General features: G+C 44.5%; 3 protein-coding genes and 1 long non-coding RNA gene across 5 annotated transcripts in view; 2 read left to right on the top strand and 2 right to left on the bottom strand.

The window, feature by feature from the left end:
- Positions 1–3,049, bottom strand: part of NECAP1 (NECAP endocytosis associated 1) — a 14,804-nt gene extending 11,755 nt beyond the window's left edge. Inside the window, exon 1 of the mRNA XM_045364746.3 lies at positions 2,943–3,049. Within this exon, the coding sequence (XP_045220681.1) occupies positions 2,943–3,037 (95 nt within the window). The 5' untranslated portion in view covers positions 3,038–3,049. The remainder of the gene's footprint in view (positions 1–2,942) is intronic.
- Positions 3,050–24,801: 21,752 nt separating this feature from the next.
- On the top strand, positions 24,802–29,892 carry C3AR1 (complement C3a receptor 1). Its single transcript, XM_005570035.4, has 2 exons — positions 24,802–24,947; positions 28,022–29,892. The coding sequence occupies exon 2, from the start codon at positions 28,032–28,034 to the stop codon at positions 29,475–29,477; it is 1,446 nt and encodes a 481-aa protein (XP_005570092.3). The 5' UTR covers positions 24,802–24,947; positions 28,022–28,031; the 3' UTR covers positions 29,478–29,892.
- Positions 29,893–33,432: 3,540 nt separating this feature from the next.
- On the bottom strand, positions 33,433–57,550 carry FOXJ2 (forkhead box J2). Of its 2 annotated transcripts, XM_045364747.3 has the most exons (12): positions 56,418–57,550; positions 56,085–56,184; positions 49,503–49,849; positions 46,619–46,693; positions 45,580–45,648; positions 45,258–45,398; positions 44,373–44,571; positions 40,362–40,769; positions 39,853–39,954; positions 38,763–38,972; positions 37,707–37,805; positions 33,433–35,829 (listed from the first exon to the last, which is right to left on the bottom strand). In XM_045364747.3, the coding sequence occupies exons 3-12, from the start codon at positions 49,833–49,835 to the stop codon at positions 35,741–35,743; spliced, it is 1,725 nt and encodes a 574-aa protein (XP_045220682.2). In that variant the 5' UTR covers positions 49,836–49,849; positions 56,085–56,184; positions 56,418–57,550; the 3' UTR covers positions 33,433–35,740. The 2 variants fall into 2 exon arrangements, with proteins under 2 accessions (XP_045220682.2, XP_005570091.3); XM_005570034.5 differs by lacking the exon at positions 56,085–56,184.
- LOC123567458 (uncharacterized) lies at positions 56,763–58,110 on the top strand. Its single transcript, XR_006690398.3, has 2 exons — positions 56,763–56,914; positions 57,214–58,110. It is a non-coding gene; the product is annotated as an uncharacterized lncRNA (long non-coding RNA).
- Positions 58,111–68,710: the final 10,600 nt, after the last annotated feature.

Consider the following 68,710-nt stretch of genomic DNA (forward strand, 5'->3'; position numbering starts at 1 on the left):
GACTCCATCTCAAAAAAAAAAAACTTGAAGAAAAAGAATATAATCCCACTTCAATGTGTATCATATCCTTAACTCCTAAAGTTGGAAGTAATGAGCTATTTGACCTTTTTAACAGTTCAATTAATGCCAATTTATATGATTAGGTGTCTCTGTGTAATCTACTGATTTCTTCTTTCAGTCAACATTTACAGAGTGCCCAAAGTGTACCAGATACGGTACTAGACCCTGGGAATATAAAGTTAAAAAGATCTCAAGTTGTTCACAGTCCAGTCTGGAGAAAAAAGGAGACTAAACAATCCATTACAATACAAAATGAAGAGTCCCGGAATAGAGACAAGAACAAAGTGCTATGCAGGAACAGAAAACCAAACACCACACATTCTCATTCACAAGTGAGAGTTGAACAATGAGAATGCATGGACACAGGGAGGGGAACAACACGCACTGGGGCCTCTCAGGGTAGGGGCGAGGGTGACAGGTTGACAAGTGCAGCAAACCACCATGGCACATGCATACCTATGTAACAAAACTGCACATTCTGCACATGTATCCCAGAACTTAAAGTTAAAAAAAAAGAAAAAAGAATAAGATGCTATGGAAGCACACAGGGTGCATATCTAAACCAGAATGGAAGGGTCACATAGGGCTTCCCAAAGAAGGTGATGTTTAAGTGACTCATATAGTACCTGTAACTACCATCTAAAAGCATGTTGATTTCTACTCAGGGTCAGTTTGGGGTCCAACTAAAAACTTATTAAAAACAGAACTGCTACCTCTTTGCCAAAGGTGCAACCCACAGGGCCCAGTGCACAGGTCAGCAAGCATAAAAATATCAATTCATGATTAATAAAACTCCAGTAAGGAGCAAAATAATAGACATAAGGAGAGGGTAATTTTTCAGCCAAGGTAATGATAAATGCCAGGAGGAAAAATCACAATGATGATGTGGGTCAGAGAGAAGAATAAGAACAGTATCTTGGCCAGGTGCAGTGGCCCACACCTGTAATTTCAACATTTTGGGAGGCTGTGGCAGGAGAATCACTTGAGGCCAGGAATTCGAGACCAGCCTGCGCAATATATCAAGATCCTGTCTACACAAAAAAATTTAAAAATTAGCCAGGCATGGTGAGGCAATGCCTATAGCCCTAGCAACTTGGGAGGCTGAGGTAGGAGGATCCCTTGTGCCCAGGAGTACGCAGCTGCAGTGAGCTATGATCGCACCACTGCACTCCAGCCTAGATGATAGAATGAGACCCTACCTCTCTAAAAAAAAAAAAAAAAAAAAAAAACCCGACGCCTGGGTGCGGTATCACACCTGTAATCCCAGCACTTTGGGAGGCCAAGGTGGGCTGATCACAAGGTCAGGAGTTCAAGACCAGCCTGGCCAACTTGGTGAAACCCCATCTCTACTCAAAATACAAAAATTAGCCCAGCGTGGTGGTACGTGTCTATAATCCCAGCTATTCAGGAAGCTGAAGCAGGAGAATCGCTTGAACCCGGGAGGCAGAGGTTGTAGTGAGCTGAGACTGAGCCATTGCACTCCAGCCTGGGCAACAAAGCGAGACTCCATCTCAAAAAAAAAAAAAACAAAAAAAAAAACGAACAAGGGCCGGGCGCGGTGGCTCAAGCCTGTAATCCCAGCACTTTAGGAGGCCAAGACGGGCGGATCACGAGGTCAGGAGATCAAAACCATCCTGGCTAACCCAGTGAAACCCCGTCTCTACTAAAAAATACAAAAAACTAGCCGGGCGACGTGGCGGGCGCCTGTAGTCCCAGCTACTCTGGAGGCTGAGGCAGGAGAATGGCGTAAACCCAGGAGGCGGAGCTTGCGGTGAGCTGAGATCCGGCCACTGCACTCCAGCCTGGGCGACAGAGCGAGACTCTGTCTCAAAAAAAAAACAAAAAACAAAAAACGAACAAATAGTATTTATAACTGCTTTACTGCATTTCCTACATTCTTTCACATCCATTATATGACTTAATTTTACTCTCCCAAAAACCCTTGTTAAGTACATTATCAGGAGAGCACAGGTATCATCACTAACAGTTTTGTTTTTTTTTTTTCTATTTTACAGATGAGAAAACTGAGCTTGGTAAGGGCTCACACTCATATTGTTTAACATGAAGCCCAGTGAACTGTCTTTCAACTACATAATGTCCTACAGCATCCTCAGAACCTCACAGTCATTGGATTACAAGGTGGTTAGTTAGGCCCTACAGAGAAAAATGCTGCCTCAACTTTGGAGGGAAAAGGTGTGGGAGAGGTTAAGAAGGGAGGTAGAGAAGGAAGACAGAAAATACTATCTAATCATCAAGAAAATACAATGAGAAGAAACGGAATGAACAACCATTGTAAAGCTTATGATCATAACCTTTGCTCACTGGTAAAACAGCTGAAGGAAAAACCGAATGGTGGATGATGACAGTTGGTGACGAAATTGACAACAGTACAAAAAATAAATCAGATCATCCAGAGAGTGACAAGCAACACGATTACCCATAAATGTGCATGGGGAACTGGAAAGGTGTGTGACCTGGAAATGTGCATGGGGAACTGGAAAGGGGAACTGGAGAGAGGATGAGGATGATAAGCTGAAGGACGCAGAGAAGAGCGAATGAAAAGGGACTGGCGATGGAGCAGGCACGACTGAAAGTGGATGATGGGGAGCAGATGGGTGTCCCAGCGGGTTACGGGGGAGGCGGAGTGGAATAATGCAGAGTGGTCATTTAAAAAAAAAAAAAAAAAACACGGCAGAAATATGGTGATGACAGTCCAGAGTGGAGATGGAGCAGGAGGTCAGGGAGATGACAACCCAGGTAGGGAGGCTAGCAAGGTGACAATACAGAGGTAGTAGTGGCAGGGACGGGCAGCGTGCTAGCTGAGGAGGAAGCTGTCACCTGCGACAGAGTACGCGTGTGCGGCAGCGCCTCGGGGTTAGTACCTGTAACCGCGGTTGGAGGCCCGGGGCGGAATCCGGTAGACGCTGACGTCCGGCTTCACACACAGCACAGACTCGTACTCCAACTCGGCCGCCATCTTGGCTCCGCTGTCCGCGCTGCCGGGGGCGAAACGTAAGACCGGGGGCGGAGCGCGGGAGGTGGGGATGCAAAGCGCGACAACTTCTGCTTGCGTCACTTCCGCGCGAGTTCAAGTTGGTTTCTGATATTAACCTCTTCGGTGACGCGGGAAGCCATATTGAAACCTGGAAACGATGAGGCTGCGCGACTCACCATCTTGGGTAATGGCAAAGATGCCTCCAAGTGCGTGACTCTCGTTATGGAAATCTCTCTCCCGGAGAGGTGCTTAGGAAAAGCGCCCTCTTACTCTAGGCAGGTTCCTGGAGTGCCCTACGAGGACGAGGACCGTATTGAATCCTGACGGATTTTCTTCCAGGAGTCACTTCCCAACTGTAGTCTCCTGGCAGAAAAGAGGCATCCGCCAGCCGGTAATGCCAGACGAGATACCTACAGAGAATGATGTATGAGCTGGTCATAGACACGGTGAATTTCAACTCTCCAGAGTCTAAACGCTGGAAACACTCAACTTGATTTAGTGCCTTACACTCTTCATCTCCAATTTTTCACGACGACACCTGTTAAAATGTTTTGCCACACTTTCAGCGTGTATTTCGATTATCTTTTTGGAAATTTTGATCCTGTTAAATACACTCTAAATGCGATCAACCCAATTCCTGATAAAATTGGAAGCATAATGAACTATCTAATGGCCTCTATTACCTCCCAGTTATATTATGATGATAAATGCTACCGAACTCTCACCATAAATATGATCTTTCTGCGCCCCAAAAGTAAACTTAACTACAACACCGTAACTTAGTACAGATAGCAAGTGGCAAAACTGAGATAGGAACTCAAGCCTTCCTCATTACAACAGCAGCAGTCTTCATCGCTTTGTTGACTGGTTGAAAACCTGCCTCTAATTTGTCTACTCCACCTTGGAAAGTGATATCTTAAATTTCAAAAAGAATTACAATATTTATCCCTGGCGAGGACGTGAGGAATGGTCTAATCTCATATACTGTTGGCAGGATTGTAAATTGGCACAGCATTTTTAAAAGGGAAATTAACAGAATTTATCAAAATATTAATTGGACGTAATCTTCAATTTAGCAGTTTCACTAATAAGTATTGTAAAGAAATCCTTATATGCACAAAAAAGTATGTACAACAATACTACAGCATTGTTTGTAGTAGTGGAAAAAATGCAAACAACAGGACCATCTATCAATGAAAAATGGTTAATGGCACATCTATTACTATGAGATGTTTTGAACTAAAGGGTTAGCCATTGAAAGAGATCAAGATTTTTTAAACCCAACTGCAAAAAACATACAGCATTATCAACTTTTGTCGAAACACCCCAAAATTATATATGTATGCATGTAAATGCATTGAAAAGGCTTTCAAAGGATATAGGGCTAAGTGGGGGAAAGAAACATTTTCTCCTCCATATATTTCTCTGTTAAGATTTATATAGCTATTATCTTCACTGAATACATGTTAAAAGAAAAATAAAGACAAAAAAGTGGTTTATTACTTGTTCCATATTTCTGACCCTATGATCTCATCTGAAGCCTAGGTCATATGACTTACACCACATTGTACCTCTTTTTTTTTCTCTCTTCTGTGTTATCACTGGCAATCATTTTTGGAGGATTCTGGCTTCTGGTTCACCTTCTTACTGGTTTACACTCTTCCTCTTCTCCCAAATCTTTTAGAGATTTCGAAGTCCATATAGTTAACTCTTCCTAGCTATGCAATCTCCTGACATAAATCTAACCATCTTTACCTCTCTTTTCTACCTCACCTGTTATTCTTCATGTTCTGCACATTGTTAGCCTTCTCCTCTTTATTCCTCCCCCTCCTTGTTTCAACAGTTCTCTTGCCAGCATCCTTAAGCTTCCTTTCCTCTTTGTCTTTCCATCACAGCCAACCCAAAAGACTCCAGTCATATGTATTCCAACCATCTCCCGCCATCATTCTCCAAAAGCAAATCACGCAAGTATAAAGATTGGTGTCCCTAAAAGTTTATGGGTTTGAGTCTCAGCTTTGCCTTTAACACCCAGATTTGCCATTGCTAGTTTTTATTTTCATTCCCTTTAATGGTTGTTCCAAATTTTGCTGCCCTTTCAGGCCTTCAACTCTAAGTCTTCTCCTTTTCTTTCTTGACAGGTGAAACATCTTACTACTTCCCTAAGAAAATAAAGTTTATGCGAACTCTCTCAACTTAACGACACCCTATTCATAGTCCTATCTGCATCTTCACGTATTCTTTTTCCTGTCCACTTGTGTGTGCCCTGGATTCTCTACTCCCCAATCTCCTCAGGGACCTGGCTTAATCAGTTATCTCCTTTCTTTTCTGTATCTTAAAACTCATTTTCCATTCACCCCTTTCCCTCAGCATATAAGTATATTCAAGTCCTTTCACACACACACACACACACACAAAACATGTTTTTTCTTTATTTAAATTTAAATTTCCCTTCTCTTGCTTCATCTCAACAAAAACAGAAAAAAATAGTCTTCCTCACTCTCACCCACAATGTCCTCTCTAGCTTAACTGATCACATTGCCATAATTTTCCATACATGCCATTTTTATTCATGCTGAACATATTTGCACAGACTGAAATGCCCTTCCCATTCATTCCTTGGGAAGATGCCTTTAGATCTAATCCAAATATCAATTTATCTGAGAAGTTTTCCTCAACTTCTCTAAATAGAACTGGTAAGTGCCTCCTCTATGCTCCCACATTTTTATACCTGTTTTAGTTCTTATCACATTGTGTTCAACTGCTTGTTGGCATATCTGTTTTCCAAGGGAAAGAAACAGGTTTGTGTTTTCCCAGCATCTAGCACAGTTTTCAGACTATAGTAAGAACTCTGTATGTTTATTTGCTAGATGAGTGATCATTTCAGCCAGCCTTCACAGGGATGATTTGTTCTTTCCCAATCAAAATAATTAAAAATGTCTTGGGCCTACGGCCAGGCACGGTGGCTCAAGCCTGTAATCCCAGCACTTTGGGAGGCCGAGACGGGTGGATCACGAGGTCAGGAGATCGAGACCATCCTGGCTAACACAGTGAAACTCCGTCTCTACTAAAAAAAAAAAAATACAAAAAACTAGCCGGGCGAGGTGGTGGGCGCCTGTAGTCGCAGCTACTCTGGAGGCTGAGGCAGGAGAATGGCGTGAACCCGGGAGGCGGAGCTTGCAGTGAGCTGAGATCACACCACTGCACTCCAGCCTGGGCAACAGAGCAAGACTCCGTCTCAAAAAAAAAAAAAAAAATGTCTTAGGCCTGCACAGTAGGTCATGCCTGTAACCTCAGCACCTTGGGAGGCCGAGGCAGGCAGATCACTTGAGATCAGGAGTTCAAGACCAGCCTGGCTAACATGTTGAAACCCTGTCTCTACTAAAAATACAAAAACTAGCTGGCCACAGTGGTGCGTGCCTGTAATCCCAGTTACTCAGGAGGCTGAGGCAGGAGAATCGCTTGAACCCAGGAGACGGAGGTTGCAGTGAGCCAAGAACGCGCGGCTGCACTCCAACCTGGGATACTGAATGAGACTCCCTATAAAAAAAAAAAAAAAATTAAAAATGTCTTGTCTTGAACTTATCTTTACCCACCACTGGGGAGTAGTAACTACACAGCTCACAGGTTCTGGGCTGAGAGCAGACTGTGCTGAAAATCAAGCTAGTGTTCTTGTATGTGACTTTGTAAGTATATGTGATTTAACCAAAGCACTTTTGTTGAAATTCATGGAGGCCTTACCCATCTCAAATCTTGATCACTTTTAGATGTAATTTAAACATGAAAATAACTTATGGTCTTAACTTATCTCCACCAGTAACATATTTCCCAGCTCTTCTTTACACACACACACAAAAGGTATTTGTCACAGATTAAATTCTGACTTATCTTTGCTCAGGGTACTGCTATCAATGGTATTTGTTAAAGTATAATTTTCCTAAATCCTGAAGTTGCTACACATGCAGTGGTAATAAAAATTGTAATGAGATTCGAATCATAGTTTACAGGAATTTTTTAGCTAGAGTAGACCTTAATAACCTTTTAGTTCAGATCTCATCTAAAGACGTAGTTGGTGATGCAGTCAGGATTAGAACTTCATATCTTGTGATTTACAAACTGACACTCTTTCCACCGTGAGGTGGGTAAGGCCTCCATCAATTTCAACAATTCAAAAAACGAACATTTTTTGAAGTTGAAAACACTGTATTGGTCTTACCATGATTTCATATTTTAATCAAGTAGCAATAAAAGTCAGCCGTTGACCTAAATCTAGCCATACCTACTCCTTGCTCTGTCGTGTTGTGCTGCAGCTGCTGTGTCAGGTTAAACTGGCTTTGCTTGTAAATTTGACAATCTTCAAATCTGAGGGGTAATGAATTCTAACTTTGATTTATTTACTGCTGTATCGCCAACACCTAGAAGAGTGCCTGGCACATGGTAGGTGTTCAATCAATATTTGTGGTTTAAACGACAATAATCTAGAAACCTAAAGAGAAAAAAAAATTAAAAAGATTGAGAGTCCTATAACTACAGAACTTAGGATCAAAGCCACTTTAGTACTAATACTATTCATGAAGAAAACACATCAGGTTCTACAGCCTGAACAGCAAAGGATATGTCTCACTCGGGACACTTTAAGTTAGAATTCTGTTTCCTGATGATTTAAGGGAAATAGCCTTTCCTCCTACACGTCCAAGCTATATAATAGCTTCAGAACATGAATAAAACTTGGCCCCAGGGAGATTTACAGCAATGACTCACGCTTTGTGAATCTCTGCTCCTTAATGAGGATGTGAGGCATCTGGCAGGTGCTGGGTGTAATTAGGAGAAAGAACAGGCCCTAAATCTAAAGATATCTGCTTTTTCCCCCAACTCCATCATCCCCTACTACACCATCAAATGGAAATCCAACAGAAAGTATTTATACTACCTGCTATAGTTACCAGAGTGCAGATGACTTACTAAGGAAATAGTTGATTTCCAGAGTGATGAGCTTATGCATTGAAAAGTCTTAGAGGGGCCGGGCGCGGTGGCTCAAGCCTGTAATCCCAGCACTTTGGGAGGCCGAGACGGGTGGATCACGAGGTCAGGAGATTGAGACCATCCTGGGGAACACGGTGAAACCCCGTCTCTACTAAAAAATACAAAAAAACTAGCCGGGCGAGGTGGCGGGCGCCTGTAGTCCCAGCTACTCCGGAGGCTGAGGCAGGAGAATGGCGTAAACCTGGGAGGCGGAGCTTGCAGTGAGCTGAGATCCAGCCACTGCACTCCAGCCTGGGCGACAGAGCCAGACTCCATCCCAAAAAAAAAAAAGAAAAGTATTAGAGGACATTTCTCAGACCCCAGATTGTCAAAAATTTAAATATCTGTCAATACCCAGTGCCGGTAAGGATGTGGGGCAATGGGAACTTTGGCAGTATCTGGTAAAATGGAATATGCTTATACCGCATTACACCTGAATTCCCTACTTAGGTAGAGCAGCTCCTGCAAATATACAATAGGAAAAATGTGTAAGAATTTCACTGCAGTGCTGTTTACTATTTATAATACCAAGACATTGGAAATAACTCAAATGTCCATCATTAGAGCAAACATTGGGATAGTATAAATAGTGAATATACATGAACTACTTGCTGTGTGCTTCAACATAGATAGATGACAAAAATACAATATTAAGCAAGGGAAAACAAATTTAAAAATAAAACTGTCCTATTTATACAATCTTCAAAAAAAGGCAAATCTAAGATGATGTTAACATTTTTTGAAATGTGAGGAAATGATAAATACAGGCCAGGCATGGTGGCAAGCGCCTGTAATCCCAGCTACTGCAGAGGCTGAGGCAGGAGAATGGCTTAAACTCAGGAGGCAGTGGTTGCCGTAAGCCAAGATCGTGCCGTTGCACACCGGCCTGCACAACAAGAGTGAAACTCCGTCTCAAAAAAAAAGAAAATGATAAATACAAAATTTCCAGTTGTGATTACTTGGCAAGGAGGTGCAGGAGGTAGGTCACGGTAGTTTGCAGAGGGTGCTTGAGAGAAAATGGTAGCAATCTATTTCTAATGCTGAATGGTAAGCTCATGGATGGTACTTTTATTATTCAGAATGTGTCTATTAATTATATGCACTCTTCCAAATATATGATATAACACACAATAAATTATGGTGAACAACTAAGTTCTCAGATACCGATTTTAACAATAAACATTCTGTATAATAATAATGACAATCATATTACCTAATATTTATATAAGATCTTTAAGGTTACAAAATGCTTGCACGCATACTATCTCATTTATTTCTCACAACAATCTCATGTAGTAGGTAATGTTATTCCCACTTTCATACAAAGTATGCTGAGTTACAGAAAGGTCAGTGACTTGCTCATGTAATATTTAAGTGTCAGGAACAGAACCCTAAATTCCTGGTACCAAAGCAACCGCTGACTATAACTTATACTTAAATGTTTGTATGTATTACCAGCACTGCTATGCCTATGGTTGAATTATAATAATAACTAAAATTTATCAATTACTGAGTACTGTTCTACATGCTTATATGCATTTTCTCACTAATCACATGACATAGGTACTATTATGATCATGCCCACTCTACAGATGAAGAAACGGATGCATTGTCATTAAATAATTTGTCCACAGTCATAAGTGGCAGACATACATCTAATTATCTCCAAGCCCAAGTCGTTAACCAATATGCCAGTCTGTGTCAATAATGTGTTCCTTCTCTCTTCAACCTCTTCATCTATAAAATGGACAGAATATACAATAGTTACAGCGATTACAGTAGATACTTGTTATTTATGGATCACATATTTGCAAATCAGGTACTTATTAGAATTTATCCAGCTGTCAAACAAGGTGACACTGCCTTCTTGTTTTAGCTTTCATACTATAAACAAGTATCCTTTTCGCAGTCTATTTAGTGCCATGTTTTTTGAATTTTTGTTTTTTTGTTGTTTTTAAATGATTTTACCATTTAAAATGGCCACTGAGCATAGTGCTGAAATACCGTCTAGTATTCCTAAACATAAGAAGGCTTTGATATACCTTACAGAGGAAACATGCGTGTTAGATACACTTCATTTGGGGATGAGTTATAGATCTATTATTATAAAGGTCAATGCTAATAAATCAGCCAGGTATAGTAAATAAGCCATTGGCCGAGCGTAGTGGCTCATGACTGTAATCCCAGCACTTTGAGAGGCCAAGGCGGGTGGCTCACCTGAGATCAGGAGTTTGAGACCAGCCTGGCCAACAGAGTGAAGCCCAGTCTCTACTAAAAATACAAAAATTAGCTGGGTGTCGTGGCGTGCGCCTGTAAGCCCAGCTACTTGGGAGGCCGAGGCTGGAGAATCGCTTGAACCCAGGAGGCGGAGTTTCCAATAAGCCGAGATCGTGCCATTGCACTCCAGTCTGGGCGACAAGAAGGAGTCTCCATCTCAAAAATAATTAATAAATAAATAAGCCATATTTAAACAGAAACACACATAAAACAAGATTATGGATTGATTGGTCGGACATGGTGGCAGACGCCTGTAATCTCAGCTACACGCAGGAGGCTGAGGCAGCAGAATCGCTTGAACCCTGGAGGTAGAGATTGCAGTGAGCCGAGATTGCGCCACTGCACTCCAGCCTGGCAGACAGAGCAAGACTCAGTCTCAAAAAAAAAAAAAAAAAAAGTATTGATCATTTGATGTGTTCCCCGTCACTTTATAAAACATGACTGCCTAGATAATGAGAATATTCACATTTAGGGGAACATTCCAGCCAACAGCAGAAGCTCTGGAGGCCAACTCTTTGATTCTAGCTCTGCCATTTACATAGTGGTGTGAACTTGGGTAAATAGCCACTTTGCAAGTCAGTGTCCTGTTTGACACTGAGTTACCTATCTCATCACTGGGTTGTTGTGTGAGTTAAATAGCATACAACCAATGAAGTGCTTAGCACAGAGCCTAGTTAATAAACCATCCTGTGTACATTATTACTATTATTAATACTAACTAGCATTTGAAATAAGTGTTATCATGTTTGTTTAGGGAAATATAAACAATGATACAATTGATATTTTGGTACTTCAGAAGATATACAACAGAACATAACAACTAAAATATAATTGCCATTTTAAAACCTTTTCTCGCTGGGCACGGTGGCTTACGCCTGTAATCCTGGCACTTTAGGAGGCTGAGGTGGGCGGATCACTGGGTCAGGAAATTGACACCATCCTGGCCAACACAGAGAAACCCCGTCTCTACTAAAATACTAAAAATTAGCCAGGCATGGTGGCGGGGGCCTGTAGTCCCAGCTATTCGGGAAGCTGAGGCAAGGGAATAGCTTGAACCCTGGAGGCAGAGACTGCAGTGAGCGGAGATCACACCACTGCACTCCAGCCTGGGCACAGAGTGAGACTCCGTCTCAAAAAAAAAAAAAAGAAACACCTTTTCTCCTAATGGCTAACAAATCTGCTCAGTGTAGTATGATTTGAAGAGATTTAGAAGGAGCATTTTATCTGAAATGTTTATGTATCATCACCTTCTTTTGCCTGTATTTTAGTGGGAATGAAATGGAGAAGAAAGAGCAAAGGAGAAAAGAAATGGAGAACACATTTTCTTTCTTTTTTTTTTTTTTTTTTTTTGAGATGGAGTCTCCTCTGTCATCCAGGCTGGTGTGCAGTGGCCTGATCTCAGCTTAGTGCAACCTCTGCCTCCCAAGTTCAAACAATCCTCCTGCCTCAGCCTCCCTAGTAGCTGGAACTACAGGCTTGCACCGCCATGCCCGGCTAACTTTTGTATCAAAAATATATCTTGACCTACATTTACAAGAGCCATCTACCCCTCAGTAGTCCTCTATTCTGTCTCCCCTCCAAAAAAAAAAAAAGTTTCTATGACTTCTCATGAAATCAGTTGGACACACACAGAAGACTTGTCTCTGTAGCAGGACAAGCCACAGACAAAACCCTTCATACGCTGAGTTAAAGAAGGAAGGGCTTTATTCGGCCAGGAGCTTTGGCAAGACTCATGTCTCCAACAGCCGAGCTATCCGAGTGAGCAATTCCTGTCCTTTTTAAGGGCTCACAACTCTAAAGGGGTCCGCATGAGAGGGTCGTGATCAATTGAGCAAGCAGGGGGTATGTGACTGGGGGCTGCACACACCAGTAATTAGAACGGAACAGAACAGGACAGGGATTTTCACAGTGCTTTTCTATGCAATGTCTGTAATCTATAGATAATATAACCGATTAGGTCAGGGGTCAATCTTTAACTACCAGGCCCAGGGTGTGGCACCGGGCTGTCTGCTTGTGAATTTCATTTCTGCCTTTTAGTTTTTACTTCTTCTTTCTTTGGAGGCAGAAATTGGGCATAAGACAATATGAGGGGTGGTCTCCTCCCTTATTCCCCCCCTTTCAGAATCTCACTCAATAGTGAGAGTTCTCACTTTTATTCTCACTACCCATGTCTTCTTGCAAGACAGATCGATAGTGATTCATATAGTACACTTGTGCTGAAGCATTTTGGTGAACTAAGGTAGCAATGAAGCTTTTTATCATTTGAAGAAGTACAGGTAGCAAACAAGGGAGCAGTAAGCAGGTTTCTCTTACTGTTATAACTCCCATTATAAGAGTTTTAAATCTTTTTAGTGCTAGGAACCATTTTCCAAACATGGCCCCAGGATCAAATCCATGCCACACTTGCCCGGGCACATGTGCCAGTTTTGTCATATTTTTAACTATGTCTTCAACTACTTGCCCTTGATCATCTATGTGTAGACAGCGATTAGTAAGGTTAAATTTCCTGCAGACCCCTCCTTCAGCGGCTAGCAAGTAGTTGAGAGTCAATCCATTTTGATAGACAGCATTTCTCATCTGAGTTTCTTGCTAGGCCAGAATAGTCAAGGCTCTGCTGGTCTTATTAGTGATTATTTCTAAGACAGCTTGTAACCATATGATTCGGTTGAGCATGTAAATTTGGGTCAGGTATCCTCACAAGCCATCTTGTGCCTAAGTACCAGGCCTATAATATTGTATGATTCTCTCAGGGGACCATTCATCATCTTTTTAATTTTCTATAGCTATGCTTCTCTTTTTGCGGGAAGCACAGACAGGGAAGCCCAGGAGTTTGCCTGTCTTTATGGGCAGTAGGAAGAAAGATGGTTTAATAGTGCCAATAACTCAACTACCTGCCCACTGGTCAGGTAATTTGGTGTAAACTCTATACCCATATATCCAGTATAATCCAGTGGGGGCCATCCAGTCCCTGTGGGACTCCGGGTGGGTCCACATGGTTTGCAACTTTGGGAATTTACTAAATGGATTTTGCTTAGTGTGGTTTGAACTCCACTAGGTGGCTGTTTTTGTAGTATTATTATACAGTTTTTGCCCAAGGCAGCTGAGTCTTCCCACAGGAAGGATGAAGTCCTTTCTCCCTCTTGCTATACAGTATTGTCTAATGATTGAGGCTTTTAGGACCCAGAAGTTATCAGGGTGATTCTTTCGAGCTGGGAATTTATCAGGAACTGGGTCTGTAGGTACTAATTCTCAGGCTTCCCATGGCCATTGATCTCCCATTACAGTTCCTCTACATACATAACATGAAGTGACATTGAGAGACTGGGCTACATGCTCAGCTAATTGCAAAAACAAATTTCTTGTTTTTCCTGGAATTTCTGGTACTGGCACATTCAGTTTATCATAGAAGGTTTGAAATACTGGCTCAGGAGAGCGTTTATAAACTCCTCAAACCATCATATTTACTCAAAGATCCAGTCCAGCCCCATCGATTCCTAGGGTTACATGCTCCCCTTTTTTCCAGCGAGGACCAAGGGGGTTGGTTGTTACTAGTTCTAAGGGGTTACACTGACCACTGGTCCAGGAAGGGCCACTTCTCCCTTTCTGAAGGTGGGCAGGATCTTTTTTGTTTTTTTATCCAAGTAGCCTAAATGACACAAGAGCAGTATCCACATTCATTTCCACACAGTCCTAATTCATGACAAATGTACTTATTTTCTGACATACAGCCTCTTTTCTAATTAAGAGAACCACATCCTATTCCTAACTTATTACTACTAATGACAGTACAGGCATCAAACTTCAAGGTGACTTGTTTGGGCACCCCTTTTTCTTTTGTTTTGGCTAACACTTTACTCGTATCATTTATGAGCCCCCACCAGTCCTCAGTCTTTAATCTTATTTAGAAAACTGTGGTCATGGGAGGCTCAGATGGGTCATAACACACATCAGGTTGGTCATTTCCTGGGCTACGTACCTTGCATAGAATAGCATTATACAAACAGGTTTTTTTTAGAGTCTTCGTACACTTATAATCATAAAATAATAAGACCGTAGCAACTTTTTGTCCTACCTCAGTGACTTGATGTATACACTGGGAACAGTCCTCATTCTGAGGAAGGTCAGTTAAAGTCCTTACTGTACAAGTCCAAATTTTAAGGAAAATGAGTGCTGCAATGACTTTTCTCATGCTTTGGCCATGCGTGGAGCAGTCAACTTCCGGGGTGACTGGAGCAGGGTTTGTCGTCTTCTTCAGGGTCACTTTGCAGGGGTTGGCGAAGCTGATCCCGTCCACGTACCGCTCACAGTCTACCGATGTTCAAGGATGGTCTCGGAGGTTGGGCCTGCTAGAATAAACTGAGTCCAACACCTCTACATGGTTATGTTCAACTGGGCTCTCTGATCCCAGGAGTAAGGTGGCGGGGTTTAGGATGTTGCAAACTTCAATGGTTATGCAGGGATTTTCATATAGCAAGCTTTGGTACTTGGTTAATCTAGCATTTGTTAACCAATGATGTCCTTTGGTAGTCATTAAAGTTACCACAGCATGGGGGGGCCTTGATATTCAGGTTTTGCCCAAGGGTTAGTTTATCTGCTTCTTGTTCTAACAGGGCCATTGCTGCCAGGGCCCTTGGACACGGGGGCCAGCCTTTGGAAACCCCATCTAGTTGTTTTGAGAGATAGGCCACCGGCTTCGGCCAGGGCCCCACAGTCTGGGTTAAAACTCCAACTGCTATTTTTTCTCTTTCTGACACACAGTGTTAAAGGGTTTTTTTCAGGTCAGGTAGCCCCAGGGCTGGGGCCAACGTGACTTTTTCTTTTAACTCATGAAAAGCTCGTTGCTGTTGGTTGTAATAGATGTAGTTTATCCAATTTACATTTTTATTAACTGTCACCCACCAAAATATTGACTCAAATCCTGCAGCTATTTGATTTCAAGCTTTAAATTGATGATACTCCTTTAACTTTAGCTAATATGTTTACACACAGAAGTTTTTATATATATATAATTAACATTCTAAAACTTGCTTAAACCTTCAAAACAAACTTTTTTTTAACCTTTTAACGTAGGTTAAAATTTACATTCTTATGCCTCCTTAGAATCCTTTTACCAAAGGTATATTTTACTTTTCTTATATACCTTGCACATAAACTTTTTTTTTTCCCCAAAAGTTTTACATTCAGGGGCCCAGTTACTTTTAAATTATACAATATTTTTTGTATAAATTCTTTCTTCATAACATTTTTCTCTTTCATGACTTTCGCAGACAATTCTTCGACTTGCCTCAACTCTTTGACTTATTATGAACATTTCTTTCTTTAAACAACCTGTTGTTTCAGGACAAGAATTTACCATATAAGAACTTTTTTACATAAATTCTGCCTCCCTTTTTTTCCCCCTTTTTTTTTTTTCCGAAGATGAAAACTATTCTTTTCCAAAGCAAACTTATTTTATGTCTGTGGACTAGACTGTCTACGGCCACAAGATTAAATGTTACTGTAATACATGTTACACTGTTAACTTTTAGTAAACTTTACTTTTGTTGAAAACCTTGTAAGTTTGGGATTTTAATTATCCTTTGCTATTAATAAGACCTTGTTTTGTGCAAATTAACTTAGAATTGTTATAGATGGCTTTTATTTTTTTTTTCTTACTTCAGTTACCTGGAAGGAACCATCTTGAAGGGAGTTCCTCCTAGGTCTGGTCAGACCTTTGTATGGTAATTAAGATTTAGATCCCCTGTTAGGAAACCTGCTGGGTTAAGGGAATTTTCAGTGGTTAGTGTTAAATCATCCTTTTTTTTTTTTCCTTAGGATACTTCTGAACTGGTGAGGTGTGCTCACAATGAGGTTTCCTCTAAAAGATTTTTTTTTTTTTTTACTTTTTTCTGTTAGCAAAACGGTTGCCACTACAGATTGAATGCATTTGGGCCATCTGCACGTTACTGGGTTAAGAATTTTTGATACGAAGGCCTCAGTGCTTTTGGGACACACTTGTTTACACTGACAACAAAGTGGTATTGGAGTGTTATAAGGTTACGGAGAATACCTTCAATTATCAATTATATGTTTTAAATTTACCTTGGCTTTTAAAGGAATAGACTACACTGTTTTTTTTCTTAACTACTTGTATATCTCTGTCTTTCTTTTTTTCTTTTTTTTCCTCTTTTATTTTCTGTCTCTTTTTCTCTTTGACTTTCCTTTTGCCTCTGTCTCTTTCTCTCTTTGCCTCTTTCTCTCTTTCTCTCTGTCTCTCTTTCCTTAACTCCCTCTTTGTCTCTCTGTCTCTTCCTCTTTCTCTCTCTGCTGGTCTTTCCTTGCCTCTGCCAGCTGCTTATGCTGCTGTTCTTTCAACAACTGTGGGGGGCGGAGGGGAGGGGGCGTCTAAAACCTGCTGTAACCAAGTGTCTATGTACGGGAACTGGTCTGGGTGCCCTGGCTTACAGGTTACCTTGTGCCATACCTTTGAAACAAGGGACCTTATCCACCCTTCCTTCTGATGGCCAACCCACCTCTAATGCTGGCCAGTCTATCTTACACAGTTTTAAGTTTTCCTGGTGTCATAGTACTCCATAATCTCCCTTAAATCCTTTCTTGAAATTTTTCAACATAGTTCCTAGTGGGGCGGGCTTACTTTGTGCCTGACCCATGCTTCTTCGAGACGAAACACGACGCTCACACCACATGCACACCACAAAACAAAGAACAGGTGAAAAGGGCACACACACACTTTTACAGTTTACACCAAACCAGAATCAAAACCAAAATCAGAGTATCAAGAAATCCAAGCCAGGTCAAAACCAAAACCAAAGTATCAAATAATCCAAGTCAAGTCAAAAACAAAAACCAAAGTGCCAGTACAGGCATGCCGTGGGTGATCAGGCCATGCTTCTACTCAAATGGAGTAGGCAAGTTCCCAAGACCAGTCCACCAAAGTGCCCATAAAGGCACGCCAGGGGTGATCAGGCCACACTTTCACCCAAATGGAGTGGGCAAGTTCCAAAGACTAGTCTTACCAAGTTTCAGATGTCCAGACTCCAAGTGCCAGTTCCTTCCAGGTGTTCAGCCACTATGTTGATCCTCCATGGGGGCCTGCCACGTGCTGCTCTGGTGAGGCGTTCCACTGGGGTGGGGCAATTGCCTACCTGGGCTCACTCTCAGGATCCGCATCACTCAAGCTGGCGGGAGTCCCCCGCAGGGATGCTCCACAGGGCAGGCCTAAGCTGCCTAAGGGGCTGCCTTAACTGTCCATTAATCACCTCACTTCCCAGTCAGGGAACCAAGAAATGTAGCAGGACAAGCTGCAGACAAGACCCCTCAGACACCAAGTTAAAGAAGGAAGAGCTTTATTCGGCCAGGAGCTTCGGCAACACTCATGTCTCCAACAACCAAGCTACCCGAGTGAGCAATTCCTGTCCTTTTTAAGGGCTCACAACTCTAAGGGGGTCTGTGCGAGAGGGTTGTGATCGATTGAGCAAGCAAGGGGTATGTGACTGGGGGCTGCATGCACCAGTAATTAGAATGGAACAGAACAGGACAGGGATTTTCACAGTGCTTTTCTATGCAATGTCTGTAATCTATAGATAACATAACCGATTAGTCAGGGGTCAGTCTTTATCTACCAGGCCCAGGGTGTGGTGCTGGGCTGTCTGCTTGTGAATTTCATTTCTGCCTTTTAGTTTTTACTTCTACTTTCTTTGGAGGCAGAAATTGGGCGTAAGACAATATGAAGGGTGGTCTCCTCCCTTATCTCCTTGTTTACTTTTGGCTTTATGGAACTAAAGTCACAAAGGGTGTTAATGAAACATGTACCTACATTCAGTTTGCTTCCCCTTCAGCCTCCCCTACCTGGCTATTCTAGATACACTCTATAATATAAAGTCAAAAACCAATAAATCCATAGAATAAGCAAAGTTTGTTAGATTTTCTTTAAATTACTCAGATTTGTCTGACTTATCACGCCAAATTTGGCTGATTTCTTTCAAAATCCAGACATAGGTATTTGTTATTATGGTAGAGTTAACAGTTTTTTATTTTGTTTTATTTACTTTTTAACTGAATTATTTTAATTTCTGGGCAACTTTGTTCTTCAATTTGTGTTCCTACTTGGCTTTACCATAACTTTGTGGATAATTAGGCAGTTATACTCTAGGGGGAAAAGAGTACATCTAATCTACATCTTTGTAGGCCATAGGTTAGAATTCGACTTGACAAAAAGGGTATGATTTCACACTGGGAAGGGAACATTTTGTAAATTATTTGCCACTTGTCTAAGATGGAAAATAATTTTGATCTAATAGGCAACTGGAATTCACATTAGTTTTTTGGCATAATAATGGCTAATATTTGTTAAGCTCCTTATAAGCTGGCACTGTTTTAAGAGCTTTGCGTGTCTATTAATATACTCCTGACAATCCTATAGAGTAGGTAGAGAATATTGCCTGAATTAGTCATTTTCCACCAGGAAATCTAAAACCATCGTAGGTACTTCAAAAGGAATATATGAGACAAGGACTTGGGCTAGGCATGGTGGTTCATGCCTGTAATCATAGCATTTTGGTAGTTGAGGCCAGGAGTTCAAGACCAGTCTGGGCAACATAGTAAGACCCCATCTCTGCAAAACAACTTTTAAAAATAGCTGGATGTGGCCGGGCGCGGTGGCTCAAGCCTGTAATCCCAGCACTTTGGGAGGCCGAGGCGGGCGGATCACAAGGTCAGGAGATCGAGACCACAGTGAAACCCCGTCTCTACTAAAAATACAAAAAATTAGCTGGGCGCAGTGGTGGGCGCCTGTAGTCCCAGCTACTCAGGAGGCTGAGGCAGGAGAATGGCGGGAACCCGGGAGGCGGAGCTTGCAGTGAGCCGAGATCGCGCCACTGCACTCCAGCCTGGGCAACAGCGTGAGACTCCGTCTCAAAAAAAAAAAAAAAAAAAATAGCTGGATGTGGTGGTGCATGCCTGTAGTCCCAGTCACTCGGGAGGCTAAGGCAGGAGGATTGCTTGAACTCAGGAGTTCAAGGCTGCAGTGAACTACAATCAAGCCACTGCACTCCAGCCTGGGCAACAGAGCAAGACCCTCTCTCAAAAAAAAAAAAAAAGAAAGAAAAAGAAGACTTGGCTACAGACGTGTCAAAAGAAATAGAGGAATAAAAAGTGAGAAGATATTAGCTGTGTATCAATTACTGCAGAAGGATGCTTTCCTACATTTGGAAGAGAAAAAATGGAAAAGGATGTTACCTAGAATAGGCAAGCATGCACTTGCTTTTAAGGATGGGAGTTCTTGCTGCCACTGAACAAGAATCTAAACTCACAGGGCTGCTGCTGCTGCTAGAACCAGTAATCCTGCTGGAGTCTCCAGTTGCCAGAAGCCACTGCTGCCACACCTGCCCCCTCCATTGCAGAAATCAGGTGCTAAATGATATCCCTTTCTCCCACATTGCTTTTGTTTTAACAATTTCAATGTTTATTCTATTTTATAGTGTTTGTTCTTTTACTTGTGTATTTATATTTTTATTTGGTTTTTGAGACAGGTTCTCTGTTGCCTGAGTTGGAGTGCAGTGGCACTATTGTAGCTCCCTGCAGCCTCAACCTCCCAGGCTCAAGCCATCCTCCTGCCTCAGCCTCCCAAGTAGCTGGGAGTACAGGTGTGCACCACCATGCCCAGCTGATTTTTGTATTTTTAGTAGAGGGGGTTTTTGCCATATTACCCAGGCTCGTTTTGAACTCCTGGGCTCAGGCAATCTGCCTGCCTTGGTCTCCCAAAGTGCTGGGGTTACAGGCATGAATGACCACTTTCTTTTACTTTTAAAATAGATTTGCAATCTCTGTGCACAACCAAGTTACAAAATTAAAGGCAATAGTTCCCCTTTCTCCTTACTTTCCATTGACACATCAACATGTCCTTCTGGAAGATCCCATTCAGAACCCAGCTGGAGAGAAGGTCGAAGAGACATAGTCCATAGGTTTCAAATAGAGAGATAATAAGGAAAAAGGGTAGGGACAGCTTGAGTATTGATAGATGACATCTGACACAGTCCCTGTTTTGCAGATAAGAAAACGGGAATATAGAGTTTGAGAAACTTCTTTTCAGTAACACAATTAGTAAGTGGCAGAGTTGAGACTTAAACCCAGGCTTTCTACCTGCCCTCCCTTAGTCCTCAGAATACTCTTTTTACTCCCACCAAAGCAATGTACCTGTGCTATTTATTTGTGTTGGGCTCACCTCCCCCTTAATATGTGCTCATGCTTTTCCCTCAAAATGTCCTCTCGGCTTCAATCTCCCTGCTCAAATGAGAGAATTATAGATTGTTAGATGTAAAAGAAACCTGAAAGATCATTTAATCCAACCTTTAATTTTCCATCTAAGAAAAAAACAACAACAACAAATTTCTAGGGCAGGTGTCTAGCCCAAGGTCGAATAGTTATCACAAAAGTGAAAGTCAAATGCCCGTCTCCACATTCCTGGTCTAGTGCTCTATCCACCTCATGAAACTTTTCTTCCATAAAAATTTTCCAGCTAATTCTAGCCACCATCAATCCATCTTTCCCTTTGCTGACCACCCATTGCATTTGTCTGGTCATCCACAGTTTTTGGCACTTAGTTACATGTAATCTAGAGCATAGGTTACTACAAATTATCTAATAATGGATTTAATCATTTTTATTGAAGTCTTTAAGGACAGTAACTTTATCGTGTATTTAACTTTCTCAGAGAAAACAGGCTAGAGATTCTGTGATTCTAAAATTTTTATTTTGGCCAAACAAGCTTTAATACAGATCTCCATCAATGACAGTGTAGAATTAGTCAGTGACTGGTAAAAGGTTTTAATATGGCTGCCTTTGCAATATATATTCAAATTTTCTTTTCTCCAAAGCATCTGATCTCTGCTTTTAGAAATTTATGTTTAGATATTCAGAACAGAACAAAACAGAAGTGAATCACATAAATTCCTCAGAGCTTTCCACAATACACCACAGAACAACCAGTACTTTATAAGAAGAGAGAGAAGTCATTCAGAAACAGGAGCAATATTCACAACATGTTTTTAGTAATTTCCTTCCTGAAAATCCAAAGAACACAGCTGCAAGCTCTTGAACAAGTTTAAATTGCTGTATAATCTTTTTTTTTTTTTTTTTTGAGACATAGTTTCACTCTTGTTGCCCAGGCTGCTAGTGCAGTGGTGTAACCTTGGCTCACTGCAACCTCCACCTCCCAGATTCAAGCGATTCTCCTACCTCAACCTCCTGAGTAACTGGGATTGCAGGTGCCCACCACCATGTCCTGCTAAATTTTTGTATTTTTAGTAGAGATGGGGTTTCATCATGTTGGCCAGGCTGGTCTCGAGCCCCTAACCTCAGGTGATCCGCCGGCCTCGGCCTCCCAAAGTGCTGGGATTACAGGCGTGAGCCACCACGCCCAGCCACATTGCTGTGTAATCTTTAGAGAGAGAGAAATTAGTAAAATTGAATTCATGCCAGAAACAACTTTAAGGACTCAAGTTAATTCTTTGAATTATATTCAGATGTCAACATCCTTTTCAAACAAACATTCATTCACTTATTGGTGCCACAGACCTGTTATACCAGGCAAGGTAGCAGTCACTGGAGACAGACAAGAAATTCACGGTAGGGGAGAGAGACAGACAAGGTATTAGTTTACAGTACTATTGCCTGACAAATTTCTAGCCATCCTTATGGCCCCAGTGCTTCCTCTTCAGTGCATCATGGTGGGTTTGCTTCCATGAGAATTAGTCTCTTACGGTTTCGTATTCCCAGGGTGTATTTCGTATGCCCTCCTAGTAGTCCCTACTGTATTACAGTTATATACATCTCTCATTCCTCCTCCATCTTCCGCAGCGCAACACACTGCATCAGTAGCAGGAGCAGACTGTATGTTTATGGTACTGAACTTAGTGTGATGATTGGTGAAGTCTCTTTAGTGGAAAATTCTGTATCTTTCAAAAATTTAAATGTGTGTGCTCTTAGATTTAGCAATTCCAATTCTAAAACTCTTTTCTACAGAAATACGTATAAATACAACAGTGCTCATTGAGTTTTGTTTTAATCATTTAAAATTGGATAAAAACAATATTCAACGAAAAATAATTGATTAAATGAAATAATATGGAGCAATTTTAAAAGTATAATTCGGGGCCGACCACATAGCTCACGCCTGTAATTCCAGCACTTCGGGAGGCCGAGGCGGGCGGATCACGAGGTCAGGAGACCAGCCTGGCCAACATGGTGAAACCCCGTCTCTACTAAAAATACAAAAAATGAGCCAGGGGTGGTTGCAGGCACCTGTAATCCCAGCTACTTGGGAGACTGAGGCAGAAAAATCGATTGAACCCAGCGGGCAGAAGATGCAGTGAGCCGAGATTGCACCATCGCACTCCAGCCTGGGCGAGAAGAGCGAAACTCTGTCTCAGGGGAAAAAAAAAAATATGATTTGGGCCAAGATGTCCTGATATAAAAAGATAAGTGGAAAAACAGAACAAAACAATATGCGTAGTAGAATGTGAGTATTTATAAGAGAGATTACATCTGCAAAGTGGAAAAAGGATAGCTAGGTGTTTAGGAAATTTTAGTTTTTACTTTAATCTTCTCATATTTAATTTTTACCACGGGGAATTAACTGCTTTTATAAAGTATATTTTAATTGGATATATATGTACATATATGGTAATCCTATCTTTTATATGCTTTCTGAATACCTAGATTATTCAATATTTTCAAATATTGGAGGAAAGAAAACCTAAAATAATCAATAGAATTATATGTACTAACATAGAAATGTGTTTGATATATTGTTAAGTAAAAAAGCAAGACATAAAATCACACATAAATTACCATCCCATTTGTGTTCAAAACTACCTTTTAAAAAAAATACGTGTTAGGCCAAGCGCAGTAGCTCACGCCAGTAATCACAGCATTTTGGGTGGCTGAGGCAGGTGGATCACCTGAGGTCAGGAGTTCAAGACCAGCCTGCCCAATATGGCGAAACCCCATCTCTACCAAAAAAATACAAAAATTAGCCGGTTGTGGTGGTGCATGCCTGTAGTCCCACGAACGAGGATGAGGTGGGAGAAGTCCTTGAACCTAGGAGGCAGAGGTTGCAGTGAGCCAAGATCATGCCACTGCACTCCAGCCTGGACAACAGAGTGAGGCCCTGTCTCAAACAACAAAATGTGTGCTATATTCAGAAAAAAAAATTCAGGAAGAATGAACACTAACCTATTAAAAATAGTTACTTCAGGCAGTGGAATTGAAAAGAAAATATTTCATTTTTTTACCCATTACACTTCTGTATTATTTCAATTTATCTCTTCTAGAACAAAGTATGTTCTATTTTTGTAATTAGATGATGACAATGGAAATAAACTAATAAATACTACTCAACTCTTGGCATTTTTCTTTTGGTCTTTCTGCCTCAAAAATATTCCGTGGTGACTTGACTGCAAACAAGAGGAGGAGCAGATATTATGGTCTGGACAAGTTGATTAATATAGACTGAAGCCTATATCACAGACAACAGTGTTCAAATACATTTGACCCAAAAAAACTTTATTTTATATGCATATATCTAAAATAATAATATGAGAATTATTTACAGCATACTATTAAGCAGGAATCATCTTCAGTCTTCTGTACTCCTTCCTGATGAAACACCACCTCGACCCCAGCCTGTTCTCCAGTGACCACTAAGCTCTCCCACCTACCTCCCCACCTACTTTCCCTCTGCCACCTCCCTGCCCTCGGCCACCTCCCTGCCCTCTCCCACCTACCTGCCCTCTCCCACCTACCTGACCTTGACTAGGCTCCACTTATGGCCTAAGCAGCTTTACACCTTTTTCTGTCTCTAGAATTCCTACAAGTACTGAAGGACTTGCCCACATCTTATTTCTATCTTAAGACTCTCCTAGATTGCCCTGGGTTATATACACTCTTGCCTAGAGTGTTCTATTATTTTACTTCTATTGTTACTTCTATTATTATAGTGTAGGTTATATTACAGTTTTGTGTGTATATGTATGGGTACAAATTCCCACTTGATTGTGAATCTCTGGAGATTAGAACAGAGCTTCATCCATCCTGATTTTGGCATGGCACCATTTTTCACATATATCAAGCATTTAGGATATGTTATTTGAGATTAATTAAATGAGTTTATTCAGGTCATTCCTCCCCAACCACTCCCCACCCCAACCCTCACATCTCATAGAGTCATTTTTTTTTTGCATTTCTAAACAAAACCTACGAAGTTGAACCCTATGTACAGAAGCACCCTCTCTCTAACCGTTCTCTGTGTGTTGCAGAAAATGTCTCAGGATTACAGCCTCCTACTTCTGTTTTCCTGCTTCGCCTTTCTAAGTCATTTAGAAATGACTCACTTTGAAACCCTTCCTGTGAGGTCAGATAGTGGTCTAGAGCATGAGGCTTAATTTATTGCCAGAAACAGAGAGAGGAAAGAAGAAGAGAAAGTTCAGCAAATTTTCTTGCCATACTTCATGACTTCACTGTGGTTAAGTGTGGGGACCAGACAGACTCGTGGGGACATCCAGGTGCTGAAGCCTTCAGCTACTGTCTCAGTTTTTTGGTAAGAAAATCTAGATCCACCTGATGACTTGTGCTTAGCTTGTTTTGCTCATTATAGGCAATGATTTTGAGGGTCATTATCTTCTATTTCCCCTATTTCTTCTCCGACTTTCAATTCTTTTGTCTTATCTCTATGTCCAACTTCCTTTTTCTAAATATTCCACATTCCATTTGTCTTTGCTTTTAATATTTTCATAATGGAATTAATAGTGAATTTTTATGTAATTTCTTTCTTCTCTTTGAATTGGCTATGTAGTTCACCCTGAACTTTGATTCCAGCTGTCCCCATTAATTTGTTTTTCAAATCATTGATTATACTTTCTTTCCTTTCCATTTCCTCTTTCTCTTTTTTTAATTATTTTGTCCTTATTGCTACTGACTCTGTTATCCTATTACTACAATTTGATTCTGGGGTCCACTTTTCTTTCTCTATCATAGTGGAATTTTAGTTTCAGGATATTAATTACCTTTAAATTACTGCTGGTCAACTTAGTAATAACTTTTTTAATCCTCTACTAATCTTAAACATAAAGGTATGGTACTTTTTAGCCAAATTAACTTGAAGAAATGTAAAAAATAATCTTGTTCTGCAGGACTTTTTTTTTTTTTTTTGAGACAGTCTTACTCTGTTGCCCAGGCCAGAGTACAATAGCACAATCTCAGCTCACTGCAACCTCTGCCTCCCAGGTTCAAGCAATTCTCCTGTCTCAGCCTCCTGAGTAACTGGGATTATAGGCACGTGCTACCACACCCAGTTTATTTTTTTTTTTTTTGTATTTTTAGTAGAGACGGGGTTCCACCGTGTTGGCCAGGTTGGTCTTGAACTCCTGACCTCAGGTGATCTGAGGTGTCCAGGTGTTTGAGAGCAGCCTGGGCAACATAGCAAGACCCTGCCTCTACAAACAAACAACAACAACAAAATGAGGAGAGAAGAGATGATTACCAAGTTTTCTTTCGGTCCAAGCATCCTATGACTCTATCCTTCTCTCAATATTTTAGGGGGGTACCCTGATAGGATTTAAATATCTGAGTAGACAAGGTCATGGAAAGGGGAATGAGAATAATTTCTTCTTTTTTTGGTCGGGGGAGGGGGCGGGAGGGGGACGGAGTTTTGCTTCTGTTGCCCAGGCTGGAGTGCAATGGCATGATCTCAGCTCACCACAACCTCTGCCTCCCTGGTTCAAGCGATTCTCCTGCCTCAGCCTCCTGAGTAGCTGGGATTACAGGCATGGGCCCCCGTGCTGGCTAATTTTGTATTTTTAGTAGAGACAGGGTTTCTCCATGTTGGACAGGCTGGTCTCAAACTCCTGACCTCAGGTGATCTGCCCGCCTCAGCCTCCCAAAGTGCTGGGATTACAGGCGTGAGCCACTGTGCCCAGCCCATGTCTTCTTTTTTATTGTTTTGTTGACTTGCTATTTTAACTTCTGCTAATCATATGAGGCCCTGTAACAATATTTGGTTGACTCAGCAGAACTACTTTCAAGTCACAAAAATATTTTGAACTTCTATAAAAATAAATGTAAAATGTTATTTTATCCAATAAAAATTAGGAATTTAACAAAAAGAAAGTTAAAAGGGACAGCATGGGAATTAAGGAAGAGGCCTGGGTAAGGATTACATGGATACAAATTAGAATTTTAGATGTAATTGCAAAAGGAAAAAAAAAAAAGTCAGCCCCCAAAATGGGCATCCATCTATTCAAGTAATTTCTTTTTCTTTTTTTCTTTTTTTTTTTTTTGAGACAGAGTCGCTTTGTCATGCAGACTGGAGTGCAATGGTGCAATCTCCGTTCACTGCAACCTCTGCCTCTCTAGTTCAAGATATCCTCGTGCCTCAGCCTCCCAAGTAGCTGGGATTACAAATGTGAGCTACCACACCCAGTTAATTTTTGTATCTTTGGTAGAGATGGGATTTTGCCATGTTGGCCAGGCTGGTCTCAAACTCCTGGCCCCAAGTGATCTGCTCCCCACGGCCCCCCAAAGTGCTGGGACTACAGGCATGAGCCACTGTACCCAGCCTGTCCACATAATCTTTAACCTTGGTGTCTCATAAGGCATTGTGTTAAATTATGTGAAACAAGCATTTATGAATAAGACTCCTTTTTACCATCATAAAGTTTAAATCCAGAATAATAGATTAGACAGTCATTATAATTATTATACAAGATAAAATGTGTCATTGCATATAGAATATGAAAAAAGGTTCAAACATGCACGCACACACACACACACACACACACAAATTAAGAAGCTAAAGACTTGGTGAACGGCATAATTCTAGATAGAAGTAAACAGCATTAGCCATGGAATAGAAAATGGCTAAGTTGGAATAGTGAATTGTTCAGGAAAGCTATAAAATGGTACATTTATGAGCATGTTCAGAATTAGGGGAAGGTAATATCACAGAGGCCAAGAGAGTGTTAAGAAGTCACTGTATATAATGACACATATTGTGGAAAGTGGCTGAGAAACAAACTTTCGGATTTGGTTTTTAGAAGTAATTTTAGCAGAATTATGGAAGCAGAAGATACATTACAAAGGATTAAGAAGTTGGTGGCCGGCTGGGCGTGGTGGCTCATGTCTGTAATCCCAGCACTTTGGGAGACCGAGGAGGACGGATCACGAGGCCGGGAGTTCGAGACCAGCCTGGCCAACATGGTGAAACCCCGTCTCTACTAAAAATAGAAAAAAAATTAGCCGAGTGTGGTGGTGCATGCCTGTAATCCCAGCTACTCAGGAGGCTGAGGCAGGAGAATCGCTTGAACCTGGGAGGCGGAGCTTACAGTGAGCTGAGATCAATCCACTGCACTCCAGCCTAGGCGACAGAGGAAGACTCTGTCTGAAAAATAATAAATAAATAAATAAATAAATAAATAAATAAATAAATAAAATTGTCTATCAGAGAATGCTTTTGTGTGGTCCAGTGTGAGGTGAAGGAAGGCAAACTAAAACAGCGTGAGGACCTTCTGGTTTCATGATCCCACATCTTTATGTGGGAAGATTAGAATCCTAAGAATATGTATGCATTTTCAAAAAGATACCATTCATTTTAACATTTTTTTCATCTTTTTGCAGAAGTTTAGCAATGGCGCCTTTCTCTGCTGAGACCAATTCAACTGACCTACTCTCACAGCCGTGGAATGAGTCCCCAGTAATTCTCTCCATGGTCATTCTCAGCCTTACTTTCTTACTGGGATTGCCAGGCAATGGGCTGGTGCTGTGGGTGGCTGGCCTGAAGATGCAGCGTACAGTGAACACAGTTTGGTTCCTCCACCTCACCTTGGCGGACCTTCTCTGCTGCCTCTCCTTGCCCTTCTCGCTGGCTCACTTGGCTCTCCAGGGACAGTGGCCCTACGGCAGGTTCCTATGCAAGCTCATCCCCTCCATCATTGTCCTCAACATGTTTGCCAGTGTCTTCCTGCTTACTGCCATTACCCTGGACCGCTGTCTTGTGGTATTCAAGCCAATCTGGTGTCAGAATCATCGCAATGTAGGGACGGCCTGCACTATCTGTGGATGTATCTGGGTGGTGGCTTTTGTGATGTGCATCCCCGTGTTCGTGTACCGGGAAATCTTCACTACAGACAACCATAGTAAATGTGGCTACAAATTTGATCTCTCCGGCTCATTAGATTATCTAGACTTTTATGGAAATCCACTAGAAAACAGGTCTCTTGAAAACATTGTTCAGCTGCCTGGAGAAATGAATGATAGGTTAGATCCTTCCTCTTTCCAAGCAAATGATCATCCTTGGACAGTCACCACTGCCTTCCACCCTCAAACGTTTCAAAGACCTTCTGCGGATTCACTCCCTAAGGACTCTGCTAGTCACAGTCCGTATTCTAATGTATTTAAACCTGCCGGTGTGGCCTCACCTAAAATCCCCAGTGGGTTTCCTATTGAAGGTCACAAAACTAGCCCACTGGATGACTCTGATGCTTTTCTATCTACTCATTTAAAGCTGTTCCCTAGTGCTGCTAGCAATTCCTTATACGAGTATGAGCTACCACAAGATTTCCAGGATTATTACAGTTTAGGCCAATTCACATATGACAATCAAGTGTCAACACCCCTCGTGGCAATAACGATCACTAGGCTAGTGGTGGGTTTCCTGCTGCCCTCTGTTATCATGATAGCCTGTTACAGCTTCATTGTCGTCCGAATGCAAAGGGGCCGCTTCGCCAAGTCTCAGGGCAAAACCCTTCGAGTGGCGGTGGTGGTGGTGACCGTCTTTCTTGTCTGCTGGGCTCCATACCACATTTCTGGAGTCCTGTCATTGTTTACTGACCCAGAAACTCCCTTGGGGAAAACTCTGATGTCCTGGGATCATGTATTCACTGCTCTAGCATCTGCCAATAGTTGCTTTAATCCCTTCCTTTATGCCCTCTTGGGGAAAGATTTTAGGAAGAAAGCAAGGCAGTCCATTCAGAGCATTCTGGAGGCAGCCTTCAGTGAGGAGCTCACACATTCTACCCACTGTTCCTCAAACAATGTCTTTTCAGAGAGAAATAGTATTAGTACAACTGTGTGAAAATGCTGAGCAGCCAACAAGCAGGGGCTCTTAGGTAATCACACAGTGAACGTTTCTAAAAGGATGAAGTGATATGGTGAGCAGGGGACTTCAAAAACTGTCAAAGAATCAATCCTTTGTTCTCAAAGTGTACACAGACTACTGGCATCAGCATCACCTAGAAACTTGTTAGAAATGCAGATTCTCAAGCCCCAGCCCAGACTTACTGAATTGGAATCTCTAGGGGTTAGGACCCAGCAAGTGCATTGAACAAACCCTCTCGTTTCTGATTAATGCAAAATGTAAAAATCATTGTAAAAATTAGTTCTATTTCTATCCTAAAGCAAGCTGGGTGACATAAGAGAATCTACTCTGTTTTTCAATGTTTGACGTTAAATGTTTGTTGATGTTTCCCTCATTAAATTTTTCCTTAGCATTTGTCTAAGTCTTCCAGATTCCATTTAAAACCATTTCTTCTTCTCCTATGTGAGTGAGAGACGATCATATATTCTACTGCTTTGTTGTCGTGTGGTGTTGATGGTTTTAAATGAAAAGAAGGTGCAGAAAGAAAATGCCTCTGAAGGCCGGGCGCGGTGGCTCAAGCCTGTAATCCCAGCACTTTGGGAGGCCGAGACGGGCGGATCACGAGGTCAGGAGATCGAGACCATCCTGGCTAACACAGTGAAACCCCGTCTCTACTAAAAATACAAAAACTTAGCCGGGCGAGGTGGCGGGCGCCTGTAGTCCCAGCTACTCGGGAGGCTGAGGCAGGAGAATGGCGTGAACCCGGGAGGCGGAGCTTGCAGTGAGCTGAGATCCGGCCACTGCACTCCAGCCTGGGTGACAGAGCGAGACTCTGTCTCAAAAAAAAAAAAAAAGAAAATGCCTCTGAAGACAAGAAGCCATGAGACTGAGTCTGGAGCACAGAATTATGCAATGATGCCTGTCACTGGGAACACCCCTGGGTACAGGACATAGAAATTTCCACTATTACATACAGTTTCCACTATTACAACTAAATAAGCATCTATTGCGTGAAAACAGACTACTAACACATCTAAAAACTGACTCATGAAATGTTATGAAAGCTGTGGTTTGGGGAGTTCTGTTTATTCTATCTGCTTACCAGTTGGGTACCTATCTTCCACTCCTCTTCTTAAGCTCCTTAATTTCCTTATTACTCCCCTGCCTCCAAATCTTCCACATCAGACTTTGTGCCTCAAACAACCTCTAATTTCACAAGATTCTAGTTACTCCTTTCCTCTTGCTCCAAAATAATACTTTCTAAGAAACCCATTTCAAGTGGAAGGAGAAAGAGGGTGGAGGATGGAGCAGCAATTCTTCTACTCTCTGCAACTGAGTACCCTACCAGGCTTGCCATCACATTTTAAAACATAACAACAGGCAACTTTCATGCCAAAATTACTAAATACGTCTTCTGGGTTTTTTAAAACTTTTTCTTTGCCAAAGTAATACATGCACATAGTTTTAAATGAATTTAATAAGGTATATAATGAAATACGAGGTCTCCTACTTCACCATACCCAAAAGTTCGCTCCTCCCACTCTCATTTCCCAGAGATAACACTTGCACAATTTTAGATGTTTCGTTTGATAATTATCATGTTGTTTCTAAATCATGTGCTTATGCTGCTCTTTTCTGGAGACATGATAAAATGACTTCTTGTTTTGAAAGATGAAAATGTTTATCCAAGCACCCCATATTTTTAATTTGTTTATCCAGCATCCTAATATTCATTAATAACCATATTTTAATTCATTCATGACCGCATATTTTTCTACTACTTTCTCTATACACTCCAACCATTTATATAGCTTTCCTTCTGTCCCTCTTCCATTTAAAACAAAATTATCTAACTCCCTACCACCTTCTCATTTTTCTGTGTATGTAAATGTTTGTGTTAAACGTCTGAAATTTCAGGCTTGCTTGTATCACAACATTGCTTCATCTAAACTGAATACAATGACGTATTCTCAGAATAGAAAATGAGATATGTTTTAGACTTGCGAGACGTTATTTGTTCAATGGTTGAGGTGAAGATTAAATTTTTTTTATAAAAACGAAAAATTTTATAAAGTATATGCAGAAATATTACAAATCACTAGGAATTCTCTCCGTTGAAGAATGTCTGACATAAAATTTGCGGTGCTACCTTTCCAGCTTATATATTAATTTGCTTGTATATTTTGTATGAATAAGTGCTTTTCTCATGGTTCCTTGCAAGGCTCAGAGATTCATGAATCCTTGTGTTTCACATTCAGAATATATCACAGTCTCTAAATATGCAGCAAATAAATCTCCTAGTGAGTGACTATAGACTTGCTATAATAGCAATTAGCCAGGCTTCCAGAAACCCCAGGACATCCCATAAGACCCTGGGAATAAGACCTAAACTCTTGGGGTTACTGCATAGGATATCAAGGTAAATAATCTTGACACAGTCATAAAGATTTAATGTACAATGAGTAATCAGCATTTCTGGACTCCTTTTCTTTTCCATTTACTCTGGAAATGTATTCTGAAGAAATTCCTACAATTAGAATTCCCTCATTTCTGATGAAAACCTGGTGAGCACCTGTAACTATTTTGTACTGTATCTTCTCTAGGAAGTCCCAGATGCGAACACAACTCCTGTCCGAAGTATGTCTTTTCTTTTTTTTTTTTTTTTTTTGAGACGGAGTCTCATTCTGTAGCCCAGGCTAGAGTGCAGTGGCGCGCTTGGCACGATCCTAGCTCACCGCAACCTCCAGCTCTCAGGTTCAAGCGATTCTCCTCCCTCAGCCTCTCGAGTAGCTGGAATTACAGGCGCCTGCTTGTAAAACTAAAATTTTTAGTTTTTATTTAAAAAAATTTAGGCGTCTTTATAGTAGAGATGAGGTTTCACCACGTTGGCCAGGGTGGTCTCGAACAGCTGACCTCGTGATCCACCCGCCTCGACCTCCCAAAGTGTTGGGATTACAGACATGAGCCACTGTGCCCAGCCAATGTCTTTTTTTTTGTTGTTTTTGAGAGAGAGTTTCGTTCTTGTTGCCCAGGCTGGAGTGCAATGGCACAGTCTTGGCTTACTGCAACCTCCGCCTTCCAGGTGCAAGCGATTCTCCTGCCTCAGCCTCCCGAGTAGCTGGGATTATAGGCATGCGCCACCATGTCCAGCTAATTTTGTGTTTTTAGAGATGGGATTTTACCATGTTGGTCAGGCTGACCTCGAACTCTGGCCTCAGGTGATGCCCCTGCCTCAGCCTCCCAAAGTGCTGGAATTATAGGCGTGAGCCACCGTGCCCAGCCCCAAAGTACCGTATCTTAAATCTTTAAACTATCCTAAAATGCAAGCAAGGTGGGCCTACTCCATACACTAACCTACAAAGGGTGACTGACTCTCCCGCAATATTCCATCATACTTGATAGCATTTGAAAAGAGGAATGTTAAGGACGTGCCTTTGATGCTTCTTTCCCACCAATGTCACAAAAAATGTCAGGGTCAACTAATTCAACCTGGTGGTGAAAGGTGGAAGAGGAATAAAGACCAACTAAAACTAAATGATTTCACATTTCTCTTTTCCTTCCCTGGCCAAAAGAAATTTGAGACGACTACCAGTAAGATAAAACTGTAAACATTCTTTTTTTTTTTTATTAAGAAAGCATGCAAAAAAACAATGACGACAACTTGTGAGACCATATACCCCCTTCCCAGGATGCAGCAATGCAAAGCATTATGGGTAGTGGCACAATGGACTCACCAAACCAGAAACATGAGGAGCAGGGACTGAGGAGAGAAAGGTTGGGATGGATGGATCTATACCAAATAATTACTCCTTTTGTCCCTCTCCTCCACTTTCTCTCTTATTTCCTCTTATAGGCAGTGAGCTTCTGCAGTTTTGCACACATCACCCAATACAACAATAATGACTGCACTTTGTGTCCAGCAATGCTAGACCAACAAGAAAAAGTAGTATTCTTTTTGTTTCATGAAGGGGAGGGGAAACTGAGGCCCAAAGGGAGTCAGGTTTGTCCTGTGCCATGTAGCAAGACTGGGCTTGGTGGAAGGGAGCTGGAATCTCAGGAGGCCAAATGGCCAATCTCCAGTCCCAGAACCAAACTTCACTACCCTGGCTGCACACCAGAATTCTTCATGAGACTAGTTTGCAGAAGACACAGATGAACAAGGGGCATTTGCATGTATAATTCAGTCTACCCTTGCAAATCCTGTATGGATCTGAACAGGAAAAGGGTTTAGAAAAGAGGAGTGATCATTTACAAAGGGGTAACATTGAGGAGAACTAATGGGAAGTTATGTGTAGGACACACCCTGACTGGAAGGAATAAGGAAGGAAAAGATGCCTAAAATAGAGACACTGGGCAAAGGCATTTTGCCACCCTCTAAGAGAAATTCTCCTTTCCCCAATGGGAAATATTATGTCATACTTCAACCCCACTAAGTGCCCTCCAACGTCATGGGAGATTCAAGCCACTCGCACCCCCATTTCTTTCTTACAAAGGCTTCAAAGAAATAAAGTGCTCTTTAGTTAACTGCCCTATCTTGCCCCTTTACTTCAGCCTCACTGGACTTCTTCAATAAACTCTCACATATAACCCCCTTCCAAAAAAAGGAAAGGGGTGGATGAAAGAAAAAAGCAGGAGAGCAGAAAGCCAAATCTCTTGGAAATCATGGGTAAATAAAATAATATGAATGAAAAGCAGAAATCACAAAGAAAGTGGCCTTGTCTATTCCATACATTTTGTCCCACAGCTTTTCAGCAAGTGAAATAAGGACAGAAATAAAATTGTTCTTCCCTCTCATAACTAAAATTCAACAATTAACATTAAATATACACTGAGTACTTTGCAACAGTGAGTCATGGCCACCCCTTGCAAAAGAGATGAGTTCGCTCTATACCTTTTTCTGGGGGTCCGCCTTGGCCCTCACTGAACTCTTGCCTCTGATTATTTACTCACCTCCACCAATCTCCTTCACCTCTCAAAGCCTACTTGCAAAAGCTTCAGCCAGATGATCTAGATTCCAAGAGAAGCATCTGCCTATATATTTAAAGAACTAAAATATTCCCTATCCATTTCTTTGCCAGCTCCCTTTTCCTCTCCCCATCCTCCTACCACCAACACTAAAGGTTTGGTTCTGCTATGAGAGGTGAGAATGAGATTCCCATCATGTCTTAGGACATGATGAAACTCAGAGTGATAATGGGTTACTCTTTCTTGAGAATCCCAGAAAATGGGGGAAGAAAAAAGATGGGTGGAAGATTTGGGCAAACAATTAAAGGAGGACAAACTAATATTTGCTGAATGGGAAAAAGGGATAGGAAGATAATTCGTAAATGCAAATAAGAGCCACAATTAATTTTCAGAGAAAATCGTTTAAAAGGCCAAAATAATTAGGTTGGAATCATCTCCAAGAAGCTAAAACTATGCCAAATAGTTGTCCTCATGCCCTACCATAGAAGCAGAGTTTGGGCTAAAACCAATCCTATCTTCTTACAGAATGCGCTCGAAACAAGACAATGGACACTGATGTAACATGGCAGTGTACACTCAGTTTCACACTGACTTATATTCCATCCCTTTCAACCCAGGTCTCCAATTCCAATAGGATTTTATTGTCACCCTCCTGCACCACCATCATCACTTTCACCCCGATAGGAAATGCAGACTGGCAGAAGTAAGGATTGAAGGTATAAAGGGACAAGGAAGACCTCAGAGGACAGAATTAGCACCATTTTAAAACCTCCAAATTCTTGGCTGCCAAGTAATGTTTCAGACCGTTTCTACTTGGTAATGTGGCCTCTCCAGTCCTGGCCTGAAACTGACGGGAACAAAAAACAATTTAGGGCCAAAAGGTGGGATCAGCATCGAGTTTCTCCAAGAGAAAGGTAAACTGGAGACTGAAACTTTTCTCTGTAGCTATCACGGCTTCATCTTCCAGCCTGATGATTTTAAATTAGCAAGAGGTGGACATGATCCGTGATGTAGGGACAGGAGACTACAGACAGTATATAACCAATAATAATAATAATAATAGAATAATAATAAAAGAACTAGGAAAAAACAGGAAGGAAGAGAGCAGAGCGAGGCAGGAAAGAGGGGGTTATCTTCGGCAGCATCTTGCAGTGGCTTCTCCGACAGAGAAAGAACAAAAAGAGGATATATGTCTATATACAGACGTGGGGGGGAGGGACGGGTTGGGGTTGCTCTTTCTCCACTGCCAGACTTCACCATGCGGCCCTGGGCTGATCTCCACACTCTGTGATGCACTAAGTGATTAAGTCCCAGTCGAAGTCATCGGGGATCTCCTCATTGGCACCAGGAGGTGGCACTGGTGGCCGAGGGACCATATGGTGTGCTGTTAGAAAGAAAGAAAGAGAGTAAAAGGAGAGTGGATGGGAAGCTGTTCCCTCAATTTAGAAGGACTGTGCTCAGCCCCAGATAACACCACAAGGAAGGCCGTGCAAGGTGATCGCCCTTATCAGCTGGAGTTATTTTTGGTTGCAGGTCACCATTTCAGTGAGGTCTCAGGAAATAAACTAGAGCTAATTACATTCCACAGCAATTAAATATTATGCTGCCATTAAAAATTATACTTCTGATGCCAGGCGCAGTGGCTCACGCCTGTAATCCCAGCACTTTGGGAGGCCAAGGCAGGCAGATCACAAGGTCAGGAGTTCGAGACCAGCCTGGCCAACATGGCGAAATCCCACCTCTACTAAAAATACAAAAAATTAGCAGGGTGTGGTGGCACGTGCCTGTAGTCCCAGCTACTCAGGAGGCTGAAGCAGGAGAATAGCTTGAACCCGGGAGGCAGAGGTTGCAGTGAGCCAAGACTGTGCCACTGCACTCCAGCCTGGGTAACAGAGCGAGACTCCATCTAAAAAAAAATTATACTTCTGAAAACATATAATAATGATAAAATAACATACAGAAGACAATATCATATGGCCGGGCATGGTGGCTCATGCCTATAATCCCAGCACTTTGAGAGGCCAAGATGGGTGGATCACCTGAGGTTAGGAGTTCTAGACCAGACTGGCCAACATGGTGAAACCCTGTCTCTACTAAAAAATAAAAATTAGCCAGGCACAGTGGTGGGCGCCTGTAATCCCAGCTGCTCGGGAGGCTGAGGCTTGAGAATCACTTGAACCTGGGAGGCGGAGGTTGCAGTGAGCCAGGTCACACCATTGCCTGCTGCACTCCCGCCTGGGCAACAGAACAAGACTCTGACTCAAACAAACAGAAGATAATATCACATGAAATAGTATAGAATTTGTATTTATATTATATGGACAAAGAATACAGAGAGTCAGATGTCACCCCCAAAACTGAAAACACTTGTGGTTAGGCAGAATAACAGTGATTTTTCTATACATGTCTAAATGTGAAGGATCTGTTCATTTTGTTCTGTCTATGGCAATTTAGTGTCTCCCTACCCCACGCCCACTGTCAGAGGTAGTTCAATCCCAGACCCCCAATTCTGGAGATCAGGTGACAGGAAAGCAGACATGGGCACAAAGCAAGTATGTGTGGATAACAAATTCATTTTATTTGCCTGAGCACGTCTTCCATCTAGATTCCAAGGCTACACATAAATGTTGCACATAGCTATCTTTTGCTTACATGTACGCTTTCACTTCCTTTTACTATTGCAGTTACTAATTTTAAAGTACATCTAGCCGGGGGCAGTGGCTCATGCCTGTAATCCCAGCACTTTGGGAGGCAGAGGCGGGCGGATCACTTGAGGTCAGGAGCTCAAGACAAGCCTAGCCAACATGGTAAAACCCTGCCTCTACTAAAAATACAAAACTTAGCCAGGCATCGTGGTGTGGGCCTGTAGTCCCAGCTACTTGGGAGGCTGAAGCAGGAGAATCATTTGAATCCAGGAGGTGGAGGTTGCAGTGAGCCAAGATTGCACCACTGTACTCCAGCCTGGGCAACAGAGCGAGACTCTGTCGAAAAGAAAAGAAAAGGGGAAGGGAAGGGGAAGGGTGGGAGAAGGAGAAGGGTAGGGGAAGGCTAGGGGAAGGGAAGAGACATCTGTCTTCGTTAGTCTCCCCTGACATATACCTCCTTAGCAGGTAGCCCATCCTCCAGCCTTGGGAATTATAAAGGCTCATTCCCTCCTGTGAGATGCAGGCAAAAATGCACAGAATGCCAGCTCAGAGTCAAAGGAAAGCAAAACAACTCATCAGAGTACAACGGTTTTGAAACAAGCTTCCTGGCTCTTACCTGGGCGACTGTATCCTGCTGAGTCCTGGGTGGGGATTGGGTACATTGGTGATGGGCCAGGGTAGAGGTGCGGAGCTTGTGGGTGCCCATAAGAGTTCACTGCCAAAGCAAGACAAGAGTTACTTGAGTGGCGGAGGGGGAGGTCACTGTACTCAACAAAGCAGGGACAAAAAAAATATACCCTTGCTCCCATCCTCCTTCTCTCTTCCCTGCCCTGTTCTGTAGCTCCTGCAGGCATGAAGGCTTTCTGCAAAAGCTGTCAGTCCTCACCACTGAGGGTAAAAAGAAATGGATAGTACAATTGTGAAATAGGAAAGATATAAGAATGAAAAATATAGAAACATAGAGCCAGGTATGGTGGCTCATGCCTGTAATCCCAACACTTTGGGCAGCCGAGGTGGGCAGATCCCTTCAGCCCAAGAGTTTGAAGATAGTCTGGTCAACACGGTAAAATCCCAGCTATATACAAAATACAAAAAAAAAAATAGCTGGACATGGTGGTACACACCTGTAGTCCTAGCTACTCAGGAGGCTAAAGTGGGAGGATCACCTGAGCTCCAGGAGGTCAAGGTTGCAGTGAGCCGTGATCACACCACTACACTCCAGAGCCTGGGCGACAGAGCGAGATCTCATCTCAAAAAAAAAAAAAAAAAAAAGAGCAAGAAACAGAAACATAATCATGACATCTCTCTCATTTCACTAGTTTGAAGATCACGTAAGTATAGAACCACCATTTCATCTGGTATCGCCCCGGAGGTAGGGATTACTGAGATGCAAATTTAAAATAGGGCCTTTCTTTAACCTCCCTTTTCTTAAGTAATTCTGATCTCCCAAACCGAGGTCTAAAAAGGAATCATACAGTCTATTCCTTTTGCATTTGTCAGTTTAGAACTTCGCTGATTCAACAGATATTCAGTCACTGATAAACTATTCAGTCACTGCTCAATTTGGGTCACTGCCCCAGAAAATCCTTTCTCTCAGTTCTTTTTTGCCTTTCTGCTACGCTTCCTTTTCTACATAGTCTCCACCTCCATGGCAACTGGCTTTGTGCAGTACCTTGGCTCATGGCGGACTCCTGTTTGCCACTGGTGAGGGCACAGGAGTCAGCAATACGGGCAGGGGCTGGTGGGCGGTGGGGACCCCCTTGAGGGGGCACGTGACCAGTCTGAGTAAGGAAGTGGTTGAGGGAGTCACACAGATTGGCAATGTGATGCTGGTCGAGGGTCCAGTTCTTCTGCTCTGCCTGTCGTAGACTCTCCATCAGTTCTACAAAGAGGGAAGCAAGCAATGCAAACCTTGCAGAGGTAGGAAGCCCCTATCAGACCCAGCCCTATCTCACCGTTCCAAACACACCATCAATCACCCCCACTGATAACAGGCACTAACAATAACAATGTACATCTTTCAGAGCTCTGCATTTTCACACTCATTCCACTTGATCCCGTGTACCAAATTCTTATAATCTCCATCTTACTGATGAGTAAGATAACTGTTCAACGTGACTGAGTGACTCAGCCAAGGTCACACTGTCAGTATCAGTAAGTGGTGACAAAACTACAAAATAGTGGTCCAGGGCTTCTAAATTCCTGAGGGCCTTCTCTCTCCCAAAGACAGAATGGACTAGGATAATTCACTGCCATATTGTGAGTTAAGACAAGATTAATTTGAGTTAACTTGAAAATAATGTAAATATTATCCATCTTGTGTAAAAAGAGGCTGGGTGTGGTGGCTCATGCCTGTAATCTTAGCACTTTGGGAGGCCGAGGCGGGTGGATCACCTGAGGTCGGGAGTTTGAGACCAGCTTGACCAACAGGGAGAAACCCCGTCTCTACTAAAAATACAAAAAAATTAGCCAGGCGTGGTGGCAGGTGCCTGTAGTCCCAGTTACTCGGGAGGCTGAGGCAGGAGAATGGCGTGAGCCCAGGAGGTGGAGGTTGCAGTGAGCCGAGGTCACGCCACTGCACCCTAGCCTGGGCGACAGAGCGAGACTCTGTCTCAAAAAAAAAAAAAGAAAGAAAGAAAGAAAGAAAAACAATGAAATCCTAAATTCTGGAACTTCATTTGACAACCCTCTTCCGGTTCTAGTTTCTATTGGGTTTTCCCTTACAGTGTATCCCTCTCTTCCTCCATCCTTTGATCACTAACCTGAGAATTGTGACTGCTCAATGCTGGACCAGTTGAGCCGATTCACCATCTTGAAGCTTTCCTTTAAAGAGTCAATATTAGAGCACCAGTCAGAAGGAAAGGCTGTAAAGAGGAGGAGAAAGTGGATAATAAGAGAGAGTGAAGTGTAAGACAGCAGTCAACTGATACCAGGCTGACGACATGTAAGATTCTTGCACCTATACAGACTATCAGTTGCATTTCCAAGTTTTGGACTCTCCCTCCCTGGGGGTTTAGGACTGGAAAAGCTATCTATGCTATAGGTACAGCCAGGCTCATAGTCAGGAGAATATGTAAAACAATCTCAATTGATCCAAGAATTCTGCAAGACAGAGCTCTAAGTACTAACGTTGTTCAGATAAGCCCACATGAAGGAGCGAGGCCTAAAAGACCCATTGTTAACTTCCTAACTAACTGTACCTCCATGCCGGAGTTAGGACAAGGACATCACCCCACCCTCCTCTAGATCACTCTGCACCCTCCTTACTCACCAAAGCCAGTGTTGTTGATGGCAGCCTGGCCTTGTGCCTGCGGCTGTGGAGGTGGTGGCTGCTGGGCAGGGTGGGAGTGGGGATGGTGCTGATGAGGGTGGTAGCCTCCGTGCTGCAGGGGGGGTGGATGCATGGCCATCACAGGGGGAGGCCCATAGCCTTCCGCCCCAGCTTGCTTTCCCCCTGGTGGGGTGCAACCATCCGGGCTTGGGGTGTGCAGTGGAGGAGCACCGCCTACAGCTGAGGGGCCCTGGGCAGATGCCTGCTGCTGTTGTGGCTGGGATTGCTGGGGAGGTGGCTGTGGCGGCTGCTGCTGCTGCTGCTGCTGTTGAGGTGGCGGTGGCTGCTGCTGCTGATACATGTAGTAGTTGTTCGAGGGTGGGATGTCCCCCAAGAGAGAAGAAAAGCCTGCAGGTGGGGAGGAGGCAGGCAAGTGACTTAGGCAATGCATTTTTCACGAAATGGGATTTTCCCTGGCTTGCAATGGTAAGCCTCAGACCGAAACTGTGGAGTTAAAAGGTTAAGAACGGGCCAGGCACGGTGGCTCAAGCCTGTAATCCCAGCACTTTGGGAGGCCGAGACGGGCGGATCACGAGGTCAGGAGATCGAGACCATCCTGGCTAACATGGTGAAACCCCGTCTCTACTAAAAAAATACAAAAAACTAGGCGGGTGCCTGTAGTCCCAACTACTCGGGAGGCTGAGGCAGCGTAAACCGGGAGGCGGAGCTTGCAGTGAGCTGAGATCCGGCCACTGCACTCCAGCCCTGGCAACAGAGCGAGTCTCCCTCTCAAAAACAAAACAAACAAACAAAAAAAAAAGGTTAAGAACATTCTAGGGCAGCAAAGATCCCTGTGGCGCTCCTGGCAGGTACAAGAGACAGGAAGGCACTTAGGTTAGAGGAGGGCCCCGACAGTGTGAAGACCACTGAAATCTTACTAAAAAGGTCAGCGTGTAGCGTTTAATGCTACTCTTGCCGGGCGCGGTGGCTCAAGCCTGTAATCCCAGCACTTTGGGAGGCCGAGACGGGCGGATCACGAGGTCAGGAGATTGAGACCATCCTGGCTAACAGGGTGAAACCCCGTCTCTACTAAAAAATACAGAAAACTAGCCGGGCGCGGTGGCGGGCGCCTGTAGTCCCAACTACTCGGGAGGCTGAGGCAGGAGAATGGCGTGAACCCGGGAGGCGGAGCTTGCAGTGAGCTGAGATCTGGCCACTGCACTCCAGCCTGGGCGACAGAGCGAGACTCCGTCTCAAAAAAAAAAAAAAAAAAAAAAATGCTACTGTTTAGGGATTTGGCTGTAGGCCTGAAATCACAGTTTCCCAGCAGGTGAACTTTAAAAAAGAAACCATCCCTGGTCGTCTAGTGTTTAGGGGGGAAAAAAAGTAAATCAGAAACAAAACAAAGCCATTGGTCGTCTTTTACCTCCTCTTCCTTATTTTCTCTACACTCTGCTACTGCCAACTAATTCCTGTATCCTCTAGAAACAAATGTAGCTTGGGTACGGAGCAGACAGGATGGAGTTATTTCTCAAGCAGTTATTTCTCAAGCAGACAGGCCAGGAAGAACAAAAGCCTGAGGCTAGGGGCTTTCAGTCACAATAAAACTTGAGTGAACTCTAGGCTGTCCTCACCCAATCTAATGTTTTACTTTATTTTTTATGGTCTCTCGTGTTCCCGCCTCCAAGCAACCAATGGAATCCACCTGAGTTGGAGTCATTTCTCAAGCAAATGCTACAGTCTTGGAACACAACTCTAGAAATTGATCCCCTGGGACATACAAGAAGAATTCATGAAAATTAATATAAGTTTTCCAAAAAGTGACTAACCAGTTTTTATCATTCCATTTAGCCCCTGCTGCTAACATAGGGCCACTGCACAGAACGAGAAGGTCCAATGCCTCACCTGAAATCAACCTCACCACCGTCTCTAAGTTATTTTAAAAACGAACACACAGATATTACAGAGGGCTGAACCAGATGTTCTCTCAAGGGGCCTCCCGATAAAAACTTTAAGTCATTCTCACATGATAATTAGGAAAATGTGCATGGACAAGATACCAGCTGATATTAAGGATGTATTATCAATTCTGTTAGGAGTGATAATGTCATGGTAGATAACTAGAAGAAAGTCATCATTTAGGGATGTATATCAAAATTGTATTTATGAGTGGAATGACATGGTATATGTGAATTCCATTAAATTACTCCAATTTTTAGAAGGCTCAGTGGTAAACAGAACAAGCCTAATAAAATACCGATAACTGTTAAAGTTGGGCGATGGAACACGGGGGTTTATTATATTTTTCTCCAAACTTTTGCATCTGTTTGCAATTTTTCACAATAAAAGTAATATAAATATAAATGCACTAAAAAGGAAAAAGAAACTGTTCTCACAACGAAACGCAGGGATTCTTAGGGAGAGGGTACTGCTGCTGCCCCCTCGTGGTCATCCTCCAAATGACTCGCCTGCAGCCCCTAAAATCACTGCCCTTGGCTCTGGAAGGGGCAATCCTCCAACTCACTTTCTGAAGCTAATAACCTAGCTTGCCTCCTGAAACAGCTGTATTTGCACAAGGACAGATGAGCTCGCTTGACTCCAAACAGTTTCAGTTCATGAAATATTTCCTCTGAGTAGTGATACCTCTCTTTGTGTTAAAAATAAGAAATACGGGTCAGGCTCATGCCTGTAATCCCAGCACTTTGGGAGGCTGAGGTGAGTGGATCACCTGAGGTCAGGAGTACAAGGCCAGCCTGGCCAACATGGTGAAACCCCATCTCTACTAAAAAATACAAAAATTAGCTGGGTGTGGTGGCAGGAGCCTGTAATCCCACCTAACTGGGAGGCTGAGGCAGGAGAATTGCTTGAACCCGGCAGGCCGAGGTTGCAGTAGACCGAGATTGCAACACTGCTCTCCAGCCTGAGCGACAAAAAAGCGAAACTCCGCCTCAGAAAAAAAAAAAAAAAGAAAGAAAGAAAGAAAGAAATATGGCTGGGCAAGGTGGCTCACACCTGTAACCCCAGCACTTTGGAAGGCTGAGGTGGGTAGATCACTTACTTGAGCCCAGGAGTTTGAGACCTGCCCAGCCAACATGTTGCAACCCTGTCTCTACTAAAAATACAAAACTCAAGATGGGCACGGTGGCTCACACCTGTAATCCCAGCACTTTGGGAGGCTGAGGCGGGTAGATCACCTGAGGTCAGGAGTTCGAGACCAGCCTGGCCAACACAGCGAAACTCTGTCTCTACTAAAAGTACAAAAATTAGCTGGGCGTAGCAGTGTGCGCCTGTAGTCCGAGCTACTCGGAAGGCTGAGGAAGGAGAATTGCTTGAACCCGGGAGGCGGAGGTTGCAGTGAGCCGAGATCTCGCCACCGCACTCCAGCCTGGGCAACAGAGTGAGACCCTGTCTCAAAAACAAATAAAAATGGCCGGGCGCGGTGGCTCAAGCCTGTAATCCCAGCACTTTGGGAGGCCGAGACGGGCGGATCACGACGTCAGGAGTTCGAGACCATCCTGGCTAACACGGTGAAACCCCGTCTCTACTAAAAAATACAAAAAAAAAACTAGCCGGGCGAGGTGGTGGGCGCCTGTAGTCCCAGCTACTCGGGAGGCTGAGGCAGGAGAATGGCGTAAAAACCCGGGAGGCGGAGCTTGCAATGAGCTGAGATCCGGCCACTGCACTCCAGCCTGGGCGACACAGCAAGACTCCGTCTCAAAAAAAAAAAATAAATAAAAATAAAAATAAAAATGAAAAAACAAAAATCAGCCAAGCATGGTAGCACGTGCCTGTACTCCCAGCTGCTTGAGAAGTTGAGGTGAGAGAATCGTTTGAACCCATGAGGCGGAGGTTGCAGTGAGCCGAGATCGTGCCACTGTACTCCAGTTTGGGCGACAGAGTGAGACCCTGTCTCAAAAAAAAGAAAAAAATTTAAAAAAAGGAAAAAAGAAAATACCACTTGTTCAACAAGATAAAAAAGTCTCCATATACCCATCCCAACTCCAGACTCACCGTGCTGAGAGGAGGAAGAGGACTTCTCCAGCATGGACTTATAGAGGTTGCGGAAGGACCAACTTAGATCCTGAAAGTTGATCTCTGAGTAGGAGAATTTAAAGTCGTGGTTGGTGTTATAGAGGGGAGGGGGACCCTCAGTACTTTCTCGACCTGAAGACCCTGCTGCCACTGCTCCACCATCCACAGATCCTGTGCCCTGCAAAAACAGGTAAGAAATTCCTGATCAGTGTCCCAGCTGAGGGACCAATAAAATCCTTCGATGGTCACCAGGCTCTCTTGCCTGTCCTCTTAATCCTCGCCCAGCTCTTCAATGGCCCAGCATCATTTTCTCCTTCTTTGCTCATTGGTTCTTATCTTGAATCTACCCTCTTCAGTCTCCATTTCTTCTTTTTGTTTGTTTGTTTCTGAGGCAGGGTCTTGCTCTGTCGCCCAGGCTGGAGTGTAGCGGCGTGATCTCAGCTTACAGCAACCTCCACCTCCCAGGTTCAAGTGATTCTCGTGCCTCAGCCTCCCGAGTAACAGGAACTATAGGCGCATGCCACTGCGCCCAGCTAATTTTGTATTTTTAGTAGAGATGGGGTTTTGGCATGTTGGATAGGCTGGTCTCAAGCTCCTGGACTCAAGTGATCCGCCTGCCTCGACCTCCCAAAGTGCTGAGATTACAGGCATGAGCCACTGTGCCCAGCTTTTTCATCCTGATCTTTCTCAAAGTTCTGCTGTGCCTTTCTATTTCTCTCTATTTCCTTCTTTTGCTTTCCCCTTCTTTCTCCATTTAGCTGCCTCATATATCACAGATACTCAATACATAATTCTGAATAAACAGTGACACATCTGAATCTATTCAGCACCCATGCCATGACCCCTGCCATATCTGCTTCCTACCTGGCTGTAGCTAGCAATAGATGTGGGGCTCTGAAGTGACATCTGCGGATTCCCCTCAGGAGGCAGTGAGGCTTCTCCGCTTCCTGGAACGCCTCCCCGTGGGCTCTTGCTGGCCTCCTGTTCTGGTGAGTCCTGGGACAGCTGAGGGTTGTGAAGAAAAGGCAATCTATCAGCAGAGGCACAACAGCCTCCCAAGACCCATGGTTTCCCCTCTGCCGGTATGCCTTCCACCTTTGCCTCTCAAAGGGCTGAACAGCCACAAGAGGAGGTGGAAGGAGCAGCTGGCTCAGATATGGCATCTCCCCATGAGCTGGGAACTTACATCATCATCTGGAGGGTGTCTTCTCTTTCGGGAAATGTCAGGGCAGGTGTCAATTGTCCAGTAGGAACCCTGGAAGGAGATCCCATCCCCACAGAAAACAAAATCATTACATTCAGAACCTCCCAGGGTTCCGGGTATTAATGAAGAGCAAATGTGTCCTAGAAACTCACTGAGTAGGCCAGAGGTACTCCTGTGGTCCAAACACAGGCCTCGATTGTTTTGGAGGGGCAGAACAATGGCATCTAGCTCAAAGAGCTGAAAATGTCCAGACACAGCCTCTCCCTTCCCTTCTGACCTGAGGCAAAACTTGCTTGGACTTTAGCATCCACATCTGTCAAATGGAGAGAATGATCCATCCCTTCTCTTTTATGGGGTAACCACCAGGGACTTTTCTATAGAGATGTTTGTACAAAGGTTATTAAGTCTACCTTTTACATCTAGGAAAAAAGAGTGCCACACAAAAAAAGGGGGAGCATGAAAGTCAACTTTACCCTAAGTATTTCTATTTAAAAAAAAAAAAAAAAAAAAAATTTCAGTCTTTTTTTTTTATTTTTTGAGGTGGAGTTTCACTCTTGTTGCCCAGGCTAAAGTGCAATGGTGTGATCTCAGCTCACTGCAAACTCTGCCTCCCAGGTTCAAGCAATTCTCCTGCCTCAGCCTCCTGAGTAGCTGGGATTACAGGCATGCACCACCACGCCCAGCTAATTTTTTGTATTTTTAGTAGAGACGGGGTTTCACCGTGTTAACTAGGCTGGTCTTGAACTCCTGACCTCAGTTGATTCACCCGCCTCGGCCTCCCAAAGTGCTGGGATTACAGGCATGAGCCACCGCGCCCAGCCTCACAGTCTTCCTTAGTCACCCATTCTAGTGGGGGCCCACAAGCTTGACAACCAAGCTTCCTCTGAGAAAAAATAAAGATGCTTCTCTAATTAGCATGATTTCCTCTTCTGGGCAATTAAAACAGCCATGGGACTCTGCGCTGTCAACTACTTCACTCTCCTTCCTGCTCCTCCTTTCAATGCTTATAGGAGTCTCTTACCTTCCCAGGGTCATCCCGAGGTCTGGGCACCTTCCGGAAACACTTGTTGAGAGAAAGGTTGTGCCGTATTGAATTCTGGAGATGCAGAGAAGCAAGTTAGGCCTGAGCATTGTGCAGAGCAGAAAATTTTCCAATAGAACACAGAGGGACACACAAAAAAACATAATAAACCATGGAGGTGAAGTATCAGGGCAAGCTTAGTACCTCTTAACTACACTGATGGAGGGAATTATGCATCAAATAGCAATAGCAATGAGATAAGAAAAATGCAGAGATTAAGTTGATGGGAGGGAATGGCTACAAATTTGATTACTAATGCTTCTGAAAAACTGATTATATAGTTTTTCAATCTTTCCAGCCAACTGACAAGTATATAAATGCCTCACAATCACATCTGCCCAGTTCCTCAATCTACCCTACTGATAGCAAAAGAACAATGTTTTACAACTTTTTATATACATTATGAATGAAACAAAAACACAGATCACCTTCATTTTCTCAATAGCCCATAGAATGTTCACATTCGGAGGAAAGAAATATTGTATAAGTGTGTTGGGGCCGGGCATGGTGGCTCACGCCTATAATTCCAACACTTTGGGAAGCCGAGATGGGCTGATCACCTGAGGTCAGGAGTTCGAGACCAGCCTAGCCGACATGTTGAAACCCCGTCTCTACTAAAAATACAAAAAATTAGCCAGGCGTGGTGGCACGTGCCTCTAATCCCAGCTACTCAGGAGGCTGAGAGAGGAGAATCGCTTGAACCCAGGAGGCAGAGGTTGCAGTGAGCCTAGATCATGCCACTGCATTCCAGCCTAGACAACAAGAGCGAAACCCCATCTCAAAAAAAAAAAAAAAAAAAATGTGTGTGTTGGGTGGGGTTGGGGGTTATGGTAGCTAGGAGGGACATATTTACAAAGGCAAAGCTCAGTGGGCCAGGCATAATGGCTCATGTCTGTAATTCCAGCATCTTCGGAGGCCGAGATAGGAGGATCACTTGAGTCTAGGAGCCTGAGACCAGCCTGGGCAACATAGTGAGACCTCATTTCTACAAAATAAAAAAAATTCCTGTGCATGGTGGTACACGCCTGTAGTCCAAGCTACTCAGGAGGCTGAGGTGGGAGGATTGCTTGAGCCCAGGTTCAAGCTCCAGTGAGCTGTGATTGTACCACTACAATCCAGCCTGGGTGACACAGCAAGACCCTGTCTTTAAAAAAAAAAAAAAAAAAAAGAGAGGCCAGGTGCAGTGGCTCACACCTGTAATCCCAGCACTTTGGGAGGCCAAGGCAGGAGGTGGATCATTTGAGGTCAGGAGTTCGAGACCAGCCCAGCCAACATGGTGAAACCCCCGTCTCTACTAAAAATACAAAAAAAATTAGCTGGTTGCAGTGGCAGGTGCCTGTAATTCCAGCTACTTGGGAGGCTAAGGCAGGAGAATCGCTTGAACCTAAGAGGAGGAGGTTGCAGCAAGCCAAGATTGCACTACTACACTCTAGCCTGGGCCACAAAGCAAGACTCCGTCTCAAAAAAAAAAAAAAAAAAAAAGAGGCCGGGTGCAGTGGCTCACACCTGTAATCCCAGCACTTTAGGAGGTCAGGGCGAGTAGATCACTTGAGGTCAGGAGTTCCAGACCAGCCTGGCCAACATAGTGAAACCCCATCTCTACTAAAAATACAAAAATTAGCCGGGCAGCAGTGGCGCACACCTGTAATCCCAGCTACTCGGGAGGCTGAGGCAGGAGAATCACTTGAACCCGGGAGGCGGAGGTTACGGTGAGCCGAGATCATGCTACTGCACTCCAGTCTAGGCAATAGAGTGAGACCCTGTCCCCCACCCCTGCAAAAAAAGAAAAAAAAGAAAAGAAAGCTGAGTGCTTTCAATAGTCTCCAACTCACTACATGGTTTGTACGTCAAATGGGGATTTACAGAGTGAGGGAACTACATATTAAGTTCCCATTCCTACTCAGCAATTGACAAATGAGCTACTGCTCCAAAAAATTGAGCATATCAGCCTTCCTTCTTTGCTTGGGAGAAGAGCCCCTTCTTTCTTCATCTCCAGCCAAACAACTTAGCTTCTCATTACTTGCTTGGTAGCCAGCTGTTGGTAAAGAACCTAATTATATTATTATTTTTCTTGGAATGCAGCTTTTCAAAAGATGATGACTGTGCAATGGAGCTATGGAAATCTGATGATCTAGATTAGATTCCTACCTTTAGGTAGGAAGGAGTGATGCCATGCCTTGCATAGTGACTGGAACATCGTAGAATGGTAATAAACATTTGTGAAATGAATGAATATCCTCTTTGAGGGATCAGAAGACAAGAGGGTGCGGGCCGGGCACAGTGGCTCATGCCTGTAATCTCAGCACTTTGGGAGGCTAAGGTGGGCAGATCATGAGGTCTGGAGTTCGAGACCAGCCTAGCCAACAGAGCGAAACCCTGTCTCTACTAAAAATACAAAAAAATCAGCCAGGCATGGTGGCGGGCACCTGTAATCCCAGCTACTCAGGAAACTGAGGCAGGAGAATCGCTTGAACCTGGGAGGTGGAGGTTGCAGTGAGCCGAGATCATGCCATTGCACTCCAGCCCAGGCGACAGTACGAGACTCTGTCTCAAAAAAAAAAAAAAAATGAAGATAAGAGGGTGTGACAAGCAACAGTATCCCGCCATCCCCATCACTATACTTAATGGCTTGGAGCTTCCCTGATATACCTTATAAAAGTTGTTCAACTCTGAAAAACAGTAGGGGGCAGAACATATGAGATTTTAAGTTTTCACATCTCTGAGACAAGCCAGAGTAAACTGAACAGGTTACAGGAAGAAACAAAAGTAGAGAAAAAGGTTGTTGAAGGCTAAATCTAAGCCAAAATTACAGAAGCATTCCCACCTTCCAACCAATGCCAGCATTCTTGTAATAGGGGAAGTTATCACAGATCCAGCGGTAAATCTCGCTGAGAGTCATCTTCTTGGCTGGAGAGGAGTTGATGGCATAGGTGATGAGAGTGGCATAGCTGTATCGTGGCTTGCCATCCTGGTGAACTGCTGCCTCATCTTTGCTCAGGGTGGCATTAGGATCTGTGGGTGAGCCTGGTGAACACTTGCGGCTGCTCCCGGGAGGCCCAGCCTGGGAGGCACTTCCAAGCTTCTCAATGGTAGCTCGGAGGGTCAGCTGGGGAAGCCAGTCTATGGAGGTGAGGCTACTCTCTAGGTCAGAAGCCATGGTACTTCTGGCTTCTGCAGAGAAGAAGACAAAGAGGAGACGAAAAGACTGGGGGCAAGTAATACTCAAATCCTTTTGTTTGAGGGAAGGAGAGTTTCTTACTGCTCTCATTCCCATCAGACACCCACGGCATGGCCTTCCACCAGGTGTTCCGAGAATCCCCAAGCAGATCTACCAGATGATGGACTGCTAGTTACCCTACAGCTTAACGTGGAGCACGGCCAAAAGGCCTCTCCATATAGGACTAAAAGAGATCAAACTTCACACCAAATTGAGCTATTTCCTCAATTCACCTTACTTATAGCCCTACAACATAGTATTTTTAAACGATGTAGGAATGAGTTTGAAAAAAGAAAAACCCCACTTAGCAGGTGAAATTAAAGTCCATTCTCCAATCATGTGACACCTGTTGTATTTTCATACAACATCCAGACAGATGGCATGAATGTCCACGTAAAGAAAAGGTCTACCTAAATACAAACATACATGGATGAAGCACGCACCAACACTTTTAAAGACGTTTCCTACTAGATATATTACGAGCACTTGCCCTTTTTATCCCCCACACATGTGCACCTGAGGCATATTAGGTATATCCCAGGCATAAATTATACATGACAACCAGCAGACAGATACATAAACAGTGAAGCACATACACAGAGATCACGATTACATATACAGCATACATTACCACCAGAGCACAAAGTCACACACAGAAGCAACACATCCTGAGTACACAGCTGCCCTCACACTTTTTAAGCTACCCCTTGCATGCTCCCGCCCACAGACACCACCACCAGGAAGAAGTCATCCACAAGGACCTCCCACCTCTCAGCCTGCTGGGCTTCACCCAGCCAGGGAGACACCCAGCTGTGTGCCTACCGGTAACAATCAGATAGCCTGGCTAAAAATAGCCACTCTGGGACTCGGAGCTGGCTCCCCTTCTCCGCCCTCCTCCTCCCTCCTTCCTTCCAGCCAGGCAGGCACGCTCGCTGCACCTCCATGCAAACTCCTGGAGCTGCCAGACCGCCTACGCCTGATGTTTGCACGCCCTGCTGCCACCCACACTGCCTGGGCGCTCTTCCCAGCAGAGAGGTATAGCTACAGCGACGTCTTGCTGAGGGAAAGTGAAGAACGATGGGTGCTATCTGTATTGCAGGGTCTAGAAAGGCTGGCAGGAAGCACTAGGTAGCCATTTGGCACTCCCCTAGAGCTGATGCCAGCAACCCCTAAGCACTTGCTGCCTAACAGGTTTGTGCCTGCACAGCCGCCAGATTCCAGCTAACATTGTCTTCCTCAGTCCCACCAGGGCATTTCTCCTGAGGAGCCAGGACTAGACGGCCTCAAAGTTCAGAATCCTGAACAGAAACACATGATGTAAGTGATCTCTAAATCCACAGCTAGATATATGCACAAGCGTATCCATAAAATACAACAGATCCACACACTTTGCAGTCTAAAACTCAACAGCAGATAGGACCATGTCCCCCTCTCTCCTGACCCCATCACATCTTTCAGGGTCTCAGCTACTTCTTCTATCCTAGGTAGTGATTCTTCTGCCCTTGACCCTTAAGCTTTTCTGCTAGGGGTCAGCATTCTCACTTGCTCCCTTCTCCCCAAGGCCTACCCACGCAGATGGCAATCTGCATGTGTGCACATGTACCCAGCCCTGTGCTCCTAACCAACACCATGCCCACTCCACAAGGCTGAAGGAAACACCTTAGTGCCTCAGGGGCTGGGGCAGCAAGAGACCCAACTGTAACCCAAGAATTGTTGGACAGGAGAAAAGGGGCGGAGGGAGAGGGATGGCAGGTTTATAAATAGCGTCATAGGCCGGGCGCGGTGGCTCAAGCCTGTAATCCCAGCACTTTGGGAGGCCGAGACGGGCGGATCACGAGGTCAGGAGATCGAGACCATCCTGGCTAACACGGTGAAACCCCATCTCTACTAAAAAATACAAAAAAAAACTAGCCGGGCGAGGTGGCGGGCGCCTGTAGTCCCAGCTACTCGGGAGACTGAGGCAGGAGAATGGCGTGAACCCGGGAGGTGGAGCTTGCAGTGAGCTGAGATCCGGCCACTGCACTCCAGCCTGGGCGACAGAGCGAGACTCCGTCTCAAAAAATAAATAAATAAATAAATAAATAAATACCGTCATAAAGGGTTTCCCCTTTATCCTTAGCTTCTCTCCCACCATCCTCCTCTGCATCCCACTACCACCTTGCCCTAACCATGGAAACTTGGAAACTAACAGGAACACTTAATCATTCCAGGAACCTCACACCTTTCAATACTACTAAGTCAAAACACCCCAGCCCCTGGGCTATAGCAGGGTACTTGTAGCAGGATCACAGTCCTGTAGCTGGGTCATCCGAACTGAAGAGTGGTATGCCAATGAGCAGGTTTCCAATGACCAGGGTCCTCCTGGGTCCTCCCCAGATGGGGAGGTCCCTAAAGTAGTTCTGCCCTATTCCCTATTATCTCTTTCTAAAGATCCCTAGGAAATTTCATCTTAAGAGCACAAAGGCCTTCTGTTGATATTTCGTTTGAAACAACTTTTCCAACATTGGACAGGGGCATGAGAGTCGATTTAAAGTGTTTAGAGGGCTTACAGAAGAACCCACTTGGCACATGCCCATCACAGTGAGTGCCTGAAAGGGAAGCACTCTCAGCCTTGTGCAAGTTGTTCTATGCCTTTCCCTACCCTTACTCCAGCACCAGGTTAGGACACTGAGGTTAAATTTAACCTTTCTCCAGCCCCCTTCCAGTCAGCCCTCCAGATACAGCCCCCAGCACTCAAAATATATTCAGATCTCACCAGCTACAAGCAGTATGTAGCATCTGATCCTTTTGATCTTTCAGCACCGTTCTCCTTTGACCCATTCCACTTCCTCACACTCTTCACTTCCCCATTTGCGAAGGGCAGCCCAGTGTGTACAGCCTCAGAGACTGAGGTTCCTTGGTTCTATTCCAAATCCTCCTGGGCTGTCCCTAACCATCCCTTGCCTCTTTGATGAAGTCCTTTTTTTTCTTTTTTTAGAGACAACGCCTTGCTCTGTGGCCCAGGCTGGAGTACAGTGGCGCGATCTCGGCTCACTGCAACCTCCGACTCCCAGGTTCAAACGATTTTCCTTTCTCAGCCTCCCGAGAGGCTGGGATTATAGGCACGTGCCACCACGCCCAGCTAATTTTTGTATTTTTAGTAGCGATGGGGTTTCACCATGTTGGCCTGACTGTTCTTGAACTCCTGACCTCAGGTGATTTACCTGTCTCAGACTCCCAAAGTGCTGGGATTACAGGTGTGAGCCACCATGCCAGGCCCCCAGTGAAGTCTTGATGCCTCAGTTTTCCCCTTCAATAAAAGAGATGAACTCATAAACCCTGCCAAAGCATCGTCCCTGGAGGGAAGTGAATGAAACTTAATGAGCTCGTGGCTGCCACACATTCCATGCTCCCCAAAATAATGGCATGAGGCTAATGTTCAGGGCTATTATTAGAAAGGCAAACAAGAGGTACTTCCATTTTTCAGTCCAACCAACCTAGTTACCCAGACCTCTCTCTCCAGGTGGGCCTTGTGCCACGGGGCTTGGGCAGAACCTGAGTCAGGCCACATTCTTCTCTGTGAGCTGGAAGACTGAAAGGAAATACCCATAGAAGCTGGGAAAGGCAGCCAAAGGGCAGGCTCCATCACATCCACAGGACGTCTAATGAAGACTACAGAACTGGGAGAAAGGCAGAGAAAAAACAGACAGACATTCTGGGAGTGAAAGACTGATCCTGGATGAAACATATAAGATCCACAATAATAGGCTCAGTTTTCTTCCCATTTTATCTGAAAGGCCACTAATTGTTCTAATGCCAATGTCAGGTATTCACATGTGATAACTTCCTGCCCCGTACAGAATGCCAGAGCAAAGAGGGCAGTGGCTAGGTGTAGCACATGAGGAGTTAGGCTGCCTGAGTTTCTTTCTTTTTTTTTTTTTTTTTTTCTGAGAGAGAAGTCTCGCTCTTGTCCCCCAGGTTGAGTGCAATGGCTTTATCTCAGCTCACTGCAACCTCAGCCTCCCGGGTTCAAACGATTCTCCTGCCTCTGCCTCCCAAGTAGCTGGGATTAAGGCGCCTGCCACCACGCCCGGCTAATTTTTGTATTTTTCGTAGAGACGGGGTTTCACCATGTTGGCCAGGCTGGTCTCAAACTCCTGACCTCAGATGATCTGCCCGCCTCGGCCTCCCAAAGTGCTGGGATTACAGGCGTGAGCCACCGCGCCTGGTCAAGCTGCCTGAGTTTCAATCCCCAGCTCCACTAGTTTGATTGTTGTAAGGATTACCTTGAGTTCATATTTTCAGAGCACTCTGTAAGTGCTAAATAAATGTAGCTATTGTTTTTGAATGGGGAAAAATGAGAATATTAGAAATTAAAAATTAGCAAACTGACAGACTCTAGATGGGAGTGGAAGCAGCAAGCCTGCAGTGGTTTGCATCACAAAGCCTGCACTGAGTCTGCAATGCTTTTCAGGATGTCGGAATCTCAAACTTTTCCTTTGGAGATAACCACCCAGTACTAGATAATGCGAGGATCAGGAAGACTCCAGGGATGAAGGAATGAGGGACTATCATCTCTTATCTTCCAGGGAGAACTAAGTGTAGTCCTAAGACATGGTCTGGGAAAGTACTCTCTAAACCACAGTTAATCCCACTCAGTAGCCACCTACTTCTAACTGATTCCAGAGAGGCAAGGAGGGTTAGGGAACTCAGTCCAAACAGGACCAGTTAAACTGTGTGGCGGTGGCGGACTTGGAGGTGTTGTGATATAGTTCACCCTGAGCCATTCAGGCAGGTGGTGAAGTACTTTATAAGAAACAGGCTGCTGTTAACCAGAGTGGCCTCTTTTGTAAAAGGTAGGGGAGGGAGCTCCGGAGTTAGGAGTCAAGGATCCTCATCCTTTTGCAAGCAGCAGTATCAGCAATGAAGCTCTCTTATTAGTCCTAGAAGAAATGATCCCAACCTGAGACTGGGCTGCCCTGCTGCTTAAAGGACTGTCCTGTAGACTGTCATGAGGGCTCCCACTGGCTGGGGGAGGCCAAGCCTTTCCCCTCAGGTGGGCATCCTTACCACCTCTCCATGTCCGTGTACAGGGGCACCTGCTTCTAGAGGCCCACCAGAAACACACAATTCTAGGTAACTGGAGTATAGTCTGAAAAGCACAGTAAGCACCTGTCTCCACACACTTACCCACTGGAAACAGAGAGAGCCACACTCACCTGAATTAAGAAGTATATGCATGTTGTCCTACAGCACAGCCACGCAAACCTGTGCCCTATCTCATATACCACCAGTAGCTTCCAGGACAAGTGAATGTGCTCAGGAACTTAGGTAGAACTCACCCATGCCCCAGAAAGAGGAGGAAATATGAAAGGCCAAGTCAGATGAAGCCTCCTTCACAACTTGTCCTTGCTGTGAGACAGAAGATAAGGTATCTGCTCATGGCGAGGCAGGAAAGCAGACACCCAGCTAGTGATCTCTCCTAAAAACAGCCCAGGCTTCAGGGGAGGATTTCCTGGTACCCTTTTCCTGCCTTTTCTGAAGATTCTGGACTTTGATAATTCCCTAGCTTATGAAGGAAAACTTTAACACAAGGTTCCGGGAACTCAGAACTGAACAAGAAACAGGAAGGGAGAGGATGAGACTATTAGGTACTTTTCTGGAAGGAAACTTTATATACTCCTCAAAAGTGAAATTTCTCCAGTGGTCAACTTGTTTAGATGGAAATCTGGAGAGAAGTGGAGCAGCAGCCCTCCTCCCTTCGTATCCAGGATCTAATTTTTCCTGAAGAATTGTGAGCAAAAAACAGGAGCTGAGAAGGAGACTGGGGCAGTGGTACAGGGCCAGCATCAAGGAAGCACTTCAACCCAGGAGCTGGCATTCCCCTGCACACTTTCTTCTCGCCTCAGAACATGTGGGATTCCCATTTTCCCTTTGGATTTTATGGGCAGAGGCATACATCCAGCTAGCAATGGAAATGTCAGGAGAGGAGGCCTCTTGGTGTCTGAGATAGGATGAGCAGGAACAGACTGCTTTTCTTGTCAAGGGAGCAGTAATTGCAGTAAGCTGGAGGGAACACCTCTGGTGAACACTAAGCTGACCTCGGCGTGCCCTGGGCAAGGCCAGGACACCAGATGCCACCGTGATTTTCATGAGAACCCGCTCTCCAGGTGCAAAGGCCCAACGTGAAGGGCGGTCTGGGAGTCTTACCACTGGTTGGGTTGTGTACACAGCATGCACGTTCTCAAAACGCAGCCGTTTTCCGATATCCCTTTTCCTCAGCATGAAAACATCCACTTCCCTAAGGGACCTAAAATGAATCCCATCCCTTTAGTCCCCAAACACTAAGAAACCCATTTCTCCGAGCTTCTGCCGCAAGATGTGAGTTCAAATCCAGGAGGCCCTTGGATCACATTTCCCACTGGATTTTCTGAGTCATCACTCTTGTCTTCCCCGGTAGTGAAACCCACGATCCACCAGCTCAACCCCGTACACCCACTAGTGCCAGACGATGACAGAGAGAAGATGAAAGAAAGCACTAACCTGTCTCCAAGGTTCCCCTGGCAAAGGGAGGGAAGCACTTGGTACTGGAGTTTGGGGCTGGAGGGATTCCCCTCTTCAGAGACAGGTGACGGCGCTCATCCTCAGTGGCTCTTCCTGTACTTGGCTGAGCCTCCCAAGTTGGTGAGGGGAACTTGGTCCCCTGAGGATGAGGAGCCAAGGGAGGAGGAGGGGGAGGGGGAGGAGAAGGAGGTCCTACTTGGGGAAGGTGGCACACCCCCCACACCCTGCTTGTTACCCTGGGGAGGAGGGGAGGAGCCTCTCCCAACCAGGAGTTGTCTCCTCCCCCTTGGGGGAGTTCCCCTCCCCCCCAAACTGGATCTTTCTGAGTTGGAGGGCTCTTTCTGTCTGCTGGAGATCTGAGCGGAGGGGCTCTACCCCGTTCCACTGTCTAGGCACGAGGAAGTTGAGGGGGAGGCCTCCCCTCTCCAGAAGGCTGAAAGCCGATTCCTCTTCTTTCCCTGGAGTGGCTTCTGAACGTAAGGACTCCTGTCCCCTGTGAATATTGGTGGGCCGAGGGTGCTACTCCATAGGCAGAGCCCTCTCTCTCTTTGCCTCCAAAGTCCTGAACTGTTGAGATTGTGTGTTTGGAGGGGCGGGGGCGCGCTAGGGTGGTCTCACTCTGCTTCTCTGCGGAAAGCTCCCCTCTTTCCACTTCTGGGGGTCTCCTCCCCGGCCAGTACAGGGGTCTTCCTCGCCTCTAGGCAGAAGAGCGGCGTCCCCCCACGGGTCTCTTCTTTCCCTCACCCGAGTGGTAAGGGTCTTTTCTCTCCAACAGGGGGAGAGGTTGCTCGCGTCCCCGCTCCCGCCTCCGCTCCCGGGGTGCCCCAGAGGGTGGGGCTTTCGTACTCCCGGCTCTCCCTGAGCTGGCCTGGGCAGCACGGTCCGGGAGGCCGCGGCTGGAGACTCCGGTCCCTGCTACTGTGGCGGCAGCACCTCCTCTAGGGCCGTCCTGTCCGGTCCGCTCCCTTCGGTGCTTGGGGCTCCCAGCGCTGCCACCGCTCGGGCTCCGGCCAGTCCGGGCTCCCGGGGAGCCAGAAGGCGGACGGACAGTGTCAGGGCTCGGCGCGGGCTCGGGCTCGGCTCGGCTCCGCTGCAGGCCCCGGCTCCTCCCCGGCCTCCGCGCCGCGCTCCGAGCCCCTCCCCCTCCCCCGCCCGCCGGCCGCCGCCGCCACCGCCTCCCGGCGCGGGTTAAGGAGGAGCCGGGCGGCGCCGAGCCGCGAGCCGCGAGCCGCGCCGTCCGGTGTGCACTCCGCCTGGAAAGCCACGGCTGCGCTCATGCCGGCGAGGGGTCTCGCAGCCCTAGCCCCGCTGCGGCCGCGTGGCTCCGGGAGCTCGCTGTCTACCCGGGATGACAACTCACTGCTCCCCGTCGGGAGATTCCCTCGTGCGCACCGTACACCATCAATTCCAGCCGACACCCCGACCCCGGCGTTTCATTGTTAAACTCCGAATACAGATGAACAGCCCCAGCTTTCTCAGGACTGTCTTTGATGGGCTTCTCTTTCCCTCGAGATAATTTATAAAGGATCATGAGCATTGAGTTGAAGATTGGGGTGAAGTTTATATGTTACCCTTATATCATCCTGGAATTTAGTAAATGCTCCTTGAATGAGTGGATACATGATAAATGAGCGTGTAACGGTGAAATAAACATCAGAAGATCTGGGTCCTGTACCTTGTTCCAGCTTCGTAAACTTGTGCATGGCCCTTGTTCTCTGCAATCTTGCTCAGCGAAGAAGGGAACTTGATATTCGGCCTGCTTACCCTTTACAGCTGTCACATCCTGGAGTCACATTATTCTGCTGCAAATTCTTATATATTTCATACTCTGGCTTTTTTTTTTTTTTTATTTGAGACGGAGTTTAACTCTTATTGCCCAGGCTGGAGTGCAATGGCGCGATCCCGCGTGCAATGGCGCTATCTCGGCCCACTGCATCCTACGCCTCCTGGGTTCAAGTGATTCTCCTGCCTCAGCCTCTGGAGTAGCTGAGATTACAGGCGCGCGCCACCACGCCCAGCTAATTTTTGTATTTTTAGTAGAGATGGGGTTTCTCCATGTTGGCCTGGCTGGTCTCGAACTCCTGACCTCGTGATCCGTTCGCCTCGGGCTCCCAAAGTGCTGGGATTACGGGCGTGAGTCACTGCGCCTGGCCCATACCCTGGCTTTTTAAACTTTTGTCAAACTACCCTACTTTCTTTCCTTTCTTTTTTTTTTTTTTTTTTTTTTTTTTTTAAATACAGACGGGGTCTCAGTATACTGCCCAGGCTGGTCTTTAATTCCTGGGTTTAAACTATTCTACCGTTTTAGGCCTCCAAAGTGCTGGGATTACAGGCAGGAAACACGGCCCCGGCCTGCTCTCTACTTTATATCACATAAAATAATAGGAGACCCGGCGCGGTGGCTCACGCCTGTAATTCCAACACTTTGGGAGGCCCAGGCCAGGGGATCACTTGAAGTCAAGAACTGGAGACCAGCCTGGCCAACGTGGTGAAACCCCTGTCTCTACTAAAAATACAAAAATTAGCCGAAGGCCGGGCGCGGCGGCTCATGACTGTAATCCCAGCACTTTGGGAGGCCAAGGCGGGCGGATTACAAGGTCAGGAGTTCTAGACCAGCCTGGTCAATATGGTGAAACCCTCGTCTCTACCAAAAATACAAAAATTAGCCAAGCGTGGTGGCGGACGCCTGTAGTCCCGGCTGAGGCAGGAGAATCGCTTGAACCCGGGAAGCGGAGGTTGCAGTGAGCCGAGACCGCGATACTGCACTCCAGCCTGGGAGACGGAGCCAGATTCCGTCTCAAAAAAAAAAAAAAAAAGGAATTAGCCGGGCATGGTGGCGCGTGCCTGCAATCCCAGCCACTCGGGAGGCCGAGGCAGGAGAATCACTTGAAACCGGGAAGCGGAGGTTGCAGTGAGCTGAGATCTTGCCACTGCACTCCAGCCTGGGAGACAGAGTGAGACACCGTCTCAAAAAAAAAAAAAAAGATAATAAGAATACAAAAATATTACTTGCAAAATATTTGAATTGCCCGCCAAAGACCGCATACTTAAGTTATATGTATATATTAATAATGATATTTATAATATGCCAGGCATTGCACTGATCATTCTGCGTGCGTTATCACATTGATGATTCCAGCAATTTCCTAAAACACTATTATTATACTTATTTTACAGATGAGAAAATTGTGACTTCCAGATACTATGTGTGAGTTCACTTAATTAGTAAGTAGCAAAGTCAGTACTTAAATCCAAATGACTCCAATGCCCAGCTCTTAACCTCTATACCATTGTTCGGAGCCATCAGAATTTAAAGTCATCCTCAAAATTAAAGGCAGTAAACCAAACCAAGCCTTTTCCTCCTCCTCACACTTCCTATATTCAGGTTTAAAGATTTATTTTTTCCCCTCTTTGAGGCATTAAATGATTCTCCCACACGCAGATAATTTGGCGGCAAATCTTTCTTGCTACATGTTGGATGTTTTGTTATGTTTCAACCGTTTTTGACATTTCCTATGTATGCAAATTGCTTGAGTGACAGGCAGAAATACTAAAAATGGAAACATAAGGGAAAGATTAGAATCTTTCTGCAATTTGGAAAAATAAAAAGCTCAAGAAATTATTTGGTTTTTACAAGACATTTTCTGCAGTATTTTTTGTAACTGGAAAATTAGAAAAGACCTAAATATCCAAAATGGGGTGATTTTAAATATATTATGGCACATCTGTACAACAGAGTACTATTTAGCATTTACGAGAATAATTATATTTATCTCTGAAAGGTAGTGAGTGAAGTTGTTTTACTTTTTTTTTTTTTTTTTTTTTTTTTTTGAGACGGAGTCTCGCTCTGTCGCCCAGGCTGGAGTGCAGTGGCCAGATCTCAGCTCACTGCAAGCTCCGCCTCCCGGGTTCCCGCCATTCTCCTGGCTCAGCCTCCCGAGTAGCTGGGACCACAGGCGCCGCCACCTCGCCCGACTAATTTTTTTGTGTTTTTAGTAGAGACGGGGTTTCGCCGTGTTAGCCAGGATGGTCTCGATCTCCTGACCTTGTGATCCGGCCGTCTCGGCCTCCCAAAGTGCTGGGATTACAGGCTTGAGCCACCGCGCCCGGCCAGTTATTTTACTTTTATTATGTTCTTTATCATTTAGATATTTTGCAGTAGGCATACATTATTTTAAAAAACCATTGTTTCATATATCTGACTTATTTGAGTGAGAAAATCATTTTAAAATTTGTATAATGCAATCATATAGTTGCTTTTTAAAATATATATGTTCATGTATATATTTGTGTGCATACCAATACACACATAGAAGATGGATGCACACCAAAGATGTGAGTTTATGGATTATTTTAATTTACTTCATTTTTTACTGTATCTATAATTAGTGTTTGTATAGATTTGCTTATGTAATTTTTCAAATTAAAAGAAACTGATAAGGCTGGTTTGGTCTGGTTTTGCCCGAAGATTGGGGGGAAGCACTTACATTCATTCTCACTTTACTTTCTATTAAGGGGGGTAATATGGAGAAGGATTCAAGTCACTGAAACATGCAAGAAATTAAAATGTAAGGATCCACTCTTCTTTGTAATAAAACATGTTATATAATTATTCATGAGTGTTAATTTACCTTGAGCAAAACTCTTCTTTATAAAATTGGTGACTAATACGCTACAACGCACATTTTGGAAGCATTTATTAGAGACTATGTGTTACATGAAACAAAAATAGTGGTTAAGATTCATGTACAGTATTCAGATCTCAACTTTGAGTCCTAATAATTGTGAGAATTTAGGTAAGTCATTTAACTGCTTTGTGACTCAGTTTCCTCGTCAGTAAAATGTCGGTAATAATAGTACCTATTTCATAATGTTGTGAAGGCATTATGTGACTTCATACGTGTAATGTATTTAGTTAAATGCCTAAGGGAGGAGGAACCTAGAGACTGAGAGGCTTATCAACCAAATGCAATATATATGGACCAAGAGACATGTCCATAAAATACAATATGTAGACCTTTTGGGGGATCCTGATTAGAACAAAGCAACTGGAAAAAATATTATGAGTATTATGAGACAACTGGTAAAATTCCAATACTGAGGGCAATATCAAACAATTATTATATACTTTAGATGCTAATGGAATTACCATTTTTTATGAATATTTATGAATACTAAAGTACTTAGACATGAAATGCCTGAAATTTGCTTCAAAATAATCAAGTAATGGGGGAGAGGGGTACAGATGTTAGATGAAAGATTGACCAAATGTTGCTTTTTACAACAGTTTCTTTAAAATGCTATTCTCTGGGCCAGACATGGTGGCTCTCGCCTGTAATCCCAGCACTCTGGGAGGCCGAGGCAGGTAGATCACCTGAAGTCAGGAGTTCAAGACCACCCTGACCAACATGGAGAAACCCTGTCTCTACAAAAATATGAAAATTAGTTGGGCATGATAGCGGGTGCTTGTAATCCCAGCTACTCGGGAGGCTGAGGCAGGAGAATTGCTTGAACCCAGGAGGTGGAGGTTGCAGTGAGCCGAGATTGTGCCATTGCAATCCAGCCTGGGTGACAGAGTGAGACTGTCTCAAAAAAAAAAAAAAAAAATCCCATTTTCTCTACTTTTGCATGTGTTTGAATTCTTACAAGATAAACAATTTTTTAAAATGTACTGTTGGCCGGGCCCGGTGGCTCAGGCCTGTAATCTCAGCACTTTGGGAGGCCGAAGCGGGCGGATCACGAGGTCAGGAGATGGAGACCATCCTGGCTAACGCGGTTGAACCCCATCTCTATAAAAATACAAAAAATTAGCCGGGCGTGGTGGTGGGCGCCTGTAGTCCCAACTACTCGAGAGGCTGAGGCATGAACCCGGGAGGCGGAGCTTGCAGTGAGCCGAGATCGCGCCACTGCACTCCAGCCTGGGGGACAAAGCGAGACTCTGTCTCAAAAAAAATAAAATTAAAAAAAAAAAAAAAGTACTGTTTAGCCCAGCGTGGTGGCTCACGCCTGCAATCCCAACACTTTGGGAGGCCGAGGCGGGCGGATCACGAAGTCAGGAGTTCGAGACCAGCCTGGCCAATATGGCAATACCTCTGTCTTTACTAAAAATACAAAAATTAGCTGGGCGTGGTGGCACGCACCTGTAGCACCAGTTACTCGGGAGGCTGAGGAAGAAGAATCGCTTGAGCCTGGGAGGCGGAGATTGCCGTAAGCCGAGATCACGCTACTGCACTCCAGCCTGAGCAACAGATTGCAGACTCCATCTCAAAAAATATAAAAATTTAAAAAGATAAATTTAAAGTACTGTTTAAAAATGCTGGAACATAGGACTATGTGTTTACTATTCATACATGCTTTGTATGTATAATATTACCTAATGTCTGTTTACACCTTTCAGATTACAATATTTTCATTTATACTAGGTCTTTTAGTATTGACACTAAACCTAGGAGGTGAGGAAATGTTACTCCCATTTACAATTGAGACAACTGAACCACAGCCAAGACCTCATCTCCACTCTTCCAGATTCCTGGGGACTTGTGATCAACGGAGTAGGGGGTAGTCTGCAGCCACTAAACACAGAGTTCTGACCTCTTTTAATGGCTGTAGTCGGGTCTATTAGAGAGAAACTAAACCAACATACAAACGATTCATTTAGGAATATTTATCAGACAAAACATGAGCTTACATTTGCACCACCAGAAAAATTCTAACTGCTACTTTAAAAGATAATGGGGTCACCATTGACTCTGGAAACTGAAAAAATAAATAAAAAGTAATGGAGGGGGGAATAGAACGCAAGATATTAAATCATAAAGGTGAAGTTATCTGTATAGTTTGAATTTCCTTTACATAAGTGTTTATTATTTACCGTTTTCTACGCTTTCTTTCTTTTCTTTTCTTTTTTTTTTTTTTTTTTTTTTTTGAGACAGAGTCTCTTTCTGTCGCCCAGGCTGGAGTGCAGTGGCGCGATCTTGGCTCACTGCAAGCTCCGCCTCCCGGGTTCATGCCATTCTCCTGCCTCAGCCTCCCGAGTAGCTGGGACTACAGGCGCCTGCCACAACGCCCGGCAAATTTTTTGTACTTTTAGTAGAGACGAGGTTTCACCGTGTTAGCCAGGATGGTCTCGATCTCCTGACCTCGTGATCCGCCCGCCTCGGCCTCCCGAAGTGCTGGGATTACAGGCGTGAGCCACCGCGCCCGGCTTTTCTACGTTAATTTTCTAGCCTCTACCCAACCTGTTTGATTTCCACTCCCCTAAAAATTAGACTGGTTCCCACAAGGGAACCAGAGATGAAAAACGGAGAGGCGAGGTTGGGAAGCAGGGGCCGGCACATCTCAGCGGTAGAGGCCCAGCCGCTCAACATTCCTGTTCCACCTTAAGAAGCTTCGCCTCTGCCCAAGACAAGCAAGCACTTGGCTCCTCCCACCCCCGTGTCAGCTCCGGCCCGGGAACGTGGGCAAGGCAGGAAAGACGCACTGAATGGAAAGATTGGCGCCAGAGGCAGCAGGTCTCTCCTGCCCCCTACTCCACCGGCGCGGAGAGGAGCGTGTGAAGCAAGGGCCATTGGGGTTGGGTTCCTTTCTGGAGGACCTCAGGGATGAGGACACGTCCTATTGAAACTGGGGGTCGGGTAGGTGGGCCATGGGGCCCATCTTGGGGTGGGTCTTGGGGAGACAGAACTGGCACAGGAGATACACAGCACGCCGCGATCGTTAGCAAAAGTCGTAAGTTTCCCTAGTTCCGGACGCACCTCTTGAAGTCATTTCCAAAAGAGGTGGCAAGTTTTCCATCCTCCGCCCCAATTCCTCATCTTTCTCTTAATTGGCTGGGGTTCGGGTAGGCCCGGCCCAAGATCGCTTGTTGATTGGCTGCGTCGGTAATCTATCACAGGATGACGCACGCGAGGGGTGGTATTTGGGGGAGGAAGTGAGGATTATTTTGGTACCTCCTACCCCAACTACTGATTGGCTGAGATTTGCAGTGATGTAAAACAAGGCATAAAAATGTCCACTAAAGGGAAGAGTCTGTTTGCCATTCTCTCGGGTCAGGGGGAGCTCTGTTAATGTAGAGAAGGACCAAATTGATTGAAACACGGAAATGAGTTTAGAAAGGAATTGAAGGAAAACGAGGGAAATCCGCGGCACCTTCGTTGCCTTCAAGCAAGGTCATTTCCTGCATGGGATCGATGGTTTCCTGTTTACTGCCTCGGAAGTCTGCGTGTACGCTGGCTTTCTGGAATATGCATAATAATTAAATTCTTATGAGTCTTTGGTCCCAGACTTCCCATTTGTTTACGTTACCTAAGAGAATGAATGACACGGAGGAAAGGAAAAGGGTTTCACCCTGCCTTTAGAGAAGGACAGGGAAAACAGGTTCTCTAATATTAGAAAGCTGAAGACTGACCCTGGGTCACAGTATTCAAGCAGCTGGTTACTAAAGAAACCATTCGTGTAATAGTTGGAGAGAGGGGATGCAGGTGAAGAGAACTGTAAAGATTTCTCAGAAGGAAGGGCGTTAATCACATACAGAAGCCTTCCTTGATAGAGAACTACATTTTTTTTTTTTTTCCTTTAGACAGGGTCTGGCTCCGTCGCCCAGGCTGAAGCGCGATTTCGGCTCACTGCACCCTCCGGGATTCAAGCGATTCTCCTGTCTCAGCCTCCCGAGTAGCTGGGACTACAGGCGCCCACCACCACGCCCAGCTAATGTTTTTTGTATTTTTAGTAGAGGCGGGGTTTCACCATGTTGGCCAGGCTGGTCTCGAACTCCTGACCTCAAATGATCCGCCCACCTCCCAAAATGCTGGGATTACAGGCGTGAGCCATCGCGCCTTGCCGAGAACTACATCTTATCTCTGGTGCCAGGCAGTGTCAGATACATAGTAGGTAGTCAACTGATGATGTGAACCAAACCAGAGGGAGAAGACCTTTATAAAGTACACTGCTCGGCACGGTGGCTCACGCCTGTAATCCTAGCACTTTGGGAGGCCAAGGCAGGCGGATCACTTGAGGTCAGGATTTGGAGACCAGCCTATTGTGAAACCCAGTCTCTGCTAAAAATGCAAAAATTAGCCGGAAATCGCTTGAATTAGGGAGGCGAGGTTGCGGTGAGCCGAGATCGTGCCTGTGCATTCCAGCCTGGGCAAACAGAGCGAGACTCCGTCTCATAAATAAATAACGCTGGAAAAAATCCTAAAAATGCCGGATTTGAAGTAAATCTGCTTCAGAAACCTACCTGAGTTGCTACCTCCCTGGGAAAATGCTATTTTCCTCCTAACACCTTGAGGCCTTTAAAATTTGAAAGCAGATTTCCCCTCAACCTACCTTCCTGGAGAAATTGAAAAGATAGGTGGGATTAGTGAAAAGATATCCTCTACATTCAGTGAATGGAACATAAAATGTTTAACCTAGAATCTGAGATAAGAGACTAGGAAGAAATTATTTGAGAACTTGAGAGATATCATCTATACTATGTTAGTTATGGAATCATTTGCTTCCTTAGCATGATATACATTATTTTTTCTAGTCGAGAGTTTTCTTTTTTTAAGACAGAGTCTTGCTCTGTCTGGAGTGCAGTGGTGTGAGCTTGGCTCACTGCAACCTCTGCCTCCCGGGTTCAAGCGATTCTCCTGCCTCAGCTTCCCAAGCAGCTGGGACTACAGGCGTGCTCCACCACGCCCAACTAATTTTGTTTGTATTTTTATTACAGACGGGTTTTCGCCATGTTGGCCAGGATGGTCTCAATCTCTTGAGCTCGTGATCCTCCCGCCTCGGCCTCCCAAAGTGCTGGGATAACAGGCATGAGCCACTGGGCCCAGCCTAGTCCAGAGTTTTTCTTATAGTTAGAGCTCAATGATGCTTTAGCATTGTGTAAAAACTGCTCTAAACTTGAGGGCAAGAATTTCCCTTTCATATGATAACTATCTCCCTGCCACCGCCCCCCCAACAAGACCCTGCAGGGGCTATTGGTCAAGATTCTGCAACAGGTATTTTCTGCTTATCCAAAGAGATCCTATCTAACGATTCTCTAGGGTCTTCTAGGTCAGGTGGTTTACGAAAGAGTATACCACACTGGCTCTCTAGTATCATCGTGGCAATAGTTTAGGAACAAGGAAAGGAACAGGAGGCAGCTATATTTGCAATAACAAAAATGCCATGGAAAAATTATTACTGGGCGTAAGTAATTCTGGCATAATAAAGTGTATATTACCTATGCCAAAAGAGAGGGGAGATGTTAATATTTTCAAGAATTTTGTTTGAGGGAAAAGCGCACTTTTATTTTTTAGTAGAGTTCCTAGTAATTTTTTTTTTTTTTTTTTTTTTTTTTTTTTTTTTTTTTTTTTTTGAGACGGAGTCTCGCTCTGTCGCCCAGGCTGGAGTGCAGTGGCGCGATCTCAGCTCACTGCAAGCTCCGCCTCCTGGGTTCACGCCATTCTCCTGCCTCAGCCTCCCGAGTAGCTGGGACTACAGGCGCCCACAACCGCGCCCGGCTAATTTTTTGTATTTTTAGTAGAGACAGGGTTTCACCGTGGTCTCGATCTCCTGACCTTGTGATCCGCCCGCCTCGGCCTCCCAAAGTGCTGGGATTACAGGCGTGAGCCACCGCGCCCGGCCGAGTTCCTAGTAATATTAAATAAATTGTGAAAAACATACAAAAAATTATTTTTAGGCTAATAATTTGTACTTACAGCACTGTCACTTTTCCCTGATGATGGGCAATAAGCAAAAGCAGAAATTTTCTTTAGCGGGGGGAACCTAGAGCCCAACATGAAGTCTAAAGAAGGAAAGAACTGGTATTGTTCCTAACCATAGATCTAAGCTCTCTAATTTGTAAAGGGGTGGTACCTTGATTGGTAAGAACGTAACACACTGAATCACATAGAACCTGAGGCCTTAGAAAAATCCTCAACTCATGATTCCTCCTGAAGCCTGGCTGCCTGCCCTTCTTAAACAATAGTAATCATGACTTTCTTTCATCCCTGGAAGCCCAAGAAATGAACACGAGGCCTCAAAAGACCAGGGATGAAAGCACCAGGTTGCATTGCCTTTGGCATTTATGGAAAGAAGAAGAAAAGGCCAGTGGGCTACTGCTCAGTCAGGTATTACATCTGTCAGGGCTGGCTGCAGTAAATAGAAACCACTTAAGTAGGAAAGGCTTTAATACTGGAGCTTAATGTGCTTACAAAATTGTTGGAAGTACTGGAGAAAAGGGGGTTTCTGCTGTATATCAGAAATGGCTCCAAGAATGAGGCTGCTAAACTCAGCCACCAGGAAAGCTTCAGAAAGGTGAGAAATCAAGACTGTATTGCTGAAACTGTTGAGTTCAGGAACACATGCCCCTGCACTGACATGTGTGTGGAAAGAAAAAAAAATTAAAAATAAAGGAAAAAAAAGGAGAACTTACTGCCCTGGTTGTGATCAAGGAACTGGGCAGCTACTGTTGCTAACACAGCCTCAGCACCTCTCAACAGCCATAAAACGCCGGGCATGGTGGCTCATGCCTCTAATCCCAGCACTTTGGGAGGCTGAGGCAGGTGAATCACCTGAGGTCAGGAGTTCAAGACCAGCCTGGCCAACATGGTGAAACCCCGTCTCCACTAAAAATACAAAAATTAGCCAGGTGTGGTGGCGGGCGCCTGTAATCACAGCTACTTGGGAGGCTGAGGCAGAAGAATCATTTGAACCTGGGAGGCAGAGGTTGCACTGAGCCGAGATCTTGGCACTGCACTCCACACTCCAGCCTGGGTGACAAAGCGAGACTCCCTCCCAAAAAAAAAACAAAAAACAAAAAAGGCCGTGGAACTAGTGAATAGACATTGGAACACTGCTGCAGAAAATCCCAACATCCCATGACTCTGCTGACCAGTAGCAACAGCCAAAGTGGCCAGCAGCTGGCCCCAGCCTGGCTTCCACTTTTCAAGTTTCTTATGTGTGCAAATTATTGATAGGTCCACAATTTACAACTAGAATGCTAGTTGCGAAAAAATCTGGAAAATATACTTTTTGGTTTTCCAGTCTCTGCAGAGGAAGGTGTATAAAGGAAATAGAACGTGGGTCACCCATATCCTCTACAAGAATATATAGATCTACATTTAAAAGATTTCCCTCCAGGGCGTGGTGGCTCATGCCTGTATTCCTAGCTACTCAGAAGACTGAAGTGGGAGGATTGCTTGAGACTGGGAGGTCGAGGCTGCAGCGGAGCCATGTATGTTCCACTGCACTCCACCCTGGGTGACAAAGTGGACCCTGTCTCAATAAATAAATAAGGC

This window comes from Macaca fascicularis, chromosome 11 (genome assembly GCF_037993035.2).
Source record: "Macaca fascicularis isolate 582-1 chromosome 11, T2T-MFA8v1.1".
NCBI classification, from domain to species: Eukaryota; Metazoa; Chordata; class Mammalia; order Primates; family Cercopithecidae; genus Macaca; species Macaca fascicularis.

Excerpts from the sequence above, each read along its gene's own strand:
- C3AR1 (XM_005570035.4), top strand. The coding sequence starts at position 28,032 with ATGGCGCCTTTCTCTGCTGAGACCAATTCAACTGACCTACTCTCACAG.
- FOXJ2 (XM_005570034.5), bottom strand. The coding sequence starts at position 49,835 with ATGGCTTCTGACCTAGAGAGTAGCCTCACCTCCATAGACTGGCTTCCC. Across the intron at positions 45,399-45,579 it reads GACACCCTCCAGATGATGAT|CTGTCCCAGGACTCACCAGA; the intron begins GTAAGTTCCCAG and ends CACAACCCTCAG. Across the intron at positions 44,572-45,257 it reads CTATTGCTAGCTACAGCCAG|GGCACAGGATCTGTGGATGG; the intron begins GTAGGAAGCAGA and ends CTGTTTTTGCAG.